The sequence below is a fragment of the Chelmon rostratus genome, chromosome 1, assembly GCF_017976325.1.
Source record: "Chelmon rostratus isolate fCheRos1 chromosome 1, fCheRos1.pri, whole genome shotgun sequence".
NCBI classification, from domain to species: domain Eukaryota; kingdom Metazoa; phylum Chordata; class Actinopteri; order Chaetodontiformes; family Chaetodontidae; genus Chelmon; species Chelmon rostratus.
The window spans coordinates 29,178,982-29,239,929 of NC_055658.1; the positions used below are offsets into that span (position 1 = coordinate 29,178,982).

The 60,948-nt window shown below is 42.1% G+C and overlaps 3 protein-coding genes across 3 annotated transcripts; 1 reads left to right on the forward strand and 2 right to left on the reverse strand.

The window, feature by feature from the left end:
• Positions 1–13,236: 13,236 nt before the first annotated feature.
• Positions 13,237–35,584, reverse strand: LOC121609714 (mothers against decapentaplegic homolog 6-like). Its single transcript, XM_041941419.1, has 4 exons — positions 34,159–35,584; positions 32,591–32,644; positions 32,046–32,123; positions 13,237–14,231 (listed from the first exon to the last, which is right to left on the reverse strand). The coding sequence occupies exons 1-4, from the start codon at positions 34,898–34,900 to the stop codon at positions 13,591–13,593; spliced, it is 1,515 nt and encodes a 504-aa protein (XP_041797353.1). The 5' UTR covers positions 34,901–35,584; the 3' UTR covers positions 13,237–13,590.
• A 14,669-nt stretch (positions 35,585–50,253) lies between these two features.
• Positions 50,254–54,804, reverse strand: tmem208 (transmembrane protein 208). The gene is made up of 6 exons (XM_041940566.1): positions 54,620–54,804; positions 53,584–53,679; positions 53,001–53,060; positions 52,754–52,890; positions 51,106–51,190; positions 50,254–50,974 (listed from the first exon to the last, which is right to left on the reverse strand). Exons 1-6 carry the CDS (start codon positions 54,623–54,625, stop codon positions 50,837–50,839), a joined length of 522 nt encoding a protein of 173 aa, XP_041796500.1. The 5' UTR covers positions 54,626–54,804; the 3' UTR covers positions 50,254–50,836.
• A 354-nt stretch (positions 54,805–55,158) lies between these two features.
• Positions 55,159–60,710, forward strand: slc39a1 (solute carrier family 39 member 1). Its single transcript, XM_041936776.1, has 4 exons — positions 55,159–55,407; positions 56,576–56,706; positions 57,084–57,398; positions 59,441–60,710. The coding sequence occupies exons 1-4, from the start codon at positions 55,293–55,295 to the stop codon at positions 59,792–59,794; spliced, it is 915 nt and encodes a 304-aa protein (XP_041792710.1). The 5' UTR covers positions 55,159–55,292; the 3' UTR covers positions 59,795–60,710.
• Positions 60,711–60,948: the final 238 nt, after the last annotated feature.

Genomic DNA, 60,948 nt, shown 5'->3' on the forward strand with positions numbered 1-60,948 from the left:
TGAAAGTGTAAGTAGAGCTTCGATGAGTCATTGTTTTTCTCGTCAGACGCGAGTAGGTGTGGTGCTAACTGGCTGGTAATTGATTTGCATTTGCTGTAGTTCAGAATAGTTTAAGGCGATGTATCTCTGCCAGATAGGTACAAAAGACCAATTGATGAAAGAAGGCTGTGAATTCACATACAGTCATAAATTGCATAAGGAAATACCAGACACACTTGCACGGCAACATGTCCCGATGTACCAGTACCAATGTTCACCTGACCAACCCTGTTAACCGATGAACATCAATTACTAACTGCGACATTGACAATTTTGAGAGACTGGTGAATTTTCCTGAAGCACCTGAATCTATCATCATATTTATTGATTTGTCGGATCTCAATCACAGCCTGAAAAATCCAGGGTCAAAGGTCAGATGGTTGCGAGAAGCGTTTTCAATGCACCGACTGTATGAAAAGTCTATTTTATGGTTTTATCATGATTTAACTATCTTCAGGAGATACATTGTTTTTTCTCTCTCAGTGAACATGCTCCCATTTACAGACATTTTGTTTGCTTCCTGTTTGCACAGACGGCAGTACATTCTTTTTTAACGAAGGGTTTAAATTGTTTCACATCACATACTTAATTTGTTCAGAGTCAACTTCTTGTATTTTATCTCTGCGACCTGCAAGTGTGATGTTGCATATTATCACTTCAACAGATGCATTTTAGGCACCATCGCTGTCTCTGTGCTGGTGATCACAATCACAGAAACTAAAAGGGGACATTTAACCTCTGTTAAAAAGTGACATTTAACCTTTGATGGACACACACTGAACTTGCCTGATATTTGTGTGTGTATGCTGTGTAATAATCCAAAGACACTGTATTTCTGGCAGTATTTTTTTAATATTCTTCATAGTCTTCTATTGTTGTAACAAGAGAATTTCCCCGGTGTGGGATCTCATCTCATCTTATCTTATCTTATCTTATCTTATCTTATCTTATCTTATCTCATCTCATCTCATCTCATCTCATCCCATCTCATCTCATCTCATCTCATCTCATCTCATCTCATCTTTTCTTATCTTATCTTATCTTATCTTGACATCCTTCCAGGAGTTTTGGATCTTTGGACAATGTCGTAGACACTATCTTCCTTCCTCATCCACACATTTACATCTGGAATACTTGGAGGCATACGATGAAGCTTGACTTTACGTACATTCTCGATAGCCACTTGCACTGAAATAACCTAAACCTTGCACTTAATGTCTTGTTTTTGAGCTCAGCGTTCAGTCAGGACACGGATTAAGAGCAAAGACATCTTTGGAAAATTCCCCCGAAAAATACAGCAGAATGTCTCAGATTCTTTTAGTAGAGGGTGAATGCAGCGTCTGTGCGGTGGGGAAGTGTTAATCTCACAACACAGCGTTTATAATCTGTCAGAAATTTAATTTGAAGAAGCAAGGTGAACCCCAGTGCAATTTCACACCAACATTTCTGTGGTTTTCCTCCTTATTTCTGCAAGAACACTGGTACTTTTTAGGCTTTGGGGATCCGGTCTTGATTTTCAGGACTTTCCAGCATACCGAAGTGAAAATGTTAGAACAAAACATTGAGGAAAGAGAACTAAAAAAAAAAATCTTATTTTAAAACAGCAGTGAAGGCCAACTGCAGCACTCCAGGGCATGTGTTGGCAGCTCCTCCAACAATCTGAAGAACATCAGTAGTCGCAGTAATGTTGCCTTCAGGGCTCAGGCTAGTACCTGCAACACTAGCACACTGACAGGCTGACACAGCTTTCTCACCTCCACCTCAGTTTGATTGACAGCTGCATTGAAAAGCCGAGAGAATCCCCATTAATAGGCTTCGACAGGGCAGACCTGAACACAAGCGCAGGGACTTTGATTTGATGCGATGCTTCACTCGCTGCATCTCTTGTTCAACGCCCGAAACTCCCCTTTTGAAAGGAGATCTGGTTACAGCTGCAGGAAAACGCGGCAGTTGTATCTCCTCTTGTCGATACGACGAGCTGAAAGTGAGTTCTCTGAAAGCGAGACCTCTCAGTTCCACCCTTTTATTTCTGTTTTTAACACCTTGCTTGAGACAAAGGGCCAGAGATGAAAAATGGCTGTATACCTCTGGCTGGTTCAAGAGGAGGTCAGACAATAAGGCTTTGTGGCTTTTAGCTAGCCTCCACGGTTCAATGAAAAGCTTTGATATGAGGAATAATGTCCGTGTGTGTCAAAGAGAGAAAGAAAAGAATAAAGGAAAAGGGATGAAAGAGTCACGTTTAATGTCTGCAACAGTTTGGGGCTGTCTGATGTAGACCTGCCCTTTTTTTATGTTGAAGTACAGCTTAGTCTCGGGCACAAATAATGCTGATACCGCAGTTTGGCGATGACATGAATGCAGCTGGTTGGAGCGGGAGTAATTATACTTACAAAGATGAAAGGCTTCAGAGCGGCTCCATTACTTTTCCAATGTATAATTAATGATTTTTATTGATTTTGTAAATAGGAGAAGTATCACAGGGAAGACAGTTTTAAAGGAACAGTTCAAAAACTTTAATGAATCTGAATTTGCTCCATTTGATCAAATCAAAAGTCCTCTGATGGCTGTATGATGCATTCGGGTGCTGGTCACGTGAAGAAGATGTGAAGAGAATCAGCTTGTGATCAAAAGCCCTGGAACAACTTGAATTGATATTGATTTGGGTGTTTTCTGCTTGTTTTATGGTGCGGACGCCTCTTTCATTTGTAGCCACACATTGCGTCATGGCGTTGGAGGCACGGCAATGATGCTCTGTTCGGTCCAGGCTGAACATTTTCAACAAGTATCACATGATTACTATGAAATTTTGACATTTCATGCCCACAGATTTTGAATCCAAATGACTTTAATGATCTCCTGATCTCTTAGTTTATGATCAAATACCTGCAGCAGTAATAACCCTAACCCTTCCCATCAGCCTCAGCTGCACTTTATGTTTGGCGCTTTATTTAACACGCCAAACTAAGATGGTGAGCATGGTTAACAACAGCATGTTAGTATTGTGAGCATGGCGTTAGCATTTAGCTCAAACTGAAGTAGAGCCTCAGAGAGCTGCAGGCTTGGTGAAAACTACGTTCTCCTGTTGTCACGTACGCCACATTTCTGAAGGCATACACCCACTCACTCCTCTTGTCATTCATCATTACGGGTTTGCACACAAAAAGTAATTTTCTAAAATACATCCACATCTGCATCTGGGTCTGAGAGCATATTTAAGACATGTTTTTTTCTTTAATATTTAAACACGATTGTCGCTCCTTTCATTTCTGTTCACATTTAGAGTTCCCTCTCAGCTCATGTGCCAATCTTCAAAACTTTTTTCCTCTCGCAGGCTTTAAGGGAGTAGATATATAAGCAGTCTCGAAATGAACTGAGATCAGTTTGACAATTTAAAAATGCTGTCAGATTCATCAGGGTGTAGCCAGAGGCTCATTCTTTACACTGATTCCTGTCAGTTTTAAACGGTCTGCATACGGTTTCCAACGCTGAGACCTCTGACAGGCCCAACCCAACGCAGGCTGCCAGAATGCAGAATAACGCTGCCAGAGTGGCTCAAACTTACTGCATCTGCATGCTTTCTTTCTCTTCTTCATCTCTTTATGTTCACGTCTTTCTGCTGTTTTCCGTTGCGCTTGCTTGTTGCTGCATCAGTGCTCTGTTTTTGAGTTGCAGTCCCACTTCACTTCATCTACTGTTTTAGATTAAGTGCATGTTGGTACTGAGCTGACAGAAGATCTGGTTTGCAACAGGAAAAATGGGCTTGGTCAACAGTTAGAGGATGCCTTTGGGTCAGTTTAGCAGCATGCGGGATTCATACAGAAATAACCAGACTGTCCTCAAGTCGAGCAAATGCATTTCCTCAAGATGTGAATGGACAGCAAGGGGAAAATCCTGGAGAATCAGGAGAGGGCGGAGACTCCTGAGGTCTGTCTCCCAGCGAGAGGAAACCTGAGCAGGCTCGGTACCACGCTGGAATCTACCGCACTGGCATCGGCCGGAGCCAAAACCTCATTCTGGAAGTTTGGAAAGCAGAGTGGAGTGACAGCATTTCCTGCATCCATTTAGAGTCCCACAATATGGAAAACATTTAGACCTCTTAAAGAAGAAAAGTCAAGTCACACATTGGTTGTGATTTTTTTTTTTTTTTTTTTCTGGTGGTATTTTGGGTAAATGCAAGTTTTTGTAAAGGAAACCTTTTATCTGCGAACAATAACAAATTGAAAACAGAAGGGGAGGCGGTTTGATATTTGATTGTGTGGTTTTGGGGCAGAATTGTTCTTTGTCCTGAATTTGTAAAATGAATAATATCAAACTTTCTATGAAAACAGTCAAACATCCTCTGTGTCTCTGGAAATGTGCTGCAGCTATTGTCTGGGTGGTGTGGCCCTGTGCCAGGATAACCAGGCATGATATTTACACTAACCACTATTGGACCACCATTTAACCACCATATGTTGTATACATTTCCACTGTTTTTAAAAGTGTAACTCCATCCCTTTCAAAACTATGTAGGGAACAATAACATGTCAGTCCAGCACCCAGAGAAAAAAGCTTTACGTTTAACCTCTGAATTATTCCTACGCATCCTGAATCACGCTAACTTAAAATATAAGGGTCTGTGTTGCATATGAGACAACAGCATTAAAGGACATTTGACATTCTTCAAATGAGGTCCTGCACAGCTCCTCTGAGGCCAGGTCGACTCTATTATAGCTGAACATCCCCTTCTTTTCTTTTTAAACATGTGATATCCAACAGCAATTAACGTGTTTTTGCTCGTATTTGTCAGCCATTTTTATCAGAGGTTTACCACATGGCACCCGTGTTTGAAAAGCTACATTTTCAGGTCAAAAGTGCCTTCTTTCAGCAAGCAAACTGGAGAAAATGTTTGTATTTTCATGCTTATTGCCTTGTGTATGCCTTTTCTCCTTTTTCTAAACGATGAAAATGATGAGATTCGGTTATGCGAGCCCTTAATTAAGCGAAGCGGTTGTACTGTCTCTGTTTACATCCATTCTTCATGCTTAAATATTCCCTCAAAGGCCACATGTTGGCATTGTTATTTTTATGGTCATGTTTAGGGTAACTCAAAGCCATAAGGGAAGGACTGTAGTATTTGCAAAGAAACATTAGTGGTATGTAAACACATTTTGAAGGAGACAGGGTTCATTTTGACCCTGAACATATCGTATCCATATTTTGTGGAAGTGTCCACGTGTTGTGTCACAGCCGACATGTTCGACTTCACTGTGCTGCAGTGGTGGAACAGTATTCAGATCCTTCATTTCAGCAGAAGTACTAATACACTGTGAAAATAGTCCTACATACAGGAATGGTATATTTTATCTGCAAAATGTAAAGTTTTAAATGTAAAAGTACTCATTTATTGTTACACATGATACTTGTGGATTAATATTACTGCTACTGTAATGTGTTTGTTGCTGTGATGTTTAAGGTTGAGCTCATTTTAACTCCTTTATATGCTGTTTGGTAGTTTAATCTACAGCAATGCATCTTATTCTATAAGATTATCGTATGCTGTCCTGTGAGAACCACGTATCTCTAAAAAGTCAGCTTTTCATGAACTCGGAAAAACAGCTTTGCGATGATGCAGTTTACAGCTAATCCAAGTTGGGCTTTGTACAGTTTATTTATCTTAATAGGAACACTTAATCCTTCAGTTTTTCAGGAAATGTTTAAAAATTCTAATTCAAAATCACCACATTGGAGGTTTTCACTGGAGAGGAAAGGAGAGAAAAACTGTAATCTGAAAAGTAACTAGTAACTAAAGCTGTCAGACAAATGTGCCTCTGAGACGCGGTGGAGTATGAGTGTAAAGTTAAATGAATAAACTCAAGTAAAGTACAAGTACCTCAGATTTATACTTGGAAATGTGTACAGTGTGGTTCCACCACTGCTGCACCGGAGCTTCGAGAGTTAGAGTTTGGGAGAGAAAACTTTCCTCTTGTTCCAACACAGACCATTACTGTCATAATATGCTTTATCATTTCAAAATATTAAATAAAATCTTGTGACTGTTAATTTAGCCAGGAGCAGGAAAAAGATTAAATAATGGCGTGTGTTAACTGCAGTGTGTGTAGATGTTTCATGGCTCATTAAAAAGTTCAGAGATGGACTTTTTGAGACATGGCAGATAATAACGCTCAGTTTATTTACAATCGCTTTATTCATCAAGAACACGCCATAAGCTCTGCGTCTGTCTCTTTTCCAGCTCTTCTCTGCCTCTCAGGTGAAAACTCTTTTGAGGAAACCGTCAGGTGTTTGGGCGGAAAAGAGCTCTTCGGGTGATCTAAGGGGTTAAACGGGAGTCGAGGAGTCTCTTGGCTGCTTTTCAAGGGGGCGAGCAGCTTCAGGCGGTGCTGGTCGCGGCTCACAGCAGCTGAAAGAGAAGGCTGTCTCCAACGCCTCCCCCCCTCCTGTGTCTCTGTCTCCATATAATTACACTATGGCTGACAGACATGGTGCTTAAAGTAACAAAACAAAGACGGGCTGGAAAATAAACAGCACCTCAGCCATTCATTGAAATGGTGAGCCTGAGACGCGTTTGCTGAGTTTTAGTTTAGTGGCGATGGGAAATGACTTACGGTGAAAGCAAAGTTATGTCCTCAGAAGCCATAAAGGTGACAGCCAGTCATCCTCCACGTGTTAATGAAGCAACAAGAAGCTCAACCACAACTGTTTGACTTCCACCGACACCAGTGAGTCATGTTTTTATCAGTTTGTAATGAGTCTACAGCGATCTCATGCTTTAGATTTCAGAAAGGACGTCAAAATGTGTGCTCATGTGAAAAAGGCCTATTTATTTATTTACTTTAAAATTAAATTAAACGTACCTGTGAATATTCTCATTCATCCAGGTCATTGTAAGCCTTAGGGCATTCAATCGTTCGCAACTGGACCTCGTCAGTTTGTCTAAGAAGACGTTTCGCCTCTCATCCGAGCAGGCTTCATCAGTTCGTACGCAACCAGACTAGATAGGACAGCTCTAGTCCAATGCAATGGTGTTAGGTTCAAGTATTTATCCCCTGAGTGAGGCCAACCCCCAAAATCAAGAATGGTATCACTCTTTGCCTCACAATAGAGTGGTGGATGAGAGGCGAAAACGTCTTCTAAGACAAACTGACGAGGTCCAGTTGCAAACGATTTAATGCCCTAAAGCCTAAATTAAACGTATTGACTATTTCCTTTCCTAAGTGTCTTTATTCTTGGTGTGTCAAAAATATTAAACGTTGTACACTAGCTAATTAACTTTGTTTGCCCTTTGTTTCACTGAAACTACCTGAGTTAATTAAGTTCATTAAGCCGCCGTCTGCTGTTTCAGCCACAAACATTTCCCCTCATTCCTGAGGTGGCGTGTCTCTCCTTCAGGGTGGATCAAATTATGAAGTGAATATGGGGTGAATCCACCGCCGACGGGCCAGACAAGAAAGCCTGACGCAAACAATTCACTCAAAGCATCGCACAGAGAGGGACAGTGGCTCAGGCTGGCTGAGAGGCAGGGGCAAACCTTAGGGGGCACTTCAGCAAGTTCTCTCCACTGGAAGGACACCATATCATGTGTCATCTACCAAGGGGGCATTGAAGAGTGCTTCATCACATTTTCTCTATTGGAAGGGCCCTCTAGAGGTTACTTTTTCACATCGACTTGCACACTGGCCATCATAAAGGACACTTCATGTTTTATCTACAAGACCATTTCCAGAAAAGTTGGGTCACTGTGTAAAATGTTGATAGAAACAAAATAGCACAAAGACAACATATCAAATAAGACATTTCATTTCATAATTTGATGCCAGCAGCATGTTTCTAAAAAGCTGGTCAGGGTCATGTTTACCCCCCTGCTGCATCACCTCTTCTTTTAACAACTCTGTCAGCGTTTGGGAACTGAGGAGGCCAGTCGCTGTCATTTTAAAAGTGAAACGTTCTCCCATTTTCACTTGATCAGGGTCTCATTTGTCATAGTTTATGTTCCATATTATGCCAAACATCTTCAGGGGGTGACAAGTCGGAACTGCAGGCGGGCCAATTTAGCACCTGCGCTCTTTTACGACCGAGCCATGTTGTTGGAATATGTGCAGAATGTGGTTTAGCATTATCTTGCTGGAATAAACAAGGCCTTCCCTGAGAAAGGCAGCGCATGTTGCTCCTAAACCTGTAAATATCACTCAGCATTAATGTGCCTTCACAAATCTGCAGGTGGCCCATGCCGTGTGCACTAAAGCACCCCTGCACCATCACGGATGCTGGCTTTTGAACTGCGACTGATCAGAAGCAGGATGGTCCCTCTCCTCTCTGGTCTTGCAAAAGCCTCTCTGAGATGCTCTTTTTATACCCAATCATGTGACCAACCTGTTGCCAGTTCACCTAATGAACTGATATGCTCCACCAGGTGTTTTCTTTTAGCAGTTCGCGGCTCTTCCAGTCTTCTGTTGCCACTGTCCCAACTTTTTTGAAACATGTTGCTGGCATCAGATTCTACATGAGGATATAATATGAAAAAGCAAAACAAAACAATTAAGTATCATCACGTTCACACAGCGTCCCAACCTTTTTGGACACAGGACTGTACCACTGGGGGCATCCAAGAGGGCATTTTTACAGCACTTTTGCCTTCTAGCATGGACCCACCAGTGCGTACAGGAACATTAGTGTCATGGAAAATATCATTTTGATGTTTAAACTGGTCGCAGACTAAATACATTTACATTTCATGGGTGAAGTAGCTAAAATCAACTGTAATAAGTAACTGAACCGAGCTTGAGCTCAGTTTGTACCAACATCAGTCTAAGGTGGATTTATTTTGACATGTCTCCTGGTATTAAAATGGCTGGTGAGATGAAACTGACTCAGTGCTTTGAGTCACAGAGGCGTCTTTAAACAGCTCTGACCTCGGTGTCATTGGATGTTTATTCTTCACTCACTGATGACTCTGCAAACACGCACCATGTTTACAGGATAACTTTACAACTCGCATAATAACTTTGAGCTGTCCATGGGCAAACTTGTTTGTTTTTAAGATCTGTCTGAATTTTAGCATTTCCCAGGAGCCACACCTATAATCCTGGATTACATGCGGCCAGCCGACATCAGAAATATGTGTGTACGCCTTGTCTTCCTTTAACAAACTGCCAATTGTTTATTTCCTCGTTTAGAGTCTGCGAGAGAACACTTAGGTCTTGTCTGCCATCATCCTTCGGTTGCGAGGCTGACATTAATAAACACTGATGTGCACTCAGCAACAAGGCAGTGAGGAGACGTCTGAGCTGTCTGCGGTTTCACACGTGAGGCCTCGCTAACAGCGGAGGCATCGATCCACGTGCACTCTGAGCAGCAGAGTGACAAAACACTGTCAGGATGGTGACGGTGTGATGAGGGAAGAGCGGTGTGGATTTGGTGCTTTTCTCCGGTGATCGCTTGTACTGCTTCAGATTTCTGCCCTCATGGGATCCCTCAGAGCTGGATTATTGAAAAACTGCTGACAAAACTCTTTGGATTTATTTAGTAAGGTGTCAAATTAGGCTTCTGATTGCATGACTTAATGTAATTGTCTTATCTTATGTAAGGTAGGTAGATGGGTAAAAGGGCATTTATTGTTATTTGCTGCTTACTCTTTCAAAGGCAATCAGTAGTAGCAGTAATGCTAAGATGCTAACAGACAGAGCATGTTACTTGCCTTTATTGTGTTTTAAGAGCTTAAAAAAATAATTTTGATTTAAAATCAGCATAACTTGAAACTAAAATCTGTAGCATTCACCTTTTTCAAGGCAACTGGGCTGCAGTGATGCACAGGTGTACTCCATTACACCGTGACATCACTTTTTATGTCCTTACAGGTGCAATAAAGCCCATTTTCATCCCGCCTGGTGTGAAACAGGCTCAAAACTTTCAACCAGAGAGCATCAAGACGCTCGTTTTCAGCCTGGTGTTGCAGTAAGTTGAGTAAAATCAGCTTGTGAAGATTCGACAGTGTTTGTCTGCAGTTAATCAAGTTTAACTGGTCCTGAAGCAATTCAGAAATAACACCATCATCAGTCTGCCATTACTGCGCTACATGCTGTCTGAATTAGTTTGTTTGTTCCGAAGTTTGTCTCAGTCAGCACTAAGCTGGACTTAAAGGGTTGTACCAGTTTCATGTTTGAGCCCGTTTGCTCCAAATCACAGCTGATTACAGCATTTTACAATCCATGCTACTGCGTTTTAGACATCGAAATGATTTCAGCCCAAACATGCATTTATTGGATTCTCTCATTTCCATACGATCAGAAAATCTGTTAGAAAGGCATCAAGAGAGCATCGAGTCTGCTCTAGTGTCCAGTTATATTATCATTAGGCGCTATTGTATGCAGACTTTTCAGATTATTTGCAATTAGATTACTTATCACACAACAGCGGTAGTAGGTTTCAATGATCTGATCATTGATTTTTTTATACGATACAAACATGAATGGAAATCAATGATTGCTTGAACAGTACAAAAAGTACATCCGAAAATCTAAAATTTTACACCTGTGATTCCAAAACTTTTTGGCTTGTGACCCCTTAAAAATGAAAAATTGTCTACTTGTGACACCCCGTTCAATGTCTGCCTGTTGTGACCAGTTTAACCATTAAGTGATCATCATTTTTAACTGGTGAAACACCTACAACAGTATATAAAAAGCAAAGATTAGAGGAAGGTCTGATATGTTTTTTCTGTTTTCCTATCTTGTCGATCTTGCGACCCCTCAGATTTAACTTGAAGCATTTAAAAGGGGCCCCAACCCACAAGTTGGGAACCACTGCATTAAACAGTGGATTTGAAAATGATCAATAAAAATATGAAGTATCCCTGATTTGCAGTTAAGGAGCTAAAACTTGTAAACACACTGGTGTGGTCCTCTAAGCGACGGCTCATCTCGTTTGTAGCAGAAACAGAAAATGTCTTCCATTAATTACCCATCCCTGATGTATTCATTAACATAATTATAACATCATAATCTGGACAGGGATAATTATACGGTGAAGGGGTGGAGCTCGAGAGCCAGCGGCAGAATTAGCCCATTTTCCTTCAGTTCACTGTGAGGTCAGCACACACCGCAGCCCTGAAGACGAGGGCCAGAAACCCTCCTCCGCCGCTCGCTGCCTGGGATCCATTTCATCGTCTCCGCGACTCTGAATCCTGACAAAGGAAAACAATTAAGACAGGAGAGCGGGCGAGGGGTGTTTTCAGATGAGAAAACCAAAAAAAGAGATGGAAGAGAAACATGGTACGTTTTGGGACAAGTCCTGCCAGCAGCAACTCTCCCACCCTGATCCCTCCTCTGAATCCTTCCATTGTATCCTGACCACAAATCCCACACTTTGCCTGGAAAAGCAGAGAGGAGACTTGACTGAAATATACATTGGAATTTTTGGGGGGTGTATGGGAATGCCCAAAGCTTTTCTTCAAGAGTTTTTTATGCCTTTTCATACAAACAAGAGTTTAGAAACTAAGATACTGTCCTTTCAATACACTGTTTTTTAACCTTCACCTTTGGCATGTATTTAAGCTCAGACTACATGCATACTGTCACACTGGAGAGCTTTCTGAATGCTGTAATGCTTCATTTTTTCTCAGGAGTGCTGCGACTTTGTAATCAACTCTTTACTTTTACAGCTAAAGTTAATTACAGGTTTCAGCAAGCAGCCTGCAGAGGTTCAGGGTCAAAACAAAAATGCTTGACTGCCGGAGCTGAGCGAGGTGCTGCTGCTTCAGCGCCTTGAACGTGCGCCGGTTGCAGCTTTTTTAAGTGCTTACATCGCTGTTTCATCTCACTGCTCTCGCCCTTCAACCTCTTGCCCAAATGTGAGTTTCCATAAATAATTGTGTTGTTGAAAGACTCAAACAGGATGCCATTACGCTATAAACACAGAACTTTCTCCTAGCAGGGTCGGTTTGGGCCCGAGTGCCCCGCTGTGGTTTGTTGTGTAATCTCTCAGTTATGCACTTTATTTTCTTACCACTGGCACTGTGACGCCTTGCGCTGGTTTCCATCGCCACTGGAACCTTTCAGTGCCAAGAAGATAGTTGAACTTCAGTTTGATCTCGATTCATGCAGTTTGAACACGCTTTTAAAAAGTGTGTGGTGCATTCAGAATGAAACTTTCTGCATATGCGTACCCATGCAGACAAAAACAACATGTGCACATGAAAGCTCATTCTTGACCTTTGGGAACAGCGTAATGAAGTCAGTCTAAGTTCAAAGGTTCACTTACTAGCTTTTCAGAGCTTTTTGATGAATCTCACTGGCTTCCTGAGCAACGAGCTGAGGTATCACGAGACCAAGAGCTAAGTTTTACTTGACAAAACGAGTGTTTTTACTATTTGAGAATACTTCTGCAATGCTTGGTATATTGACTTGATTAGGTCATGTTGTTCTTTAATTAGTTTACATTCTTTCATTTCCTTTGCGACAGGAGTGACACTGGGCTGCAAACACTTTAAGAAGTGGATTTACTCCAGACAACCTGGATTTTGCTGTGTCTCGTGACCAAACACCTTGTTTGTGTTCTTTCATGGTGGTGATCGTTGCAGTGGCGATGGCTTTGTTGCACGCGTGTTACTAAAAAGGAGAATATAGCAGTTTGAATTGGAAATTTCAGTGTAGCTACTCTGGCTAACTTTGTAAGGAAGCAGCCGGTCACAGCGTCAACAGGAAAAGGGCCTGATAATGACGGGAGAAGGACAGAGGATCAACATCCGATAAGAGTTCATCCTTGTGGGTCATGTCCCACAGATAAACAGCACCACCACCTGTTATTACATGACCAGAGTTCCATGCTCCATTAGCTGAGAGATGGTGAGAGTTAAAAGCTCCAAAGAGCAGAAAATTGACCTCTGACCTTAGATTTGAAACATGCATTTTACCTTCAGGCGTTTACATGATGTCTGAATTGCTTTATTTAACAAGCAGTGGTGGGTTTTTATTATTTATTTATTGGTATTTTTTTCTCCCACAAAAATATCATCAGTGCTTTTCCTTATGATCTCCACGTCATCCACGTGAAACAGCACCTCAGCCGACCAGCACCTTGAACCACAGCTGTGAACCCTGACAAGAGCATCTATAGTGTGAACAGAGGAATACGTCTGTCTGGTCTGGGAGCACTGACTGATCCACAGTTCACGTAGAAGCACTTGAGACCACCACGGCAAGCCTCATTTAATACAAATACTTTATTGACAATGTGTGTATGGCATACTCTTTGATGGAATTGCTAAATCATGAGAACATAAACCAGGTTTGTCTTGTTTTTACAGTTTACATTTGCAAAATGACACTGAGAAACTGTAATGCATATATAGAATCAAAAGTGCATGTTCTTGTTCCTTTTTTATTTTGTCCATATACACATTACACTATACATAAATAATTGCATTGTAAAAATGACTCAAGTATTTACATGTATAATATATTTTATATAATATATAAATTTTATATTAAATCTAGGTAGATTACAATACGGATACTGGGTCAGGAAACCTCATGTGAGTCTGTGAATGTTTGTGTGCTATCTGTGGTTGTTGAGTAGCACCTCCAGCCAGCACGGACAGGAGGTGATGAACTGTCTGGAGTAGCAGGGCCCCCATCCTTTAGCGAAACTGATGCGAACGCTGTGGGGGTCCCAGGGCCCCTCCTGGCTCTCAGGCTTCACACCGTGCTCCGCCATCCAGCTGGAGCGCTCATAGTCAAACACCTTGAGGGAGAAGCCCGGCATCACCCTCTTCACACTCAGTCCTCGAGCGCTGGGTGGGTCCAGAGTGGGCGAGTGGACAAACACCGGGTGCTGGCTGCGATTGTACACCCACACACCGTCCGGCTCCCGGCTCAGCACGATGCCGTAGCCGATTTTACTGCGAATCTGCTGCACACTGCTGCTGCTGCTGTTCCCCCCGCCTCCATGGCTGTGATGGCCGTGAAGACCAGATGTGCCGTGGCCGCCCGGGTCGTCCCGGCGGCTGTAGTAGGCGTTGGCGTGGAGCTGGCCGAGGCAGAGGCCCGTGCCCTGAGGTAGGTCATAGAAGATGTTGAGCGAGGGCTCGTAGGCTGGATAAAGGCGACCCACACGCGTGCGCTGCTCCCAGTAGGCAACGCTGCACCAGTGAGAGCGATGTCCGCCGGAAGTCGAGGAGCCGAGGGAGGTACCAGTGTCTGAGGGGAAGGAAAGAGGCGGAAGAGTTAACGTTTGCATCGGTAAGAGGGCTACTTTTTGATGACAGTATTGCTTTTTGAAGGGAGGAGAGTGATGTTATGTTGAGTGGGAAGAGGAAGTCTTTATGCAAGCATGAGTGCACATGTTTGGATGCTCATTCTCTATTCTCACTTAGGGTGAAATATATACAAAAACTTCTGGTTACAAGTAACACTATTAATAATAATAATTATGAATATGTGTGTCACTATTTATAAGGAGAATGCATCATTAATGGGATACTTCTGAATTTGTTTTCATTACTTAGCAAAACAGTAACTGTTTTTTTTTTATGTTAATTACTTAATTAAATGCACTTAATGGTTTATTTTATTCCTACAGTGTTCCTTGTATTGATCCTACTGATGAACACACTCAAAGACCACCCTCAGTTGTCACACTGCGACAGAACACAAACAGCAGCAATACGTTGCAGAAGGCTTTCAGTTTCATCCTATGACAAAACAAAATTATTTCTCCCACTGCTTCATGTGCAAAAGCCAGTACAACCTTTGACCTTTAGATGAGCGACATAATAAAAGAAAAACCTCCATAAATCATCTTAGTAGGATTTTGTGTCACCATGAGCTGCCAGTACGGCTACAGTTCTCTGAGTGTCGTAATTCTCCAGGAAGGATGAAAACATTCTTCCAAAGGTTTTTGGCGTTTCGTCTATGTTGGTGGAGGAAATCTGTCTAACATCGCCCGACTGACCCTTCGCAAAACCCCTCCTCCGAACAGCAACTGTCCAATCAAAGCTTAGTACCAGTAACTAGGCACCAGCAGGCCTGTCAAGCTTTGCATTCCTCTACATGTTGATGTGCCGTGCATGATGCTCTAAGAAGAGCGATACTTTCAAAAACCTAAAACACAAACGTGTGATGAATGGATTAAACTTTGACTTTATCTCCTTTAAAGTAAGCTGCAAATGTTAGCACGTCTGGCTAACTAGCTAACAGAAATGGGCATGTTATATTAGGTTTCTGCATTACTTTGTGGGGTTACATTAGAAAAATTCCTGTTCAGGGCCACCACATCCGCTGTTTGTGTTCGGTGAGCCAAGATGCAACTACATCAGAATTTAGAGTAATGACAGCAGCTCAGTTCGGCTCTTTGTTTGTTTTGGGGATGCTCTCCAGCCAAACGTGCAGTCGATTCCATTGCATTTGGCAAAGTCACGGCTTATTCCTCATATATCCTCAAATCTTCCTCTCTTGCAAACGTTAGTCACACTGTTTGAAAATAAAGCCGAGCCTAAATCTAACCAATGTATTGCTTGTCCAAGTATGTTTTTCTTCTATAATAACCATCCAAATGATTCAAACATGATGCTAGAACGAATTACATTTTTATTAGCCTACAATTTATTATTTTTAACATTTTTAAAACCATGCTATGGAGCAAACTAGTATACACTGAAATACACAATCAATACTGCTCTCTTTGCATGGATCACCAACTGCTGACAATGCTGATGTTACACCTGGGGATGTAGCCTTAGCCTCAGTATATTAGTATTAAATCATGTATGCTGCCATGTGGTATATATTTAAGAGCCTTTCACAGGGTTCTTGTTTTAAAATGAGTCATCATTTATGCCAACAAACGCTTGTCAGCTAGAAATGAGAAGCCGGCTTTTGTTTACTTCTGTGAGGAATCGAACACCTTGTGTTCGATTCCTCACAGATAATTACTGCAAATTTTGATGATAAATCTGCCGCCGGTGTCACTGTATACGTTCAGTCCGAGACGGCCAAGCTTGACATCCATGACAACAGTAACTGAGGAGGGCGGGGCTTGTCAGCTCAGATGCATAGCAAAGGCTATAGCACATGATTAAAAACTGAAAAAATGAATAAAAATTTGCACACTGTGATGTCGCTCCAAGCTCTTGTTTTAATCAGAGAAGGGCTGCAAATTAGCTTACATTGCATCTGCTGCATTGCTCATCCTTAGGTAATGATGTTGTGTGTGCCACAAATGCACCCCTGAGGAATGCAGAGTAAAAGAATAGGGAGAGATAATGGTGGTATTTTATGTATTTTATTACTTTTGCCTCGAGCACCTGCAAAGATTGTCCGGATGTGCTCGTGCTGCATGAGGACTGCCCTTCAGAACGTTTCCACACTCGTCGAGCCAGTCTGTGACCCCTCATGCTGCATGGAGGCATCTGCATTCACTGTGCTTCCTCACTCATGCTTTTCCTCACTCGTCTGAGTGTTTCGAAAAGGTGGGTAAAACTGCCAACACTGAACAGCCCACTTCCTGCACTGACATCCCTCATCATCTCCCTCCATAACACTCCTTCAGGTCCAGAGTTTAAGAGGAGGTGCGGAGCAGCACAGAGGGTAGCGAGGGGGGTGGTGGAAGGTATTCAGCTCTCTGTCAACCTAGCGCAAGCCCGTGAACCCTTGACCCCCCAGCCCTCATGCTATCAGCTCACATTAACTCCCACACAGAGTGATGCCATTATTTTGCTCCAGAGACTCTATTGACACAGAGGATTTAAAGACCCATGTGCCTGTGGCCCCATTCCTTTCATATCCCAGCGAGCGCCCCCTCTTTATCCACCAGGGGCCAGGATGGCCGCGGCCCTTCTCCCATTAACAGGCTGCTTTTGGGTGAAACCGGGACCGAGATTAGGCTAGGTGTGTTATATTTGCACAGCAGCCATTTTCATTTCAGGGGTGGGGGTTAGAAGAGGTGGTGGAAGTACGTGGAGCTGGGAGGAGGAGGAGGAGAGGGAGATGTGTGTGAGTGTTTGTACGTAAATACAAGCACACACACTCTAGATGATGAGATAGGGCCTCACACAAGCACATGTACACACACAAATTGGGCCTTCTGATCCAAACAGTATGTCCATAACACACACACACACACACACACACACACACACACACACTAACACACACAACTTAACACACACAAAATTGCACTTCTCATCTGAGGCCCACGTGTGTCATTAGTGAATTCCAGGCTGGCAACTCCTGCGGTCTGGAGTTTTTACAGCTCTCCAATAAGAGAGCAGGCTGCTCAGCTAGCAGGATCTCTCTCTCTCTCTCTCTCTCTCTCTCTCTCTCTCTCTTTCTGACTCTCTCTCTCTCACACATACACACACACACACTTTTACAAGCCAAGCTCTTCCCTGTAATAAGGCAACACAAACACGTCTGGGGAAACACAGGGAGACTTTATGAGCTCACGATCAAATTAATTCCCAAGGCATAAAACAAACTGGGACTTTTTAGGGTTTTTTTTCGGTATAGTACACTTTAATCTCTATCATATAATGAATGAGACTGCAGAGGATATAGTATGAGACCCAGGCTTTTAAGTTTCGAATGCATTCAGTATTCAGAGCACAGATACTGCAAACAGAGAGCTAAACTCCACAATATGAAGCGATTCAGTTTTTCAGCTCCTGTCTGGAAGAAACTAGAAAAATCAAATTAAATTTGGGGCTATTCATCCATATCTTGCATTATAGGTGCACAGTAATTTTTATTCTCCTGTTTACTTTGATTTGATTTTAGCTTATTTTTATCTTTATTTTATTTAACTCTCTTTAAATCCAAGTTGTTTGTCTATTTATATTGTCCCATTTTTCTTTTATATCTTGTCTTCATGCCTTTTATGTCTCATGCACAGTTGCTGAAATGTACTATATAAAAAAACTTTCATATTCCTACTTTTGTACTTTGTATATTTGTTTATTTACTCCTATCTTTCATATTTATAGTGGTTTGCTTTCAATTACTGGGTTCTAAACATCACTGTTGACTTTATTTCTATTTCTTTGTTCTTTTGTCATGTGTAACTGTTCATAAACCTCCTCACGGGGCGTTGAGGGACAAAGAAAAAGTCCAGAAGGTCTAAAAAGTCATGAAAACTCGCAAATGTGAGCATTCATCATTACACATTAAACATTAGCACCACAGCCTTCTGAAGACGGGCCGATGTGCTGTGACGTAAGAAACACTCAATCACGATTTCCAGCAACGTTTGACAGTGCCAGTAGCACAGCCTGTCATGTTCAATGTTTCTGGCACAATCCTCAGTGTCATCATGCTACGCCTGGCTATCATCCAGCTTAAGGTATGGTGATCTCGTGTGAGGATGACGAGGAGAGCAGGGAGGGGGAAGGAGCGGGTAGGGGGAAGGAGCGACTTCTTCAATGGAATTTTTTCAGACGGGTTCAAACTGGAGGTTATCAGCATGTTTATGTTCGAGCAGTTAGTGTGCGACTATGTGCGAGTGTGCATGCCTGCATCTGTGTGTGAGGGCTGGCAGCAATTACAGCGTCCTGCAAGCGTTTAAGCCAACCACCATTTAATGGCTCTGTTTACCAATTAGATAAGTAGCCTTTGTTATTTCATTTCAAAATCACTGTCTCTTAGTGCCAATCTCATCAAAACACAGCTACACTTCACAGTTGTTTTTATCCAAGGCCTGAACAAAGGTGGGAAGAAAGGTGGAGTGTAAGACAAACAACTAACTGTAATTAAGTCACAATAATCACCAACTTTTGGACTAGTTTTGTTTTTGGACTGATAAGAAGCAGGAGCAATCAAAGTTCAGGGGTCAGACAGTCAGTTTCCTGCTGGTTCCCAACAGACAGTCGAACCTGGACTTCAAACAACGACAGCAGCGCTCGTATTTCCTCTCTCTCTTCCTCTTCTTTCTTTTTTACCTCCCATCACAACTGAATAGACATTAAAGGAATAGTCTGACATTTTGGGAAATATCCTTACTGACTTTCTTTTTCAAAGCTCGACGAGAAGATTGATACCACTCTCAAGTCTGTACAGTAAATATGAAGCCACAGCCAGCGGGTGTTAGCTTAGCTTAGCTGAGCTGAGCATCCAGACAGGAAACAGGGGGAAACGGCTAAATGCAACAAAATCTGCCTACCAGCACTTCTAAAGCTCACTAATTAACAAATTATATCTCTTTTGTTTAATTTGTACAAAACCAAGGTGTAGAAACAACAATTTGTGGTTTTATGGGGGGTTATATCCTGGATTATTTACTGGCCGGAGCAGCGACTTCCTGGAGTCTCCGCTGGTTACCTGACAACCTCACTGTGGCGACAAGAGTCCAGGAAGTCACTAAACCAAACCAACCAAAAGATAGATTGATAAATAGATACTTTATTAATCTCCAAAGAGAAATTTACAGTTCCAGCAGCTCAAAGGGTGGAAACACAAGGGCATGCAAAATAAGAACAAGAACAACTTTCAAGTAAAGAACAACTTTCAAGTAATGAATGACATCTCAGCATTACATTTTTATGTTTTTGTATAATTTAAACAGGCAAGATTGAATTGGAGGTTAATTAGGGATCTTTAGAAGTGGCTTTTTATCTTAGGACAGAGGCTAGCTGTTCCCCTATGTTTTCAGTCTTGATGCTAAGCTAAGCTAACCTGCTGCTGAGTGCAACTGATCTTCTCATCTAATTCTAAGCAATAAAACAAATAAGCATATTTCCCAAAATTCCTCTAAACGCCCTGCTTTTCCTCTCCCCCTCCAGTGGAGGCTTCCTCTGCTAACCTTAACCTGCACAGAGAAGAAGAAGAAGAAAGTTGGAGGGGGTGGGGGGTGTAAAGGGGAAGTAGAGGAGTAAAAAAAGAGAGACTGGGTGAAAAAGAGGGAGCGGGAAAATGAGAGGGAGAGAACCTGCCAAGCATAACCAGCATCCACGGAAAAAATGAAGAGAGAGAAAGAGACTGTGAGAAAGAGAGGGAGGGAGGGAGACCCTTGTCTTTCATCCACTGCCAAGGATTAGATTCCCCTCCAGTTATTAGACTCTTCCACTGTGCTGAAAGAAGTGGGTGGGTTGGGGGGGGGGGGGCGGAGTGTGTGTGTGTGGGGGGGGTGCGCAGAGGTACAAGAGGGGAGGATTGAATTCAGCCACTGACCACTGTCGGTCTCCTCTATGATGCTTTGTTTTGATTTGACTTCCTCAGAATTTCCCCCCACAGCTCTAAAGAAGTAAGAATAAAACAAAATAAAGGGGGGAAAAAAGAAAACACCCCTCCCTGGCTACAAATGGTAGGTTCTGTGTTGTTTGAGACAACTATCATTACAGGGCAACTTCAATCCAGCAAGCCACATTTAAGCTGGCGTCTCGACTATCTCTGCCATCAGAGGGCCGTGTTATCGCCAGACATGGGCTTTACAGCCGAACACAACGGGGCCCTCACTCACAAACACACACACACACACACACACACACACACACACACACACACTCATCCCTTCTCTTTTTCCATTGTAAAGTGGATCTTGTGATGTAGCCTGCTGCAGTGTGCAACAAGACATCTTTCTCTGCCTCTTGTATAATAACACCAGAAATACAATTCTCGAGCACCAGTCCATCACTTCATACAAACAGGCGACCACGTTCCACGAACCTGGAGGGCAACCGAGCCACAGGAAAGTTACCGTGTGTCCCAGTAAAATTCCTAGGAAGACGCGTTTGGAGGCAGTTTAGAAAGCTCCTCCAAGAGGAAGAGAGAAAGTAACCAGTTTCCTGCGTTTCTGCTGCTACTTCAAAGTGCCAGAAAACTTAAGCCAAGGAATGTCTCAGGTTTTGCAGACATCATCGCGTCCTGGACAAACTCCGCTGTCATGTCGTATATCATCCGCCAAGACGCCAAGTTCGTGTTGTCACTGTGTGCATAGAAACACTGGAAATCAAAACTCACTTTTTATGCACACATCAACATAAGAGCGATAGATAGAGGGTGTCACCCATCACCCCTTTTTATCTCTCCATGTTCTTATCTCTCTATACTGTTTGCCTATCAAATAAAGGAAAAAACACCATAAAAAGTTAATAAAAGCATTTTAAAATGTGGATTTGTTCTAATCCAACACACTTTTTTTTCAGACTTTACATTGCTAGGCTCATAAAGGAGTTAGTATGCACAAGTATGATCTTAAACTACTTAACATATCTCAAACATATATAAGGAGCAAAGTGAGAAATAAATCCAGCCAGGTTAGCAGCGCTCCTCTGGGGACACTGTAGACCTTTTGTTCTTGGTTCAATTTCAATAAACGTGCTAATTATAGTTTCTGCATCAAGGTTGCATCCAATCACTCCTCTTGCAGAAGGTTCGTTTACATTGTTGTTGTTGAGCTGTTGTGAGGATTCAAGTTCGGTAGCGCTGATAACAGCTCTCTTTGATGCACTCTGCTGTCTTTTCTTTGCACAACAACTTTGCCATTTGGGATTGACAATTTGGCAGCAAGATTTCTACATTTTCTGTAGGTAAACACTTGAATAACACAAACTTCTACAGTATGCTAAGGTGACATGTCGTAGCTCTGTAAAATGTCCTTTACAATTGAAGGTTTACAGTGAAAAAGCAGAAAGAGAAGAACTATGAACAATGACAATGCCACTTGACAGCTTTGTTAGCTTGATGTCAGCTTTTCTTCTTTGATTTCTGAAGGTGGACAGAAAGAACGATCTGAAGCTGAATTAGTCCGACTAAACACAACAGACTGTTTGTTCATGTGTGGGGTCTTGAACTTTAAATCCTCCTATGACAGACTTTTACTTCAAGTCGAAGCAAGTTTAGTTTCGGTGCAACGTTTGCAACCGTTTTTAGTGCAACTTAACCAGCTAAACAGGAGGATGGACTGACGCCTAAATTACACTTCTACAGCACATTAAGGTGTCACAGCAGCTACAGCACGAAGTGATTTATTGTCCTGCACATAGCATCTCTTCGCTCGTGTGCTCTGTTGTTAAAGTAGATTGTTTGATCGATGGCTCTGCATTCCCTCTATTCCTGATGTAATCACATTCATGTTCATATTGCACTTGTGGCAGAGAGTGGTGGAAACGAGCACATCAAAGTCAAACTTTGCACAGGAAACGTATTTGTTTGATGAAGATGAGCTCATCTGTTGACTATGTTTGATAAGGAGAACATTAGTCCTTTCTTCAGACTGCTCTATGTTGTCTTCACTATCAGCAAACACAACAGTTCAATCACAGTTCATGTGGAGTCTGCATAGCCCCTATACACATGGTTACATTTTTCAAGAGGTGCACAAATGATGAAGTCATGCCTGTACCTACATACGCACCAGAGACACATATACAGTTAGCATGCCGCTGCAACAGACACTTAAATCATGCTCGACTCAGAAGGATGATGGTGTATTACATCTTTAAGGATAACTGGCCTTCAGTTTTGCACAAACAACATAAAGAAAGATGATTTAAATCTGAATAGAGAGACAAAAGCAGACTCAGAGAAGCAGAGCTCTGCAGTTGACAAGCCTCCCCTCCCAACACATTCCTGGACAGGCCCTCTTCCTCGACACTTCCTCCCCCCGCTCAGCCAGTCACAGAGGTCAAGTTGACAAGTCTCTCATTGAGCCTCACGTGGTCCGACTATATGGCCTTCACTCCTCACAACATAATTACACACATTTATTGGTGGAATGGATCCATTTGTTCCACTATGAAGAAGGAATGATGAAATTCCTTCGAAAACTTAATTTGGGAGAATTATATGAATGTGAAAGTCCCTCAGTGTGGACGCACGGATATGTGGGCTGAAAATACAATGCCCAATCACAATGCATATCTCAAGCAGGCAGGAGGTGACACACAGACTGTGAGACCTGCAGTAATCCACTATATCTGACCTAGAAAATGTGTAGAAAAACAAATGCATTCTGCATGAGCACATTTAATTTCACACATTTGTCAGAGTGGAAACAGAAGTTTTTAACACCCCCTGGTGTCTTCCAGCTGGTATTACTGTTACCGCCGCTGTCGCAAAAACAAGCAGATCACTTTCCGTTTTCCTCAGAGTCCTACCTGTCAACATTGGGATTTGATAATACGGAAAATTTTCTGACGCCTTTATGACTCCTCAATAGATGCATCAAATAGGAGGTTATGCCTCCTATCAATCATTTTTAAAGGGCTAAAAATATGGGAGATTTATGGGAAAATATCTAAATGGCAGGACAGTGGGAAAGAAGGGTAAAACACAGGATAATCCCGGGAAAAACAGGAGGGTTGACAGGTCTGCTCCGAGCCCAGCAACACAGAATACACTGCATTTCTTCCATGAAGAAACAATCAACACCAGTTTCAGAATAAGAGAGCAGACAGAAGCAGATTCACTGAAGAGGTGAAGTGAAATTGTCAGGATTTTATATGGAGTAATAACACAGTTTGAGTACCACTTTTAGCAAACAAGTAACTACAGCAGGAGTTGGCGTCAGGGTAAAAGTGGAGGAGTAGAAGAAAACATTAAGAGAAAAAGCCTGAGTTCATTCATTTAATCTATAATGGAGACATGAAAGCAGATAGAAATGGTGCCAGACAGACTGGACCGCCAGGCAGCCTTCATTTTCCTGACCCGATGGCAGGCAAAACTGCAGAGTGAAAGCGCGGCTTATAGGGAACCAATCTAAATGGTGTCTTTATACTAGAGCCATTATATTGTGCAATCAGCAGTTCCTTCATAATATGTTAAATCTGCTTTAATTTGAGAGTGAAGCAACACAACCTAACATACCATCACTTTATTGAGTTGATATGAGGAACGTGTTGGCGAACAGTTGCTCATTTACTCATCCAGTATGCACCTAATGAAATCCACTCCAACATTCACTCTCCTTTTAGCTCTGCTTTAGTCTCCAGCATCTCCTGAGAGAAATATCTGAAGCTGTTAAGCTGCTAAATGCTCCACCCCGTCATTTATGCCGGTAGTGTGCAGGCAGTTCATCAGAGCTTTGTGCAGAAAACAGCTAACTGTGACCGTGAACCAAGACAACCAACCTAAACAATGAGCTGAAAGATGCTGAAGAGCTGAGGGGAGCTGCTGAGTCTGATGATCTGTGGGTTCATCATATGACACATAGCCATTTGATGAGTTGTTAATAAGAAATATTGATTAGTGCAGCTTTACCCATAAAACTACGTATTCATATTTCAGAACATGTGTATGCATAGCTGCAAATTCAAAAACTTTCTTTATTATTAGTATTTTGAGATGCTGAGATTGGTGCAAGAATCACATGACAAAAACGAATTCGAATTTGCTTCTTTGATATTCATCAGAAATATTTAGCCACCGCAACCAGTAAATCATCATATCATCATCATTTAAATCAAATGCAGACAACTTCTAACATCCTTTCAGTATGAACCAGGACCAGGATCAAAATGTGACTCTTGCAGGCATCTTTGAGTCATCCAGTCAGCCTGAGCAACAAAACTGGATCGGGAGTTTACAGAGAACTAATGTACATATGCTTTAGCTTCCCAGTTTTTGACTCAAATCTGGCATAAAAGAAGTGACATTTAACCAGATAATAAATGAAAAGATTATAGTTTGACTGTAAACCATGATGCATGCACAAGAGCAGGCAGTTCTCAAGAAAGAAGACTGTGTGTGTGTGTGCGTGTGTGTGTGTGTGTGTGTGTGTGTGTGTGTATGGCCTTTGAGTTCTTATTCAAATCTGCTAGCGAAGCTTGAATACTGTATGTGTTTGCCTGTTAGCGTGGTTTCCAATAACAGGGGTGAATGCTTAGCACAAACACACACAAACAGTTGCTCTCACTAACAAGAGACAGCTACATCGCTTGAAAACTCTCTAAAAATGTCGCGTCCCTCAAACATGCTTCAGTCTTAAGTCAGTATTGCATTCAGAGCTCACAGCACAAGCGACAGTTTCCAACATTTCATAGAGTCAGAGCCTGTCGACATCTGCAAAGAATCTTTAAGTTCAGCAGCATGGCAGGATTCCATTAAAAGCCAAATTGCGGGTTGGCAAAAACTCTGAGGGAACAACGGAAAGCCACAGCCAGTCCTGTAATTTAAACCTTATTTTAAATTGTGATGGCCTGACAACATGGACTGAAAGAGAGAGGGCGAATATAAGAGCTGCAGAGGAAGACAGGAACAGAGAGAGAGAGCGAAAACGTGCGTACAACAAACAGTAGAGGCTGCAAGGGCAGAAGTCAAATTAACACTGAGACAAAGAACAGTGAAAGTGGGCTAAAGCACGAGAAGGAGAAGACGAGGCAGCTGTGATTCGGCACAACGCAACATACGACATACTTGATAGTCAGGATCGCTTCTGATGTGTTACGCTTCCCAAATCCATCACATTGGAGAGGTCAAGAGCGGTCAATTCAGTGTCATTCGCTATAACATGTCTAAAACTATAAATGTCTCCAACATGCTTCGCCAAACACATTTGCATCTGCCTGCATACCAAACAAAGTGTTAACACAAATACACAAAGGCCTAAACTACTGTTTTTTATGAGCCGACATCAGTATGAACTGACTTAGAAAACATGGGAGTCTATAGACCTCCGTTAAAGAGGCAGTTAGTGCAAAACCCACAGTTCAACTACCAACGAATGTCCTTATCTTAACACAAGGATCCAAGTAAGTAAGCAAACATACTCTGTTTGAGACTCACAACAACAGTTGACCAACAGAAATAAACCCAAATGATGCCTCTAGCGCCTAAAAGGTGCAAGAGGCATATATTGGTTCTCCAGCAACACAGTTACCTCCGGTAGTCTGGCCAGTGGGCTGCTGTCGGCTCCAGGGAACGACCAGCCTGGGAGCTGAGAAGTTTGATGGTGGGTCCACGGAGTAAAGACGGTGGAGACAGAGAATAATCTGATTCCATAGAGTGGGTGAACTATGAATTACTGACAGTGGCTTCTTCCACTGCTGAGAAGTTTTCTGAATTCATTAATATTCTGCAGGCCAGAGGGGACGTTTTAGAGGATAGAGGAAACAAGATAACACATGGATATCCCTAAAAATAAGATGTTAAAAAAACAGCTAGCTCAATAAAAATGTCTCAGATACCCTCAAGTACTAAGAGCACAAGTATTTTAGATGCACGTGAACTGACTGTTTGGGGGCATGTTCAAGATACGTTCAACTAGAAAGCAGCTTTTTGTGCATCCACACAATGAAACCAGTTCAGAGGTTACAGCCTCTTTATGCATGTGATGATTAAATACAGACGAGGAAGACTGGAGAGATATCATAGATTTTTGAAGTTGGGGTTGATTCGAGGCCAGCTTGGAAGTCACGATAAGTAATTAAGTTCAAGCTGGAAAACACTGCAGCAGAATATTGATGGTGTCAGCCTGTCCTAATTCACAATGTTTCGTTCCAGTTCGGTGTCAAATAGCAGGGTAAGTACGAAATAGCTCAGGGAAAGGGTCTGGGAGGATGATGGCCAAACAAAGAGCAGGGTTTGACCCCCGAGAGCCTCATCAGTGCTTCGATCTAGACAGCAAAAGCCCTTAGGGTTAAGGTGAGGGAAAGATGAGGATAAATGCTGATCATCACATGTTTCTTGACCAAGATTACAATCTGTCCTTATGAGCAGACCTTTTTTTTTTGGGGGGGGGGGGGCAAATGAAATATATTGTCAGTGAACATTCAGCAGCAGCATTAGATAATTAACATTTCGTCGCTATGTCGATAGAAAACATTGCATTTCCTTCAAAATGTGTTTGCCTCTGCGAATTATTTACATATCATCAACATTTCTCAGAAAAAGGGTTGTAATAACAGTGTTAACATTCTGGCATTCAGCCTAAAATGTGAAAGCATTCAAACACCAGCTATAGAAAAAAAAAAGACATAAAAAGAGCTGTGGGTGAGCCTTGCGCTGCGTCCTCAGTTGCATACCCCCGCTTGTAGTGAAAAAGAGCCGTGATGGAAAATATTTGAGGAAATGGCAAACGGTTAATGGGCCAGCACTTGATGTTGAATTCCATAGTCTAATGTGTCTCAGTCAGGCATAAGAGCGAGTGTTGTACGCGTGCCAGCAAACAGGCTGGAGGTTCAGGTCACTGAGAGGACCCGTCCAGACCGAGACGGACGGAGTCTCACACAGTTTAATGTGGGTGCTTACTTTTTGTCTTTGCATTGTTGTTACACATCAAGACTTTGACACGCTGTTGAAATGAATTCTACAAAGGTGCGTCATTTAATAGCTTTGGAGAGTCCGATCTGTGCTTGCAGATAATTCACGAAACCTCGTCCAACTGCGCCGACCTGGTCTGCCTGCAAAGCTTCACGCTTTCCGAGCTAAACTCACAAAAACAGCACGGTGCAGTCAAACTCTTAAAACTGTCCACCAAACTTCCAAGAATGTCGGCTCAGCTCCGTGTTTCTTAAGCATTAGCGGCGATATGTTCAAACATGTATCAGATGTCACTCTCCGGAGTCAGACCCCCTTATCCCCCTCCCGCCTCTTTCACTCCGAGACCCTTCTCCCCCTCACCTTCCCAATTTCCCAACATTCCTGGGCTGTGCCCCATCAGTCAAAGGGCCAATTCATGGGGTTAATGCTGCAGCGAGTGCAGACAGGGTTTTGAGACAGGATGTTTGGCTGATACCTTGCTCTGCTTAAGCAAACAAGCCACCAAAATATGATTACTGAGGGCAGAGAGGCAGCAGTCTTCTTGTCTTACTTCAGTGCATCCAGGCCATACTAATGTCCACTAAGTATCATTGCTTTACTTGTTTCCACATGTTCAAAAGCCAGGGCCTAATGACAACAAGGTGGACAAACGTCTGACAAGTACAATGAGGTCATATGGTAAAAGCTGACCAGGACATCACTAACTCTTTGGCCTCGTGTCCCGATCCCTTAAAATCAAAACGATGCTAACTCTACTCGCCGGCGCTGTTAAAAACATTACAATCAAAATTTGCAATGCTGCTAAAAACAATAATGAAAGTCTACGGCTGTGCTAGCAAAGCCAAGAGACTGTAATGCTCATTGCACAACATTTAAAGTCCATAGTGTTGCGCAAATCAAAGTGTTTATTCTACATACAACGGACATTTTATGGGTTAGTGTGTGTCACAGTTAAGTCGCTTCGACTTTAAGATCCAGTTTATTGCATACAGACTGTAAATATGAGCAGTTAAGAGGGCGATATGGGGAATTTATATATGTATGTATAATATCTTCGACTAGGCGTGTGTCAACAACAAGTTGACAGATAATTCAGCTTATCATAAATGAACTAAAGCCCAAAACAGAGTTTACATATATGTAATTTAACCTGCTAATAATGGAGAGCTGTTAAAATGTTGTTCAAGGAACTATTTTTTCTTTTGGGCTAGGCTACATGGTGCAATGACAGGACTCATAACACAGGAAACCACCAGTCTATGTTTTGCCGACGTAATTTGAATGCAAAATCAGACTCTATCAGGTTTAGCTTAGCTTTCATCAGGCTAGCTGTCAGTCCGGTGGTGTGGGTGGACTCCGTTGTGCTTTGAGCTGAATTCCCATTAACACAACAGCTAGCGATTGTTAGCATACTGAAATTTAGCACATATCGTTTAGCATGTGACTATGCTAATGTTAGCATAGGCCCGTACTGATGTAACGATGCCATGTAGAAAGTTATCATGACTACAGTTAGCATAACAACCTTTAGGATGTTTGTTTGATGTCTACCAGGTTATGCTACTTTTAGCATGGAAGCTGAAGTTTCGCCATTTTGTTTCACTTCATTTATTCAGTCTGACATAATGTTCATGTTGGCTAATTTCTGTTTGAAAGTGAGCTTATTTTGTTTTGTTTTTAAGTTGTCACCGATTGCTATGGGGCAGTTTATTGCGTCTCACAATGATCAAAACAAAGATTTTAAGCCATTATTCCTGAAGCTAACTTAACTAAAACAACCTGCAGAGCTGCATCAGCCATTCAGATGTCTAGAACAATACTATGGTAGCATTTTATGTTGGCTGTTATCTAGAAGTAGGCTACAGCTGAAGCAGAAACTCATTTTGGAGGTATTCAAATGAACTAAGTTTATTTTTTTCAGCGTATAATTGGATCTGTTACCAAATTCACCAACCAAACAACTAGCAATGCCAATATAGCCACACCATATATGTCATGCCATAATTAAAGACAGCCATAATGTGATATTGGCCAATGCAATATCATCACTGGATGAGAATGTTACGCAGAGAGTGGAAAATAGTGCACACAGTGCCAATAATGCATAACTAGAGAAAAAGCAACACAAGCGTTGTCAAACATAAGATACAACAGACAACTAGGTTTTAGTTATAAATCAATTATGAATGTAAAAAAGCAGAACTTTGCCAGCAAATCGCGTGATTGCTGAGAGTGTGTGTGCATGCGTGTGTGTTTTCGTCTTGATAGAACCCCTATGTGAGTACTCTGAGACGATCTTATCACCGAGTCAGACAGAAATTCCTCCCTTTCTGTCTCCCTGTGTCTCACACACACGCACACACACACACACGCACTCACACACACGCACACACACTGACAATAAGCAGCTGAATGACACGTTTTGTTGGAGTCACAGAGGGACAGTCCAAGTAGATATAAGACTACTAACCTTCTAGTACATTTCCCTTTTTCAAAGCAGGGCTGTTTGCTGCACTTTAAAGCTTTAACTGATGGAATGATAAAAGAGGCCAGGGCAAAGGTATGTATGGACCACACCCTGCTGCAGCCTTTTTTTTTTTCCTTAAAGCCAGGGTTGCTTTAAAAGGAATAAGAAAGATGCTCATGCACATGTTCAATGCTTGTATTTGTTCTAAAGAAAACACCACACGCTTTAGATGATATGCCAACGGATCACCTACACAAAAAAGACTCATTTACGCTCTTGAAAGATCCAACCAACATCAAGGGTTTTTTTTAAGCTACAGACAATTCTTTGATAGAAGCTTCATGTTCATCTTATTTCCTGTTATTATAGCAGCTGGAGCTCAAAGGAGGAGACTTATAACCTGTAAAAGTTAATGACAAAAGCTACATGCAGATTTCTTGGCTACCTCTGTTTAGCCAAGTCTCTTTCCTACTCATGCTCTTGGCCTGAGCTCTGGTTCTCTGCTCCAGCGTTCTGGTGTGGGGGGCAGGGGATCAGGGACCACACACACACACACACACACAGCACATCTTGTAAGAAAACTGATCTATTTCCACTCATTTCACCAGGCAGACAATAGGTGGTAGCCTCTCTCACCACTCGGCTTGGGCTCAAAATCCCACCCTAAAACTTGACTCTTGATTCACTTGCGACCTTGACTGAACAGACTCTGAATGATTTTTGAACACAGCATCCAATAATAACACATTTGTCCCTGCTTTGTCAGTATAAATCAACTTGAAATTGCTTTTAAAAATTGGCAGATTTGTTTGAACTCCAAAGTGTGTTATGGGGAAAACAAGCAAGGAAAGAAATTAATAGATTATTTGCATTAAAAATACATGTGGGTTTTTTATTTCAAACCCCTGGTTGACACAAAAACCCTGTAAACAAGCCTGCATAGCTACTATTGTGCAGACTGAGGTCATGTTGTGTGTGTTTTTATTTTCTGTGAGTTTGTGGGTTTTCATACCCTGGGAGAAGTTTACGTTGTACAATTAAAAACTTACAAATGGTGGATATTTTATAAGCTGACTTTTAGACTCGATGTATTAAATTTGACTACTTTTGGCTGACAGAATTAAAAATAAATAGAGGTTTCAGCGTTTATGTCCCAGAATTTTATTACTGACACTGTAGAGAAGCCTTTGAAACAGCGTGTAGGTTTCCATGTTGTTCCATTTCAAGTATTTGAAGTATCTTTTTTTTTCTGGTCAAAAGACCAAGACCAAGTGGTGAGGTGTGCACAGGGAGGACTTATGACCTCATAATTTCTCAAACAGCAGCTACAGCCCTGCCCCTAAGCATGGAAAACATGCATAACAACTCAATAAATGACTTCAACTTTAAACATCAACTTTAACAAAAAAAAGGCTTAAGTTAATTTCTGGATGCAGCAGACAAACAAACCCCAGAAAGTCTCACTGGGGCATTGCTGACTTTTCACACAGGTCCATGATGCCGTGACTGCACTACACAGACTTTAGAGGTGCCCATTCACCTTTCAACACTGTCCACAAGTGAGCCCGGGGAGGCTTGATCGAGTGGGTTTGTGGGTTTCTTCTAACGCTACAAGGACCTCTCCAGCCGACCCCAGCACGTAAACAAATAAAGCTCCAGTTTCATCATCTAGAGGGGGCTGTTTCCTGTCCAAACGCAGCCCTCAGCCTGCACCCCCCCCTCCACATATACACACAAAACTCTACACCTCCGCCTCATCAGAGCCGCGCTGCTCCCCCGCCCCCAAAATGCCAGCCTCTTTCCACTGCTCAATTGCCGAGAGGAATGGAGGGATTTGAGGGAAGAAAGAGGGAAAGAGGGGGATGGGTGGCCGAGAGGCAAAGGGGATTGGGAGCATGCACGGGGATCTTATTGCAGCTTCATCCCAGTGAAATATTTTGCCGTGGAGAAAGCGCAGGGAGAGACAGACAGAAAGGCTACACTGCTGTGGCATCTAGATAGTGAGAGACCCCAGACCCCCACCGAGCCCTCCATGCCTCTCTGACAATAGAAGCTTTATGCAGTGGAGTTTTTGGTTGTCTTAACAGCCTTTGAAAATAGGAAGGAAAGCACCACATAATAACACCAGTAAATGTAATTTACCCTTTTATGTAAACATTCGAAGGGGATGCATGGGACGTGTGTTTGCATGCATGGGTCTGTAAGTGCACACCACTTTTTTTTCCATTTGTGCTTCAAAACTGATTTGCGGGAAAAGTTCCTCGTTCAGGAACTTCCAACATGATACGCTGCTGAAACAAAACTCTGCCTGATCACAATGTTCACGTACTTCTGCAACAGTGACGCCAGTTACTCACCTGTGTAGTCTCTTGGCGTAATGTGAGGCGGACTGGAGAAGAGGGGGGGCACGGTTTCAGTGTAAGACAGACTTGAGTCTGGTAAATGTAGAAAAAGCACAAACACACAGAGGAAGAGTGAGATCGTGATTATCATTCAACAACAAGTTCAGTAATTGGTTAATCGTCATTCACAAAGCAAAAATGATAAATATTCTCTGGTTACAGCTTCTTAAATGGGAGGATTTGCTGTTTTGTTATAATTAGAAATATGTCGGGGTTCTGGGCTGCTTGCAGGAAAAAGAGCTCAGCTATTTCAGCCCTAATACAGTCCCTCAAACTATAGAGCAGGCTGCCTGTTTGCACAAACAGAGGCTCCCTATTATAAACTCCAGATGTCATGCTCATCAAAAGGGAAGATGAGAACAGGTAAAGCCCAACTAACTCTTTCAACACAACCAGCTTGTCAGCGATAACCTGTGTTTGCGGTCTGAAAATACGACGGTGACGACACCCTCTGTGTCATTTACAGGTTTGCGATGCAGGATGCATTTTTCCAAACTCACCCAGTGGCTTGTGTTCATCTGAACGGGACAGAGAGTACGGGGGAGGAGGTGATTCTGGAAGTACAACAAAAATGAAGGTTTAGTTAAAGGCTATTTTATTTATTGCGTCACTCACATGGACTCATAAGACACCAAACAAGACCAATTACACATAACGTTACATCCCATCACATCCTTCCCCAAACACAACTAATGTTCCTTATAATCACCCACCAAGAAGAATAATTAAATGGATTTTATCTTCAGTGTCACCTACAGTACAGTACAGACACAGTGTTTCCTCTTCAGGTCGGCCATTAATAAACCCAGCTGCTTCTATACCTAATGGTACAGACTATGTACATGTAACTGTGCACAAAGTGACTCAGCCACATTCTGCTTCAGATAATACCCTCTAGTTGTCAGATATCAGCAGACCATATTTCCTTATACTTTAGTAGCTATGTGCACTGAGCACATGACTGCATAACTGGAAATGCATCTTTCTTTTATACTTCTTATGTGTATGATTCAGCATCACAACTCAGATATGGGTATTTCATCCCAGATGTTGTTGTATCCTCTGCTTGTGTTACATCTTCATGTAGACATTTTCACTCACACGGACACTCAGGATGACTTATGTGTGAAAGCAGCAGTGTAAATGGAGCAAGGCTGCTGCTGCTGCTGCAGGGATAGTCCCTTCAGTCAGGAGTGGACATGGGTTTGTGGCTGCGGCCCCTTTAAGAGCAGAGCCAGTAATTGCCGGAGTCCTCAGTCAGTCAGATACCCAGCGAGTCAGTCTGGCGCCAGCACTATGCAAACTGTATATTATCGGCACTCCTTCACCTAAATAACAAGAGGAGGACCTCCTTGTCAGAGAAAAAAGAGCCTAAGTGCAACTTGAGAGCGACCCTCAACTGGACGATGTGGGAAGCAGCAAAGTTTTTTGCGCAAATTTAAATAGGCCTGAGTGTGTAATGTGTTTGGAATGTCGAGAGGAAATCAAAGTAATGCTTGACCAAAGTAAAAGCTGAGTTATGAAAATGTTATAACACTGCAGAGGAGGCGATAACATGGGAGAAGAGTCGGCGAGTCAGTGTTGCGTTTTGAGCTTTAAACTTTAATGAACGACAGCAAATGTTCAGATGGCTTCATTAGAGGTAACTGATGAGGAAAAAGTAACAGGCTAACGGGTTCGTGGCTCTGACGTTGTTTGACACTTAAAAACAACAACAGCAACATTCTTCTTTAGCTGTAGGCCTGCGGGCATCAGCGCTGATTTATTGGAAATCCCCGTTAATTTCATGCTGTTTTTTTCTTTCTGTGCATGGGCCATCAATCTTTCTGTTGCATAAGGTCAAATTAAATTCATGACGACCTTCACTTTTGAGATGTGAGCTTTTAGTCTCTGCAAGGCCCTCCACCTGACTCTGGACCTCGAGGGATTCCAGAGGGGGGTCCCGATGAAGATGTGGGATGGTTTGGATTCACTGGCACCTAATGTGGAAGTTAGGAGCACGGCGGAATGGCATGGTAATATTTACTGCCGCCCCCAGCCCCCACCCACCCGGTGTTGACGTTCTTACCTGGCCCACATAAGCGGCTGTAGTGGAAGGGGTTGCAGCACACCTTTGCGCTGTCCACTGCGCCGAAGCTCTGGCAGTGGCACAGCGTTTTGAGACGGGCTGACAGCGGCAGCTCGCTCCAGCGGTACATCTTACACAGCAGATACTGTGGAGAGACGTGATGAGCACCGAGCCGCAGCTCCGTGCTCGGCACCATGACGCACTCGCTGGATATCCCACCTTTGGTCTCCACAGCCTTCACCAAGGCGTCCAGTGATCTCTCCTTGAGTCTTTTCAAAAAAGCATGAGCGGTGCTCGCGAGTTCCTCCTCCAGCCCCGCATGCCTCGGTGCGCACTGACAGGGCCCCCCTCCGTCCTTTCTCGGGGCCCAATAAGGGCTCCGAGGTCTGAGATCCCATTCCCCAAACAAACAACACGTCACCGTCCTACTGTCGCCCTCCTGTCCCCGCCGAGAGCTTCTGTGCTCCGGGACGCACATGGCACCTGGGTCATCGTCAGGCTGCTCCTCTTCCTCCCTCTCAGCGCTCTCTGTCAGGTCTCCAGCCTCCCCTGTGAGTCCCGGAGCCGGGTCAGCGTGCGTCACCGATCGCTGCTCGTGTCTGTGGAGCTTTCCTGAGTGTCTGCCACACGGACCGTTCCGTCCTCCCTCACCTCGCCTGCTTCCATCACGCCCGTCGCTCTCGGTGACCAGACGGCTTCTCCAGAGTCGCCGTACAAGACCTGAGCGTTTCGACTTGAACATACGACAACCTAGACAGTTTTGGATGTGTCCTGTCGGTCCCGTCCGGGTCCCGGGAGATGCCACATCGATTTACACTCGTCGCGCAAGACCAGGGGTTTGTGCACGGTGCGCACAGCATGCGCAGCCGGTGGTCACCGTTTTCTGGCTCTCCCGCAGCATTAGAAAGAAAATTTCAGTCATGCGTTGCGTTAAACATCACCAAACGTCTGTAGAAGGAGAAGGCTACACACAGTCACTGCTCAGTGACCTGCTGTCGCCAACTCAATTAAGCCACAACTTTTGCCAGCTCTCTCACAAAGCCTTCAACTCCCCAACACTCTGGAGATCCCGCACACAATCCACAAACCATAGCTGGACCTCTCATGGAGCACTTTCAGTTTATATGAACAAAAAGAGCATCAGAAACATCCAAAAGTTTCCCCACAGTTTCCCCTTAAGCTCCGTAAACCCCCTTATCCATAAAATCCTTCCTTCACTCCGAAATAAATCCTCGCAACTCTGAGATCCCGGTGGTTTCTGTCGCTGTGGTGGAAGCAGTAATCCCGCTGCAGAGTCCCGGGAGAACGCAGAGATGGTCGGGGACTCCGGTGCCAAACTCCGGGACGGATTCCGTGCTGAGAAGTTGTTTTAAAGAGAGCTGGAATTGCTCCACTCTCCACTCCCCTGCAAGTCCTTTTCGGACGCACACACACACACACACACACACACAGAAACATTCACAGGCACACGCACACACGCTCCTGCACACACACTAGTCAAGGCAGACAGGAGCAAACCAGGCTTATTCGACCCCGATTTTCAAAATAAACCTGAACCATGAGCACATTCTCTGGATTAAAGCCGCACTTAAGTAGTTTTTTTTCTTTTGTGATCCGAAAGCCTATATCGATATACATATGCTAAAGTAGCTACAGATGCACATGCAACTGCACACTAAGCAAATGAGGCCCCTCAGTTTTTAAGTCTGTTGTCCTGAAAATGTGAGTATGGTAAAGCTTTATTTTACGGATCAATAAAGACGTTTCCTGGAAGACTTTCAGTTTTTGTTACTTACTATAGAAAATAGTTTTGCGAAAACATTTATTTCCTTTAAGAATAACTCAAAGATATCAGTTAATATTTCACTTATAACTGGAAACTTTTCACTGTTCAACTGGCCTGCTGTACTGACTAACTTGGATAAACTTGGAATTTAATTTTAATTAATTAATTGGAAGTGTACCACCCGATATGTTTAGTACCACTTTTTACCACAATTTTCTTTTCAGAAAACATCCATTGTCTAAAAAAACTGTGGCTTAGTCGCCAAAGAGACTAGTGAAAAAAGTAAACATTTGATTTTTCCAACATTTAAACATAATGCTTTTATTTTGAAAGCCAGATGACTGAGCCCGTGTAATTCAGTCTGCATTGACACTCTCTCTCTCTCTCTCTCTCTCTCTCTCTCTCTCTCTCTTTCTCTCTCTCTCTCTCTCTCTCTCTCTCTGTCTGTCTCTCGGTCTCTCTCCTTCTCTCTCTCTCTATCTCTCTCTCTCTCTCGGGGCCCCAGAGGAAAGCTCTGGAGCCATTGGTTGATTCCCGCCATCATGTGCCAGTCTAGACACTTTGGCGGCTGGGAGCCGCACTGATTGTTGCGCAAACAGGTTTCAAGTTTCTTAACTCTTAAAGACGCAACATCCTGCTCCGCTCTGCTCAAACTGGAAATGTCCTGCAGCGTGGTGATCACAGTTAAAAATCACATTGATCACGGCTGAATGGACAGATGATAACAGATTTATTAGAAATAATAAATGCCTCCATGGCATGTAGATATGCACGTGCAGCACAAAAAAAAGAAAAACAGAATGATAGAACAGACCTCCTAAAAACTCAACAATAGCAACCATAATGATAATAACAATAAGAATAAAAATAATGATTTATCAGCTATTGTGGAGGATCATTCCTCTGAGGAGTATCATTACTGTCATTTACTCTATTGCCACCATATTATTATCATACAGCCAAGCTATGGTTAATACAGTACTTTATAGGCTGTGTTTTGCAGCCACCTCATTCTTCAAAGATGTAAAGTAGCTTATGTGCAGTTGAGCCTCCTGTCCAGTCCAGACGTTCAAGTTTCAGCCACAAATGAGGACATAAAGGGCTTCCCTGTGAAAATATAAAGCTGTACGTTACAGTGATCCCCTGCTGATTGTGGGGCTGAAATGATGTGTGAAGTTTTAGCCTAGTTTTGATTTCACAAAAGAACAACCGCATCATTTTTCTTCACTCCTGCAATACAGATTTTTACGGTGTGAAATAAAATGTGGTACACGGTCCTCTTTTCCTGTTTTCACTAGTGGTGGATGTATTCAGATCATCCATAAAATGATGCAAGATGGCCCTTTCAAAGACATATTTTATATATATTTTTTGTATTATTGAATGATATTTACTTGCAGCAGCATTTTAATGTTACAGCTCTTACACTGGGATTGTAATTATTTTATATACTGTTGAAAAATACGATTATAATTCTATATGCAAAATCTTGATTTTCAGAGTAAGAAGTAAGTATAAGTTTATATAAAGTAATGGAGTAGAAGTATAATGTAGCATTAAATGCAAATACTCAATTGCAAGTGTCTCAAAACTGTGTAAGTACTGTATAAACGTCTGTATACCTGTTTCTTAAATATTATTATTATGTTAGATATCATTATTATTATTATTATTATACTATTATACTTCATCTTTAATTCAAAATTTACACACATTTATACTTTCCACTGAATTTCAAATATTGTCACAGCCTTCGTGCTGCTGGTCTTTTAAACCCCATTGCATGACGGCTGGAGTTTCATTCTTAAACACATTTCACTGCAAGTGCAGCTTTACAGTTACTTAAGAGAATTGTACAAGCCTTTGGCACTAAAGATGCATTAATAAATTACAGTACTGCTATGATATTAGACATAATAGGATGATTTAAGGTCCCGGTTCAGGAGGTAAAGCAGATTGTCCGCTCATCACAGAGTTGGCAATTCAATCCCACCTGCCCACATGTCAAAGAGTCCTTGAGCCCCAAATTGACCAGGCGAGCACCTTGCATAGTAGCTCGCTGCCATCGGCTTGTGAGGCAAATTGTAAAGTGCTTGGGATTAAAGTGGTGACAAAAATGTAGCCATTCACCTCTTACAGATAGAGGTTACAACCCTAATTTCCAAAACATTGAATGTACACAGATGAATAGAGGGACCTGTTGAACATCAGTAGCAAAGATCATAGGGGGGTAGATGGGGGTAAACAGGGGGGTTAGGGTATCCCCCAGTGGCATCACGCCAGTCCTCCCATTTCTTGTAGATGGGCCAACGTGACCGCCTCCACCACCCCTCGAGGCTGGCATTTTAACAACTCTACAAGCGTTGGTTTAAGTGGATACTGCGGCCGTTGGATTAGCACAGTCCTCCTGGTGGGTGACCGTTCACACCTCATATCAGAGGAGTTAAACCTGTCCAGTTATGTGTGCTGTACCGTGATCAGTGTGCCCAAACTCTACTGGGGTATGTGAGGGACGACGGGGCTGGCTGAAGAAGTGGGAGTCAAGTTACAATGACAGAAGGAGAGAGTCGAGGAAGAAGAGGAGAGTTGTGTGTGTGTGTGTGTGTGTGTGTGTGTGCAGAGGGGTTCACTGGGCACCTGTTCAAAATGTGTTCCCCTGTGTAACTCAATCAGATGCAGAGATGCAGCGAGGGAAGTGTTTTGGAAGCGCTTCGTCCAGAGTTGAACATTTCAGAGGCCACATAAACACCACTGGGACTCACAGCTGAGGGAAACATGATTTATTGGTCTTTAAAACAGTGTAAAACCTTTTTTTTTTATCAAATAGATCACAAACTCATGAGAAGTTCAGGAGTGTGGACCATCTCACACCAGCTGATATCATCCACTGTCAACAATGGTGTTGGTTTCTACATATTATTGTTTTCTGTAAGTCACTGCTGATAAAAAAATCAAAAGAAAAAGTCTGGTCTACTTTTTGTCATACTGTCCTATGATTGGACAAAAAGCATATACGTGATGTAAATTCAACTGGGAAAACTGTGTAATAATAACAGCAACAGTGACATCAAAAGGCCCAACCCAAAGTCCAACCAAGTGGTAATTAATGTGAGTCAATAGGAAAGATTCCCTCCATATCTCCACTCCTTTGGCACATCTGGTATGCATTCATGGACAAATACAGTTCCCACAGAGTGCAATATGATAACTACAGAAATTATGTACAATAAAACAATTATGTATATAAAGCTAATGTGCACAGAGACTGTGTTGCATTGTACTTTGCATAAATCTAGATTACTATTTTATACCATTGGCTCTATTTTGGTGCTGTATGCAGCTATAATTATGGTTGAGACAATGACAATAAAGCTTAAATTACCTGAATCTTAATCAATAGTCAGGGAACCGTTGAGTCTGCATAGCTTAAACTCAAGGAGGTCAAATGGGCTGGCTGACCTGGGAAAAAGTGGTTATTGGACACTTGACAAAAAGGCAATAGTCTGTGCAGTCATGCCATCATTGAATTACATCTGCATTAATTTCCTAAACAGAAACAGAAGACAATTAATGGAGGAAGAATAGAAGAAGATGAGAAGCATAGCTTTTATTCAATGAAATGAAGAGTTTTTAATGCAAGCTGCATTTAATAGACCACCACAGACATTTTATGCCTTTAGAGATGAAAAGAAATGACAAGACAGAGAGACAGACATTGTTGTTCACGGCTGGTGCCTTAAACCTCTCGGCCACCTGGACGCCACTCACAAATTTCCTGATGAGTAGTACTTGCCAACTGAAAGTCATATTGCTCTTTATAATATTACAGCTATTTTTTCTTTGTACAGTCATACACAAACCAGTGGAGAAGGCTTACTGGACTTGTAAAGTTAAATGTGTTAACAGACCTCACCGTGAACAGTTTTCATTGGAATTACTCTCTTATGAAAATATTCTGTTGTATACTTTGGGTGAACTGACCCTTTAATAGAATCTACGTCAGTCAAACAATTGCTACTGACTCCACGTACAAGCGTCCCGGTTGCGTGTGCGTTGGTGATAAGGTGTGTGTGTGTGTGTGTGTGTGTGTGTTGGGAGTACGGGAAGAGGGGGTGGCGGTGTATAAAGGTTGGTGGGAGAGTAGACAGGGTGTCCGGCACCAAACCACCTCCCAAAATAAACGCAGTCCCTGCGTCTCTGTGTCTGTCCAGTGGCAGACCTGAGGGCTCCCACAGCTCCAGCAGCACCAGCACCAGCAGCAGCAGCAGCAGCAGTGGAGTCTGGGGCCAGGCGGCCTGTCACAGGAACAACATGTCATCGGCTTCATCGCTCCTCTAATGGCTCTGCTCTAGACCAGAGACATGGCAGACAGTGTGTTGCCCCACCAAGGCGGCAGTTTATTGTACACCCACACAAACACACACGCGTACATAAACATTCATGTCCGCGCAAACACTCCTGCTGCCCACTCCCGTCCACTTACAGGCCAGCACTGGAGAGACTAGGAGGCCCCCTTATGAAAACATGCAGGGGTGCTGGAGATAATGTCTAGCCAGACCTCTGGACTCACGCCAGGCTGCCCTCTTAATCTGAGGTCCATAGGACTCACACACAAACACTGCCAGCAGTTAGTAACGTTAGCCGGCTGAAATATTTATCTGTTTGCGGCTGATCCTGACTTAAAGTAATATTTCACATTTTGGTAAATACAGTTATGCACATCCTTGTGGGGATTTAGATGAAAAGATGGCAACACTCTCATATAGTTTGTTCTTTTTCTACATCTACTTTTTATTCTTGCTATTATTGCTGTCTGTAACATCTTAATTTCCCCGGTGCTGGATCAATAAAGTTATATTTTATCTTGTATGTTTATGAGGCTGCAGCCAGCAGCTGGCTAGCTTAGCTTAGAGCAGATACCGGTTAGCCAGAGCTACTCAGGCTCTGTCTTATGGTAAAAAATTGAGTTAGTTTTGCATTTATACACATTAAACAAAAAAGTATATCATCATAATTTGTGAGTTTTAGATGTGCTAGTAGGTGGATGTTGCTAGCATTTCCTGTCTTTATGCTAAGCTAAACTAACTGGCAGCTGTAGCTTCACAGTTAAAAAACAAAGAGGATAAAAAAAAAGTGTTATCAATATTCCCATCTAATTCTGTACATAAAAATACTTCCCCAAAAGTCAAACTATTCCTTTAAATCTTTAGTTGCAGCTAACAGTAGGTTAGCTTAGCATAAAGACTGGAAACAGTGGGAAGAAGTTAGCCTGATTCTGTCCAAAGTTTTTTAAAAAATCAGCATACCACCAGTAAAGCTCACTAATGAAGTTGTGTTTTGTTTGTTTACTCATACAAACATAACAAAATTAATGAATCAATTATGAAACAGGTCCAGGATAGCTGATGCTTCCAGTTTTCATGCTAAGCTAAGCTAACCAACTGCTGGCTGTGGTGATATCAGTCGTCTCATCCAACTCTTGGCAGGAACCTCACACCTTAAGGGAGTGAAAGGAGTCAAGAAGCTGCCTGAACTGCTTTCCTTGTTAGCAGCTCTCAGTTCAGCACACACCCATCCCCGTCTGCTGGACTTCTGGCACCAGAGAGGGCGTAATCAGGCCTCGCTCTGCCCTCTCACTCACAGTTCAGCTCTAATGCTCCACCATCCCTTTGAAACTGCACTCAGCTACCCTTTCAACGAATTTCCATGCGTTTTTTTTTTTTTTTTTTCAAGGGCCACATATTTATTTTCTTTCTCTCTCTTCGCGGGTCCGGCTCTCACGCTCACCACTGGAGCTAGGCGAGCCACTGGCTGCACTAGTTAGCTCATTAATCACTCTTCTTGTCTCCCACTCCGTTCTGAGAAACAGAGTCACTAATTAATGGAAAGCACTTTATGACAGAACACAGGGGTTTCCTGGAAATTAACCATTAATCTAGACTTCCATTATAGGTCTAATAGTATGAGGTGGGCGGGGATGGATGGGTTTGAAATGGTGGGGAAGGGTGATGGCGGTAACACGACGCTAGAAGCAAGAGCTGCATAAAAACGTGTGTAAAACCTCATTAATGTTAATGCAGGCATTAGCCAAGTTAACTGTGCAGGTTGATGGATGCTGCATCACCAGATGTACTGTATGTCCAAGGAAACATTTGGAATCTGTTAATTTGGGGCGTTTTTTTTTTTTTTTTTTTTGCTCTTATTAGATAATTATAACGAAAGAAAAACTGGGATAACATGAAGCACAGGTCTTCCTCTGAGCTCACTCACAGAACATTGTAATTACATACTACGGGCTTCCTTCCTATTTGAAAGCCTGATACACTTAAAGGACATTTGAGGTTTGACAACATCCTTCCCTGTATCAACCAGTTCATTGGAAACTGGCTTGCCAGACAACACAACACTGCATTTAGGAATACATTTTGAAATCAGTTTCACAAAAAGCTATTTTGGCAGCGTTCGGGACAGTGTATGAGCTCAGGCTTTAAGATCTGATGTCAAAAACTAAAGTAAACACAAAAATGGCCTTGCAGCTAGAAGTATGATCTGTGGTACTCATATTGTTCATGTTTTCAGGAAAACTGAATCAAAACTCAATTCTGAATCAGCAAAATACTAAGTTACTAGAAATATTTCCTACACTGTAGTCACAAATCACATTCATAGCACATGGAAATCCAGTCAATCAGGATTGCAGCTCCTTGGTCAAGTGCCGGAAGGATACACCAAAACCGACTCCTGGGATCCTCATAAAACTGGATCTGGTTTTGGTAGGGGCCAAGGTTATGGGACATGATATTTGTGCATTTGTTTACTTTCACAGTATTGTATTTTGTTTAGACTTCCATCGGGGGAGAACAGCATCTAAGAAAACGAGGAAGGAAACTGGATGAAAACAAAGGAAGAGGAAGGGAACCCAGTGTGATGGAGCCTGTCCCTCACTGATCCTGGTTCAGCTGGAGTCATGAGGACAGTGGCGCCACCGTCGCAACTAATGGCTGTGGTCGTTTCAGAGAGGTCCTGTTATTTATTTACTCTAAATGAGAGCACAAACAACAAAACAAAATGATGAATGGAGGGACAATTGATGTGGCCTGTTTTAGCTGTTATCACAACCCAGAATCAGTCACTGATACTGACTGAAGTCAAGTGCCTCTGAAGTACACAGCATGTGTTTCAGAGTTTACAGCTTTGGGTGCATCACATGGCCAGATCCAATGACAGTACAGGGTACATGGATGTCAAAGCATTGCTGTGTGTATTTTTATATGAATCTCAATTACTAGAGGGATTACTGTGGAGAGAGGACAGAAACTGAGAGAAGAGAGGGAGAATGGAATGCAACAAAGGTAAACTGTGCTTCATGGTCAGCACCTTAACCAAAGGCCACCGGGGTACCACTGCTGCTTGCTTCTTTTAAAAGATCCACAATTATAATGCATGTTGAGGGGGACGCATCCCCTCCCAATATTCAACTTGTTAGGTTTTGTACAAACGGACATAAATGCTATAACTCAGACAGAGGAGGCAGGAGTTGAGTGAAAAGTCAATGGTCTAATAAAAGCTACAGATAATGTACAACCGTAGATTCAGATGACTGACGAAAAACTGGAGAGGTGACTGAGGAGGAAGAGTGTCCAAATCCAGTAACTCACAGGGCGCAGACAGACAGTAAATGGACTGAGACAGGTGACGGTTTTGGCACCTGAACACACACACACACACAAAAACAAGCCAGGAAGGCAGGTGAGCAGACAGGGAAACAGAGATCAAAAAATACTTTCGATTCTTCAGAGATCAAGGTCGCTACCATGCGGATAAACTGATGATTCCATGAACACTGGGTGGAAAGACCGGTGCTCGTGTTCTGTGGCAGCAGGTGAGTCTTGATTGTCTGGTTGAGAGCAGGTGTGCTCAGGAGAAGAGGAGGCGGGACCAAACCTGTCAGCCACACCCTGCAGTGAAACGTACACATACGTGACAGACAGGGGAGAGACAGACAGGTGACAGAGGGAGAGGGAAACACCAAGACACGAAAGGAAATAAGCTCAAAATGCCCCCAGCCCCCAAAATATAACCAGTGCGGTAATCAGAAATAATCGTGGCAACTGTAATCACAGTGTCATTATTAATGCTAATGGTTCTTAGCATGTACTGCAGTTCTGCGTGCGGTTTGTCCGAGCGGTGTTGCCGTAACCCAGTATTTCATTACTTTCAAATCTATTAAAAAGTGGAAATCTAGAGTGCAATGTGAGTGCTATGTAGGCTAAAGCAATGTGTTTTGTGTTAGCTTCTGCTATCGTCTCGCAATGTTATGCCACATTCCTGTCAGAGCATTAGCTAGCTAGCGCACATTCTGTGCATTAGCTAGCTAGTACCCGTACAGTCTGAGGATATTCCCCTCATAGCTTTAGTTAAAGTTACGATCCGTTAATGTTCCCATCACATGAACTTATTACTGTGACACTGGACCGGAAATAACACTCCACTTCAGCTGGGACATGCACGAAAAGTAAGGTTGACCTTAAAAAACAATCATGTAGTGCTAGTCGTTAGCTATCATCGCTAAGTTACCTGGAGAGTTAATTACCCACACATTTGTGTAGGCCTATTCAACCTACATTAATGCCTTTATTAAGTTATATTTGTCAGAAAGCCTGTGTGAATTCTGACTAAAGAGTAAATAAAAGTTCATCTAATGTGTTTGTGAATTTTCAGATATGTTGATTGCATTGCTACAGTCTACTCTTAAATACATTTTAGGTCCTTTTTTAGGCATTGTTAGCAAGCAAAATACTGTGTATGGGGGGAAAAGACATTCTTGCCATTGCAGAATTAAGTGTGAGGACGCCCAGAATCAAAGCGGCAGCTCGTGCTAATGAGAATATATATCATAGGTTAATCAGTAGGAAATTATCTAGAAATTGAGCCTTTGCTTCATATTTATGGAGACACAATATGTTCAAAATGATGTCACTGCATGTCACTTTTCTTTCATCCCAGCATTTCTTGTTTAGAAATGATTGCCGTATTGGCGTAGGGTGTATTTCATAATGCAACCCTCAAAGTCTTTGTCTGCCAAACATGATAAACAGAGACAGTTATGTGGTCCGCTCTGTCCTGTTTGTTTTAAAATTTGATTTGATCATACCACAATGTCATGTTGTATTACATATTTTGTCTGTATTTAGTCGTACAATTATTTATTTCATGGTGTCTTATTTATTTTTCTTTGTCCATGCTCAAGATTCAACCTCAATTAAATGTGCTGTAGTTTAAGGTACCACCCTTGACTGAAAGGAGAAATCAAAAGCAGATTGTAAATAAAAGGTGAAAAGTAGAGAAAAGCAGTACTCAGGATGTGACATACAGCAAACACATACAGGTATGGTTCATACAAGACGGTTAAGTATGTAATGATACAAGACTTACACAGTGAGTGCAAGTCATTACAAGCAAAGAGTGTGTAAGAATGTAACACATTCCTGCACACGCCATGAATTATTTATGATCAATTTAGCTCCAGAGCAGAACAATTATCCTTAACCTGAGATTTATGCACGTTGTCTGATTTGTTAGTTTGGCCTTGAATCAATGCATGTATCCACAAATTAAGCACTTCATGTTGATGGTGCTTCTCTTAATCAAGAATAACGTGAGGCTAATTTTCACTGCCTCTGACAGTGGACTGTTTCATCGTGCGATGGCAGCTGCGTGGGGCTGCTTTAGCCAGCAAATTGAAATGTACAAAATACAACTTTTATGCCTTCGAGTTTGTGACCTTCCCAGTGAGGATCTGGCAGACGACGGTGACTAACTTAATATAGACGAGGCCGAACTGAGATTGATGACGTGAGCCGACCTTGAGATCCTCAGGATGTTTCAGTCATGATGTTCGTGGTTTTCCCTTCCTTGTCCAGGTTCAAATCAAGAGGTTATCTCTGCTGTGCTGATGAGCTCTGGGGAGATTTCTCTTTAATATCAGGTCAGATGTCATCGTGTTTGTTTCTATGTCTCCATCAGGAATACAACTTTCAGCACTGCTTGACTGAGAAATATGTTGCTTACATGATGGTGCTTTGTCATGTTACTATCTAATAATACCATGTATTTCTTTTACTCTGGTTTTTACTTGCTGGTATTTGCTAAGAACAGACAGACAGACAGACAGACAGGAAAGAAGTATGACATGCGACAAAGGTCACTCTTATGTTATGGTTATGCGGTATATGTCTTAATCATCAGGCTTTCAGGACATCCTACTGATCTTGTATGATGTTTTTGTTATAATATTCCTCCTGTAGCCTTTAGGGCAGATAGATTTTATATGCTGACCCTTTGTGGCTCATTTTTTTTTGGTACCTCATGGATCACATTTTATTCCCCTTACTGAGTGAAGCATTTTGTACTTATTTGTGCAATTTTAACACAATAATTTTAACAATTAATTCAAGATTTACAATAGATTAAAGATTGCAATATAAATATATAAAGTTTTGGAATCGGCTTTATTGGCCAATACAAGGATTTTGACTCCAGTTTAAAAACTGCACCCAGTGTTCTTGAATAGGAAAAAAAAGCTCAATGAGAAAAAAAAGACAAAAAACAAAAAACTGACCAAAAAGTTAAATAGTGCAACAATTTTAAACAAACAATATATACAAACAATGATGAGGAAATAAACGATATATGCAATGAAATCTGCAGCGTGCAGGTATTTATGTCTGTGCTTGAGGCTAGCGGTTCGAGCTACATTAGCCATTACCAGCATAACACACCCGAACCGCCAACCGAAGCGGCAGCGGCTGGGCTGCATTGTGGATAATGTAGTGTTCTTTAACATATTTTCACAGTGTAATGAGCCACAAGACCTCCAGATCTGCTGCATGTTCATTAGCAGGCAGACAAGAGGATCGGTTGTTTTCACGGAGGTGTTTGTGTGCAGGCACATCATTCATCATTAAATATCTCATAGTCCATATAGAACTATTCTGATGTCTTATATTAATCTGCTAGTAGCTGTGGCACATTCACAGACATGACATTACATCTAAGGTTTCATTGATTTAGCATATCTGTCTTCAGTCTGCAGCTGGTGACAAACAGCAGCAGATGACAGGCTGACGGGGGGGATGGAGGGAGATGTTAAACAGAGGCGACAATCTCTGAGGAGGGTGGAGTATTTGCCGCCAAGTATGATGCTCAAGATGCTTTCAGACACACACACACACACACAGTCAAATGCAGCAGGAATTCTTCACACCTTCCTTTTAAAGCCACGGTGGGAGCCGTGAACGCTGCCTGGCCGATATCCTCTTTAAGCTAAACGATGATGCTGGAACTAGTGGTGCGTAGAGAAAGCATGCAGACCATACATGAAAAATTGAAATAGTTGCAGGAGTGCCTTGTACGAACACCAGCCACTCCTTCGCCACAACCCAAACTGTGAAAAGTGTTTGGGTCAGTTCTGTTTGAGTCAAAACAGGGTTGAAACAGAGCCGAGATTATAAACTTGAAGCGGACTACACCCACGGCTCTGCCAAACACACACAGAGAGCTCTGATTCTGTTTACACAGTGGAGGCTTAATGTTCAAGGGAACACACTCTGCATCGTGCATAATTGCTTGTGATTCTCTCTCTTGACTTCAAAGACAGGGAGGGCTGTAGTTCAAGGGTCAAAGGCTCGCCTGTTGCCCAAATGCCCCCCAATTTCCTGTTTTGTCTGGCGCTAAAAGGGATCCAAAATCTGAAGGCCATGTTCTGCTGGAGCCAGTGAGACAAAGGGCTCCACTTCCCCACTTTCTATCTTCAGGTTGAAGCGTTTTTGTTAACTTGTAGGCATTTTCTTGCTCTTTTGCAGTTTGAATGGGTTTAACTGCAGGGGATTTTTAGGTTACAGCATGTAAAGCTGCGCACAAAGCCTGGAAAATGGAATGCAGCTCAACTCCCTTATTTCATCTTGTCAGGATGAACCCTTTTTTACTGCCATGGTAAACAAGAACCTCTCTCCCCGACTCCTTTCTTTTCCCTCTGTCTTAAATCAGCAGCCGAGACAGGGACTCTCACATGCAGCACGTTATTTTAGGAAATACTTCTCTGTTTTGTGTTGCGCCTCAAAGAAGGAGCAGAGACAATTTCACGTTCTCAAGAAAAGGAAAGTTTGCATTTGGAAAAGCTTCGAGCAAAAACCATAGAGTGTTTCCAGCCGGGCGGCTCATTTTTCAAAGTTCTCACTGGGGAATTTCGTAGCAGGCAAAGTGGCTGAAATAAACACACGTAAAATCAACATTTCTGCTCATCTTCCTCCAGAAAGCACAAAGTACATATGTGAGTTTTAAGGGGGTGGGGTAACGTGCAAGTGAGTGTCCCCAGTGCTAAATTACACTGCAACATGGTCCCTCTCAAAGCCCACATCTGGGATTGGCCCTGACAACTGGATGCCGTGCTGCTCTAATTTTGGTTACTTTGTTTATAACCCTATAATAGAGACAGTATAGGACCACAGGGCTGGAATGAAGGAGGGCAGGACACAGGCAAAGCAAAAGCAGTCATTTTGAAAAGGCTTGTGGGGATATTGACATTTTAGGAAAAGTATAAAGTTGGGTACAAAAGGCTGTTTGGATTCCTGCATGTATGAGATTAAGGCAAACTTTGTAGATGCCTTGTTGTTTTGTTCCCTTTAAACGGGATTCACACCATCGCAGTGATTCCCCTCCGAGAAGGCTGCAGGTTGTAGCTTGCTGAGTTGGGTAAGCATGGATGTAACAATAATGAGAAATCTGTAATTATATTGGGAGCAGATCTGGGCTTAGCCAGCCCACTCACTCTCTTTGGAGTCTGAGCATGAACATAATCACTGAATATACTTTTGTCAACACTGGATAGACAGCATAAAGTCACTTAGCAGACTTGATAATAAACAACATTTTCCCCTGAGGACGAGGCTCAACTCACCGGATGGAAACACAAATGTTGAGTGTAGCTGTGCACCCAGTGGTTGACGTTTCTTCAGTATTTGGGGATTAAACTGTCATCTAAAAGCTGATTTGTCAGATCTGATACTTAATCTCTAATCTTAAATATGTGAGCAGCTTCCAGAGTCATGGAGAAAAGACAGGTGATGGTGTCTGAAGTTCTGCAACCAGTAACTTCAATGTGAGGTTCCTCTTAATTTATTCTTTTAAATCTTTTATTTAAAATAATAATAAAAAGGGAATCTGTTTGCAGCCCTGAAGCCGCCACATCGTGCAGGAGGCTGCAGCACTCGTATCGTTAGGGCGGAAGGAAATGAACCATAACTTCAAATGTTGAGCAGGAAATCCAAATTCCCTTCCAAGATTAAACTAGGTGTTGTTTTTGTGAAAAAGCATGTCTCTGTTTGGAGGTTGGACTTTTTTGTTCTCAGATACAATAAATTAAAGGATTACATGCCTGGATTGAAAACACCCTCTCAAAACACACAGGATTATGGTCAGCAGTGCTGACTCATCCTCTAAAAAGGCCAAACAAGGAATTATTCATCTAAAAAAACAACCAGCACATTAATCGATGATGAAAATTATTCAGATGCAGCCTGGCTAAAACGTAAAAAAACAACTTGATATAACCTTGTAAGCTATTCTTTGAATAAAGTGTCAAACGGCTTTTCCACAATAAAAGCTTTGAGAGCAACATCCTCACATCACAATTAATCCTTCCTGCTCCTCATGAATTTGTAGGAGTAAAGACAAGAAAACCAGATGTCAGGAAGGTTGTTCCCCCCCCCCCCCAAATCATCGCATACACCAACTCAAATCCAAAAAAATATTTTTTTCTCCTTGGATGAGTGGACTGTTGCCAACTAAACCAACAGTATGAATGACTGAATATGGAAGAATGACTCAAGTAAAAAATGTAAAGCAAAAGCTCATTTACAAAATTAATGGATAATCCAAACAGAAAAGAATTGAGCATCTTTCCAGGAGCTTCGGCTCCTTTTAGAGGAAAATAAGGATACCTCCAGTGTGAACTGTCACAGCCTTTATGGTGCAGCTGACTTTACCTTAGTCTACACATACCTGTTTGATTGAGGAGGCTAATGTTCCACACTTTTCTATGAGAAATACATTATAACCATCTACAGTATGTTAGAGAGCCTTTAAGGTGGACCCAGACATTTTAAAAAACACACCAAAAGCAAGTTTCAGCCTACTGAGACGATGGAAAATAACTGTTCAGTCCTGCAAGGCATGACTGAGGGCATAATGTTAACAAAGCAGACACACTGAGCCTTCCTCACAACTGAAAAATAAACGGAAACACATACGATGATCAACTCCACACACTGGAGGAAGATTTTTATTGCAAAAAAAAAGTTTTCACTTTCACATTAACGTTGATTTATATCCAGTTTATTCTGTAAAGCTTACAAACAAAAACGTCTCGGCTCTGTATTGAAGGCTCACCGATGAATTCTGAAAATAAAATCAAATAAAAGACACGCCATGACAAAAGTGGCACTGACAGAATAAATCTAGCTGGCTCTGGTTTTGACTCATTTCGTCATTGTATCGCGGGGTTGTTGGGGGGGGCATTTGATGGGAATCTGCAGGGGGCAGCTTGACGGGATTGTGCAATGGCAAAACTCTTAAATCTCTGCATGAGGACAAATGAAATTTGGACCGTGACATTATCTAAATAGGGAAGATTTCATTTCATAATTTAGGGAGAAAATTTGATTACATGAGAAAGCAGAAAGAAAACAAACATGGAAAACAAGATCCCACAGTATCAGATTTGGATCGAGTTTAACTTAATAACAACATTTCTTCCTAAATAACTTACGAGTTCCTCGCTATCTGTATATTAGATTCTGTGTATAAAAATACTGCTCCGACTGCTCTGCAGCATCAGAATCTCTTCATCTGTCTGCGCTCTTGTCTTCTCTGCTTCTTCTCATTGACTTCCTCTGGTGCTGACGGGCTTTCTGCCATAAACCAGGGGCCCAGAAAGTTCACCCACAGCAGGTGCAGGGCACGGGCCGGGGCCTGACAACACAAGCAGAGGACAAGATCGAGTTATGAGACACGAGGACATCGAAACACAAAAGGCGTCAGGCAGGAGAAAAACAGCGAGCTCCAAGAGAAACTGGACACAGAACGTCCTTAAAAGCTCTTACCAGCAGCCAAAGATACCAGAAATAAGAGGAGATGGTGCTGAGAACTTGCACTATGGCTGTGAGCAGGATGACGTCCTTCAGGTGCCTAAAACCAGAACACACAGACATTTATTTTGCATTTATGTCCATGTCTGTTAGACTCCTATATGTAGTGAAGACATGTATAATTCCAGTAAATAACTTCCAGTGAGAAACATGCTGTCTTTACTTAGAGACTATTTTTCCAGAGGAGAACAGAGGGCTGATCAATGACAATCACCTGCAGCTCAATATCAGCAGAACCAGTGAGCTTGTGGGTGGACTCAAATATGGATGCTGCTGCAAAGAACGTGGATGCTTCATACACATACAATTAGCACAGTTTTAAGGTGGAGACCCAAGATTAGTGTCACCAATTCAGTATCTGACCGAATGACAAATATGATTTTATCCTGTGAGACTTTTGTGTGAAATGTTGTCATAATTGGCGTATTAATTAGTTAATAACGAGTTATGGTCAAAACCGTGTTTTGTGAGGTCACTGTGATGTTTGACAACCAAATTGTTTTTAGTTCATCTTTGAGTCATGTTTGCATATTTGAAGAATTTCCTCCAGGCGTTCCTGAGTTATCGCGTTCACAGGAACAGACAGACAGACCTAAGAACATAATGTCTTGAAAATGACATGTTTCATTTTTTCCTCTTCAGCACGGGTGGAGGTCTAGTTTCAGAAGACGGGGGACACAATGACTTCTTCAACTAGTTTTGTTATGTGACTGCTGTTTATTGACATACTTTCACATTAAGACAGAAAATAATATGATTAAAATGGTCTTTGTGTCTTCCATAAGTCCAAGTGGAGAAACAGAAATGTGGCCACAAGTTCTACATTATTAATGCACAAACCCAACTGAACCTTGCATTTAGTTTCTTGGATAGAGAAGTAAACCTAATATACTGTAATGCACTACTGGCATCTCTAACCACAAACAGATTCATACAGAATATAAAGACTCCAAGACTAAAACACAGTTCAAATCACCAAAAAAACTCGGCTTGTGTCTGAGGATTGTCCTTCGTTGCCTTCACTGATGTTCAGTTGCAGCATGCTTTTATTAGAATTTGAAGCCAAACACTGTCACGTCTTAAAGATATAAATTCAATTATTTACACAGTAGAAGAGGGCGGTTAGTATTTTCAGCCCTGAGCAACGTCTGCAAAGCTTCCTGTCTCCAATATGTTCCATCAATTAGAGGGTTAGGACAGACAGAATGTAGCCTGATAGGTGAAACCCAGGGCAAAAAAAGTCTGCCAAGCACTCGCCAGTGCTCATTACTGGCGTATCATTACTAGACGAGCAAAGTAACATGAAGGGGACTTCAATAATGCTTCTGCTGAAATGCTTTTCTCCTTCCCTCTTTACTGTTTTACTCTTTATTTTGCTTCATGCTTCCAGAAATGTCCTGATATTTGGCTCTACTTTGGCACTTTTTAAGCTACCTCACACTTCCATGGTTAGTTAAGCCACCTGAATAAAAAAAAAATGTGTAAAAAAGTATTTCCAAGTTGTTTCACATAGTCATGTTGTTTTTATAGCATATTCATGGACCAAATGTGGAGTTTCTCTTCCAAATATATCTATATTTACTATATTTTGAGGATTACTTACTCTGCCATTCCCTGCTCCATGTTTAAGTCTATTCCTCCGTCCAGGAGACTTCCATCCTCAGCAAACACTGGCTTGGCCATGGCAGACATGGAGCGGTAACTCCCTACATACACTGCGAGTGCAAACACAAGCAGCAGCTGCAGGAGGAGGACAGGGTTTTAGTGCCGGGACGAGCGTGGTGGCAGCAGAACCTACATTAGATATGTGGATGTCTGGATTTGAAATAATCTTGAAAAAATGCACTCACCCATGTCCAAAATGTAGATGAACTGTAGAAAACCAAAAGATTGACGGCAGCATATATTGCCTGCGGAGATGATCAATCAGTTAGTCCATCAACAGAAAACTAATCTGCAACTATTCTAATAATCGGTCAATCATTTCAGTCATATTTTCAAGAAAAAAAGCAACATTATGTAGTTCCAGTTTCGTAAATGTGACAATTTATTTTGACCAGTCAGTCAGTATTTTTCTATATGTTTTATACCAAAGTATCAATATCTCTCTAATATTAGGCTGTTGCAGGTATTGTTGCAAACCAATGAGCAGGACTGCACTGTGGTTATTTAGGATTCACAGGATTTTATCACCAATGTGATAAATCACCTTGATTTTACAGGCATTTAGTTTACTCTAATACCCAGACAAAAGACATAATTACATGAACAAGCCTTGAATCCAGCAAGATTAAGGTTAAACAACATAGAAAATAGGTCAGTGGAGTAATGTTTTTGTGATACCACCCATTCAAGGACTGCAGTGTCCATCACGCTGACATTTAAACATTTCCTCTGACTGAAATGACACAAAAATAGCTTTGAGGTGCTTACATTAGCGCCGAGGATGACTCTAGTGTAGAACTTCAGCGTTGCCTCGTTCTCCTCATAGATCTGCTTCTTTCCCTTCGTGCCAACTTTACCTTTGGGCTGTCGGGAAAAACACAGCAAGCAGTTTCAGCAATGTCGGACCGTTTTTCAACGATATCAACCAATCAATGCATTTTGACTTAATGCAGGTGCAAACCAGGCTAAGCTTGTCAGACATGCTGTTCTTATGGTACCTGGACAGACCTCCTGCTTTCTGAACGCAGTAAATGTAACACAATATCTACACTCGTCTTAACGTTTCTGCTCAATATCAATAATTGAGACCTTAATTCACCTTCCACCCTGGACATTTCTGGTGTGATGTTTCTGACTGATGATCTTTGTCTGTCTATTACAGACGTTCTGCACTGGTATCTTGAATTAGTAGAAGGGAGCTGAAAGCAAATGTTTTTGTTACCCAATTTTAATGGGCAATTACACAGACAGTAAATGAAGGGAATTTTGTTACTCTAGACCAGGATCCTAGTGCGTAAACATGAACTGAATACACATTTGCCTACTAAGGTTTCCAATTATATTAGAATCATAATAACAGTTGCTTATTTACAGCTTACCACTGATCTGTGACAAATATTTCTTGCTGTGTTGTGCTTGTTTATTGTTTACACATGTTTGTACCCCCTTACAAAATGTTATATAGTTAAATACAATGTGTAATTTTAAGCAAACGACAATCATCAGACAAAACTCATAGGTAAGAATTTGAAAGATGTGGCATGGACGGTTGCATAACACCACATGTGAACAGATTTACAGATATTGATTTACACCTGAAGTCTAGGAAGTGATTAATCCTACTTTTGATTATTTGGCGTTCTGTGATTCAGCACAGTGAAATTTTCTGTGTGTGGGAGACACTGACATAAATCTGACTTCTGTGCTTATTATTGTCCTGTAGGTGTACATGTAGGAGTGAATCAGTCAGTCGCTCCTGTTTCCGTCATTCGCTGCTGCAGCTGCATGTGTGTGCTTCTCTCACCGCCATCGGCTCTCGGACCCGGTGCTGCTGATCTCTTCCGCTGCGTCTTCTTTGACATCGACCTGGGACTCACCGCCGCTTCTCTCCGTCGTTATGTTACTGCATCAAAAATGAAACTCAGCGGTCTCCCTGCGGTGTAGTTTCTTGTAACACATCAGCATTTGAGATTTCTGTGTGGGGTCAACATTTCCGGCGCATGAGAATGTCGTCATCAACTCGCTGTCCTCGTGAGGTGGCGAAAGCGGCTCGTGAAATTTGATGCCAGGGTGCCACCTGCTGGTGATTTTTAAATATATAATAATGCATTTAATGTTGACTATTTTGACTATTGGCTATTATTTAATAAATTGTCTAATAAAAAGACTCAATTGCAGGTTTTAAAACGGAAACAAGTGTAGTTTAGCAAAGATACTGCATTTATACAGTATTAGAAGAAAGCCAGTAAAGCTATGGGGGCGCCCTGTTCCGTTTATCGAACAATTTTTGACCCTCTCGGCCACCGTAGACTCAACAGTAAGGGACCACTTTCTAAACAACAACATCAGGTGGCTGCTTATCTCAGTGGAACTCCCATCGTATGGGTCAGCAAGCTTCGACTCGCCGCATAACTGATCAAATGGTCACACATTTAGGTTGTGAACGTCTTTCTTGAACTGACGCTTTATGCAACAAAATGGAATATCTGCTCCAGGTGAAAATAGGCGCTCTGATCGGCTTATTGCTCTTAACTCTTCTTTTTGGATTCATCCCTGCTCGAATCAAGTGGTTCAGAGACACAAACGGGACAGGTTGGTACACGTTAATATAACATAAGAAGCTAACATATGCAGCTGTTCACGTTAGCATTGGTGTTCCTTAAGATATCATTGTTGTTAATTTTTCAAGGAAAAGTTGGCGTTACAGCTGCGATAAATAATGTGGCGTATGGCGAACAATTCTAATGTTTTATTTTGATTTGATCATTTGTTGCTTTGTTACTCCGACGCCGACCTGGAAAAAAATCACTAGTTGATATACAGTTTTCGTTCCTATACTACGATGTGTTTTGATTTGCAAAAAGACAAGTCATGCTTAAATTGGCAGAAAGTTTAATGAGGTTTGGTGGAGCGGCCCCGCCTAAGCTTAGCGGAAGGTAAGACCCTGGTCTAAGTGGCTTCACCAGCCGTCTGTCTCACCGCATCACATGTTTTAGCAGTAGATAGTGTTGCATTGGCAATTAACTGCTATTGATTTTTTCAACAGTAGCCTAGAAACCATTAACGAACTGATAAGACAAGTGATTAAAGTGGTTAAAAAATAGGATGGGTTTGAGTCATTGATCATAAGTCAATTAACCAGTATTGATGAGCAAAAGCTAATAATTATCTGTTTTCTTCCACTTGAAACTGACACTGTTTATTGGTTCTTGCACCATTACATTGTTACTGCCATTTATGTCAACCTTAATCTGTAATGTTTAAATTCCTTACTACCATTAACCCTCCTCCCTCCCCTGAGATGGAGTCACCTGACTGGTTGAGGCCTGAGGCCCAAATCCTTCTAAGCACATGGTCACATTTGATTTAGTGCAATGCAGGCAAAACGAGGGTGTCTGGATGGTGAACTTTGCCTTTCTTAAGTGGAAGTGAAAGTATCGTTTCTCTCATTACATCCCACTGTTAAGTCATATCCTGCAGTGTCATATGATTTCTCAGCTGTTATTCTAAGTGCCATTTCTGAGATGTACCATCAATCTCTCAGTTATAGGCTAATTAAGTAATAATGTTTTTTTTTTATTCAACCAAGTGATAATAACAAGCTAGAAAATATAAAATGTTCCATTAATTCAGAGAGAGAATCATGATTGATAAATTTAGAGTTAGTCTGCAGTTTCTGGCATTTTGTCTTTGTAATTTTACAGCTGTGTGTGTAAATTCATGTTGAATCAAACGAGATGTTTTCTCTTTCCGTCTGCAGAAACCCACCGCACAGTGCTGAGTCTGATCAGCTGTTTTGCCGGTGGTGTTTTCCTGGCAGCATGTCTGCTGGACATCATTCCAGATTATCTGTCAGATATCAACACCGAGCTGGATGCTCGGACGTTGGAGGTACATCTAAGTGTGGACATCTGTTGATATTTCTTTTGATTCCTCTATTAATCATTCTTACTTACAATGTAGAGATTACATCAGCCCATCTATGGTAAGCATACTGTCTAGGAGTACGAAGTTAATGGCAACTATATTTGCTGTTTTATTCTCTTCAAGAATCAAACTTTGTTCAATTGTATTTATTCTTCAAGAAAGTGAAAGAATTAAAAAGACAGATAAATGCTGTAAATAAAGTGAGAACAAGTGATCAAGTTATTCCAAGACCTTTGTAGTATTCTGTACTGTAGCCTGTTTACAATCTCCGTCTCCTAATTCTTGACTTTATTAGACCGAGCCTGCAAACTAATGAATCTGTCTGTGTTGGTCTCTAATAGATCAGTTTCCCCCTTCCGGAGTTCATCATGGCTGCTGGCTTCTTCATGGTCCTCATACTGGAGAGGATTGTCCTGAACTGTCGAGAGATCGGAGGAGCTCGTGAAGAGAGGGCGCCCCTCATGCATGACAACAGAAACGGCCACGGGCACGGACACGGACATGGAACAAGCCCTGACCTGGAGAGCAGCGGCCACCATGTCCATGTTGACTTTCAGGCTCACTCCCCCTTTCGTTCCTTCATGCTCTTCTTCTCCCTCTCGCTCCACTCGGTTTTCGAGGGTCTTGCTATCGGCCTGCAGAGCACTGACTCAAAGGTAAGAAGGGTCGGGTGGAGTTTTCTTGTATTCTCTCACTCCATAGTGCTTCTGGAGGTCTAAAACTCCACAGGGAACCTTTAAATCCACTCACAGCTCCACAGACTATACAGCAGTTCTTGTTGTCCTCACTTTCTTTTTTCCTCCATACATTTAAAGGATCAAATCCTTATTTAGATTTACCTCCCACTTCTTCTGGCTTTTTGCATTTGCATTGCATCGCATGCAAAGTCCGATTCATATTCTCAGTGCTCTCGTATAACAAGAAGAAAGCAGGGATTCAGTTTATAGCTTCAGGACACTTTGACAGGAAAAAAATCTCTGTGAGCTGATCTGTGTCTTCTGGTCACAAGACAGCCAAAGAAGTCTGAGCATACGATCGTCAGTGTTCCCGCTTTTCATGTTTTTCAATCAGAAGAGGCTTCATTCTGAGTGAACAAATATTTCTCCTGACATTTGCACAATAAAGAGGCTTTGCCGGTTAGACAGTATCAAACCGTCATCATATTTTAGTGGTTTAGGAAACCCCAGTAATAGAGTCTAGACCTTGGTGGTGGGGGTGAAGGGGTGAAGGAAATGGCTGAAGAATGAGAAGAAGACCGGAGGTGAATCGTTTGGAGGAAGGCCGCGACGATTTCCCACTGAAATGAGAGCAAGCAGAGAAAAGATTTAAAGTTCGACAGCAACGACACGATTGGCTGATGGAGACTGTGGCAAAGTCTGGTTGGTTTAACTGAAAGAGAAAACGCTCACAGTCAGCTGATCAAGAAGAAGCACAAAGAGAAAGAAAGACTTGAATGTATGAGGCACAAAGCCTCCAGGACTGAACTCTGAGCTTCATTTGTGTGTTGTTTGTGTGCGTTCAGCTGGGAATTTACTTCACTATTTAGAAAAATAAACACTGGACAGTTAATTAAAGGTCCAGAGTGTGAGATTTAGGCAGATCTAAATTGAGCTCTCTATGTCTACAGAGAGCTTGGATCCACACAATCCGCCATGCTACACCACCATGTTTCTACGGTAGCCCAGAACAGACAAACCAAACACTGTCTCTAGAGAGGAGGGTGAGGCGAGGGGTGTTCAGTTTGGTGAGGCAAGGGGTGTTCAGTTGGTTGCAATCTGCAACCTCACTACTAGCTGGCACTAAATCCTACACACTGGACCTTTATAATAGATTATCACAGTTTAATTAGATAAAACCCTTTGTTAATAAGATCACAGTCTCAAAGGAGATCCAAGTACACATTTGTAATCACATAATTGAAAAGATTTCAAAGAATCATAATATGTGTTAGAACAGGGGTAAAAATGATGAATTAGACATAAGATAATAAAGCAACAACGACAAATATATTCCTAAGAAGGCCTGAGTGGATGACCTGAGTCTGAGTCTGAAAGAGCTGCAGTGATGAAGACGATGTGAAGGAACTTCTGACCACAAGAGATCCGTGAAACACTGGCCGTCAGTCTGGTGTTCATTAAATCAACAACATGAGCCTGTGAGTTCATGTTAAAGCTCAGGAAGCTGTCTCCTTTATGAACGTCTTGATTTATCCTAAAGCCAGTTTTATGTTATATTGCTCATTAGTTACTCGCTGGAAGTGGCCGATATGAATAAATCCTCTACTGCGGTGTATCGAAGAAAATATTATTTTAGATTTTGACACTAACATGCGTTATTATATTGTACATTTTGTGCAAAATGCAATTAGAAACAGTTGATGGATGAAATAACTGGACATAAAATTGAGTAAGCAGATTGAATACCTGAAAGACCAGGAAACATCTTTGATAAAGCTAATGTAAAATTTAGAATTTTGCCATAAAGCAGAGCTGCTCTTTGATTTGCAGCATAATCCACAATGACCTGATATTACCAGAGATATAAAATGCACCGCTACCATGATACAAACAGTGTGGCTTTTAGTCTTTTCGTATATATTCCCTTACTGCCCAATCCTTTTTACCAGTAGAACTCAACTCAGCCTTCGTTTCTGCAGGCTGAGGCAGAAATAACCATAAAACCTCTTTGTTTTCTGCAGGTGTTAGAGATCTGCATCGCCATACTCGTCCACAAGAGCATCATAGTGTTCAGCCTGTCTGTGAAGCTGGTCCAGAGCGCAGTTCGTCCGTTGTGGGTGACCGCTTACATCGGCGTGTTCGCCATGATGTCGCCCATAGGCATCGCCATCGGCATCAGCGTGATGGAGGCTCAGCTCGCATCCGGGGCGCTGATCCAGGCCATCCTGGAGGGGCTCGCCGCGGGGACGTTCGTTTACATCACCTTTCTAGAGATCCTCCCGCATGAGCTGAACTCGCCCGGGAAGCAGCTGCTCAAGGTGCTCTTCATCCTGCTGGGCTTCAGCGTCATGGCGGCGCTGACGTTTCTGGGCTGAGACTGACGGCGGCCGTCGTTTCAGCCGGCGTGTCTGTCAGGGTCGGACCTGAATGTGCCAAACGCTGCGGCTCGACAGGTGTGTGGGTGACTTACGTGCACGAAGACACGCTGTCTTCATTAGAAAAGAAGAAGTAGGATTGCTGGCACACTGTTACATCCAGCTGTGGAGTTTTTAATGTCAAAGAGAGCATGTCAACAGATTTTATTGCTTCCAGTATACTTTTATGTTTCATGAAAGAGCAGTTTGTGCATATATAATTTGTTTTTAAGAGGATTTGATGTAAAGAGGAAACACTTTTGGCACAAAGGAAAGAAGCGACATATCACAGAGTCCCTTCATTCATCACTGGCTTTGTTTTTTTTTTTTTTGTTTTTCAAACATGCTTTGGACCTGCAAACAAGTCTCTGACCTTTGACACTGTTGAGGAAACCACTGGAAACAAAGGGGCTGTGTTATATGTGTATGAAACCTTGCAGTTAGTTCAATCATGTCATGACATCCATACCTCTTTAAGGTTTACATTTTATTTGAAACTAATTCAAACAGGGAGCTTGTGCCTTCACTTTTGTTGAAGTGTTTCATGTTGTTTCACGGTACGTTCTTCACTACAGGCTCAGCTAAGCTGGATGGTTGGCCTTTGTAAAGTGTTATTAATGATGTTTCCACTGACTAAGGTTTAATTGATTTTAATACTGGTATTTCAGTGCAATGCTTTTAGATGTAGAGTGTCCAGTTTTAGACTGCTTTTACTTGTCATTCTGTAATAGTTCGACAATCAACATGTCTTCCATTTGTTCGGTACACTAGTGTAAATGTAAACTGACTCCCCGATGCCTTATGAAGTCGTATACCAAAAAAAAAAAAAACTGAGAAATATGTGGGATTTGTCTATATTCTGTTTGCACTTTTCTAATAAAAAGAATCAGTGATTATCTCCACAGATTTAGACAAACTGATCACTGTTATAAACTTTATGTTGATCTTTGTCCTGTTTCGGTCCGTTCTGTTTTTCCACTTTGTCCACCTTAACGAGACCAGACTGTTGCTGTAAACTCTGTAGACTCACAGTATAGGCTGCTTTATTAAAACACTTTCTGTATGGAGAGCACTTTTAGTTCTCTATGTGTGTCGTGGACTATTATAGATGCTGA

Coding starts and splice junctions, on each gene's coding strand:
- tmem208 (XM_041940566.1), bottom strand. Junction 53,061..53,583: donor GAGTCATCCTCGGCGCTAAT/GTAAGCACCTCA, acceptor TCATCTCCGCAG/GCAATATATGCTGCCGTCAA. Junction 50,975..51,105: donor TCTGGTATCTTTGGCTGCTG/GTAAGAGCTTTT, acceptor TTGTGTTGTCAG/GCCCCGGCCCGTGCCCTGCA.
- LOC121609714 (XM_041941419.1), bottom strand. CDS start 34,900: ATGTTCAAGTCGAAACGCTCAGGTCTTGTACGGCGACTCTGGAGAAGC. Junction 32,124..32,590: donor AGATGAACACAAGCCACTGG/GTGAGTTTGGAA, acceptor TACATTTACCAG/ACTCAAGTCTGTCTTACACT. Junction 14,232..32,045: donor TACGCCAAGAGACTACACAG/GTGAGTAACTGG, acceptor CCTTCCCCTCAG/ACACTGGTACCTCCCTCGGC.
- slc39a1 (XM_041936776.1), top strand. CDS start 55,293: ATGGAATATCTGCTCCAGGTGAAAATAGGCGCTCTGATCGGCTTATTG. Junction 55,408..56,575: donor CAGAGACACAAACGGGACAG/GTTGGTACACGT, acceptor TTCCGTCTGCAG/AAACCCACCGCACAGTGCTG. Junction 57,399..59,440: donor TGCAGAGCACTGACTCAAAG/GTAAGAAGGGTC, acceptor TGTTTTCTGCAG/GTGTTAGAGATCTGCATCGC.